Source organism: Gracilinanus agilis, chromosome 6 (assembly GCF_016433145.1).
Source record: "Gracilinanus agilis isolate LMUSP501 chromosome 6, AgileGrace, whole genome shotgun sequence".
Taxonomy (NCBI): Eukaryota; Metazoa; Chordata; class Mammalia; order Didelphimorphia; family Didelphidae; genus Gracilinanus; species Gracilinanus agilis.
In genome coordinates this window covers 287,539,201-287,593,640 of record NC_058135.1, presented here as the reverse complement: position 1 = coordinate 287,593,640, position 54,440 = coordinate 287,539,201, and the positions used below count along the sequence as shown (strand labels likewise).

At 48.1% G+C, this 54,440-nt stretch overlaps 2 protein-coding genes across 3 annotated transcripts in view; both read right to left on the bottom strand.

Annotated features, from left to right (window-relative positions):
• The window catches only part of SLC22A12 (solute carrier family 22 member 12), a 76,746-nt gene extending 71,165 nt beyond the window's left edge, over window positions 1-5,581 (bottom strand). The window contains exon 1 of the mRNA XM_044680548.1: window positions 4,897-5,581. Coding sequence (XP_044536483.1) covers window positions 4,897-5,301 — 405 coding nt within the window. The 5' untranslated portion in view covers window positions 5,302-5,581. The remainder of the gene's footprint in view (window positions 1-4,896) is intronic.
• Window positions 5,582-38,094: 32,513 nt separating this feature from the next.
• RPS6KA4 (ribosomal protein S6 kinase A4) lies at window positions 38,095-53,613 on the bottom strand. 2 transcript variants are annotated; one of them, XM_044681541.1, is made up of 17 exons: window positions 53,515-53,613; window positions 53,273-53,344; window positions 52,589-52,807; window positions 52,399-52,514; window positions 52,204-52,311; window positions 51,271-51,351; window positions 51,066-51,169; window positions 50,738-50,888; window positions 47,604-47,768; window positions 47,355-47,483; window positions 46,683-46,816; window positions 45,950-46,043; window positions 44,991-45,164; window positions 44,417-44,611; window positions 43,842-44,001; window positions 43,488-43,651; window positions 38,095-39,320 (listed from the first exon to the last, which is right to left on the bottom strand). In XM_044681541.1, exons 1-17 carry the CDS (start codon window positions 53,567-53,569, stop codon window positions 39,105-39,107), a joined length of 2,337 nt encoding a protein of 778 aa, XP_044537476.1. In that variant the 5' UTR covers window positions 53,570-53,613; the 3' UTR covers window positions 38,095-39,104. The 2 variants fall into 2 exon arrangements, with proteins under 2 accessions (XP_044537476.1, XP_044537475.1); XM_044681540.1 differs by having other exon boundaries at window positions 46,683-46,798.
• Between the last annotated feature and the right edge of the window lie 827 nt (window positions 53,614-54,440).

Below are 54,440 nucleotides of genomic sequence, written 5' to 3'. Positions count from 1 at the left end.
AGAAAGAAAGGAAGGAAGGAAGGAAGGAAGGAAGGAAGGAAGGAAGGAAGGAAGGAAGGAAGGAAGGAAGGAAGGAAGGAAGGAAGGAAGGAAGAAACAAGAGGCAATCATGCCATTTTCCCAAATAAGCTGTTTCTCATGTTCCCAAGCTGACTGTCCCCAATTCCCCAAGGATTGTTTCCTCCAGGACCCTCAGATCGGAGAACCTAGCTATGGACTGGAGCTGGAAACTGAAATGAAATTTCCATTATGCCTACCACTTAGGCAGGGGACTAACCCCTTAGTCTGAGAACTATTATTTGTTTTGCTGATGAGGAAAGTGGGTCTCCAATGTCATGTTAATGTTGTTAAAAGAGCTGTCCAAAATGATAAATGATAAAGAGAATTGGCCTCAGTCACCCAGCTAGTAAGTATTAGAGGCAGGATTTGAACACAAGTCTTCCTGAATCCAAGCTCATGACCAATCAAGACACCTCACTACCTCTCAAGAGCTTCCTTGCATTTAAATTTTCCCTATATTTAAACACAGAGCAGCTGTTGGCAATCTATTTATACATACTAACAGCAGGAATTTGGGGAAAAATAAAAATTGGGATAGAAATTGTCGCCTGAGAGCATCTGGCCATGAGTTTTTGGGTCCTAGTCTCCTCTCTAAGGGCAACTGGTAGCACAGTGAACAGAACAATGGGCTTGGAATCAGGGAAATCTGAGTTCAAATCTGACATTTACTAGCTATATGACCCTGGGCAAGTCACTTCGCTCTGTCTGCCTCTGTTTTATCATATGTAAAATGAGAGAAGGAAATGGTGAACCACCAGCTCTCTGTATCTCTGCCAAGAAAAACCCGAATGGGATCACAAAGAGTCAGCTATGACTGAAAAAAAGGATTGACCACCAATAGTCTCTTCTCTCCTCCCTTCAGTTGCACGGGGGAGCCAGGGGAACTGGGTGGGGGGGGGAGGCAATTTGGGCTCTTACAGCTCTTGTGGGCTTTTGTTGTTGTTTGCTACCAAATGACCTCGAAGGCTCAGGATCCCTATAAAGCAGTTTTCCAAACTACAGGGCAGCTAAGTGGTTCAATGGATAAAATGCTGAACCTGGAGGCAAGAAGACTTGAGTTGAAATCCAGTCTCTGACACTTAACTAGCTGTATGACCTGGGCAAGTCACTTGACATCTTTTTGCCTCAGTTTCCTCATCTGTAAAATGGGGATAATAATAGCATTTACCTCCCAGGGTCAAATGAGGATTAAATAAGATACTTATAAAGCCTTTGAGTGCCTTGCATAGGGTAGGTGCTATATAAATGGTAGCCATTGTTACTGTTATTTTATTATTGGTAGGGGGAGCCAGCAGAGGAGTCAAGAAGCAAAGGTCAAAATTACTGGAAATTCTCAAATCTAATTGCCTTATAAATGCACCCACTTTTTTTCAACTCCTGAGCTAGGACAGTACTAATGAGACTGAAAAGTCCATGAGATGTCAGTGCTGTGTCTCTAGTCCAGCCCAGCCAGCCATCCCACCTCTGTGAGAGTGAGTGATGCCTTGCAGTCAAACTAGGAGTTTCCCTGCCTAAATCTCTGAATGAGAATGGAAGCCCCATAATATCAAGGGCTATCTCATTTTTACATTGGTTTTCCTAAGTGACTAGCGCTCTACCTGGAAGCTAGTAGGTTCCTGATTAATTTTGATTACTTGATGAGAATCCCAGGCTTTCCTGGTTGGGTTAATTAATTTAGTATTAATATTAAGAATATTATTGGGGAGCACCTAGGTGACTCAGCAGATAGAGAGCCAGGCCTGGAAATGGGAAGTCCTAGGTTCAAATCTGGCCTCAGATACATAGATGTGTATCTATGGACCAGTCAGTTAACCTCAATTATCTAGCCTTTACCACTTTAAAAAAAAAAAGGCACAGCTAGTAACTATGACACTGAGTATAAATGGGATGAATTCACCCATGGAAGGAAAACAGACAGCAGAAAAGATCAAAAGCAAGGATCTAACAATGTGTTGTTTACAAGAAACACATTGAAAATAAGAGACACACATAGAGTGAAGGTAAGGAGCTGGAGCAGAATATACTATCCCTCAACTGATCCAGAGAAGGCACAGGTAGTAGTCATGATCTCTGACAGAGTTGAGGCTAAAATGGATATAATTGGAAGGGATGAACAGAGTTACTATATTATGTTGGGAGGTACTTATAGATAATGAAGCATTATCAGTATTGAACCTGTCTGCACCAAGAGTTATAGCATTCAGAATTTTAAAGGAAAAATGAAATGAGATACATATAGAAATAGATAACAAAATAATAATAGTGACTGACTTTAATTTTTCCCTCTCAGAACTAGATAAATTTAACCAAAAAAAAAAATAAGAAAGAAGTTAAGGAGATAAATGGGACCTTAGATAAAGTTAAATATGATAAATATCTGGAAAGCCCCCATACATCTGCATGACATAGTTTCTGGTGGGACAATTATGGTTTAGAGAGCATAAATATTCTTCAAAAGTCTTACTTCCTGCATTCTTGAAAGGTTGTGGCATTGGAACAAAAGTTCTACTAGTTATGATGAAGCTAGAAAGATTTGATTTAGGAAAGAGTATAGTCCTGGCAATAGACTGTGTCTGCTGCCTAAGGACCAATCTAATTAAATATGGCTCTAGTGATGTATATTAACTGAGAACCAAAAGGGTTAAGTAGATCAAATTAAATGCTAATAGGAACTTGTAGAAACAGGCTTAATATTACATTGTTAGAGCAGCTGTGACTTGTTTTTTAGAAAATAAAATGGAAATATGCATTAAGAGTTGTAAAGCTGTTCATGCTCTTTGACCTAGGGGTCCCATTACAAGGATTTGACCTCAAGGCATTATTGAGAAGGTAAAAAGTTGTGAATGAACGAAAACATTCATGGAAGCTTTGTTTGTAATGACCAAATAACTGGAAATAACACAAATGCAATGATTGGGAGAAATGGCTAAATAGATTGTGATATCTGAATGTAATAGAGTATATTATGTTATTAGAAATGACAAATGTTGGAAATATGAAAAAATACAAAGAGATGAAAGTGAATAAAAGAGAATAAGAATAATATATACTATGATTACATTTTTAAAAAATAACAACCATAAAAGCAAGAGAAAAAAGTATCCAACTAAAACAAATCCAAAGGGAACTCAAAAGCAGAGGATGTTTATATTAGTACACATATAGAAGTTACATATTTTAAATAAGTTGTAAACAATGTGGAGTTTGTAGTTTGGGACATAATTTTTTTTTCTTTTTTTTTTTTTTAAACCCTTGTACTTTGGTGTATTGTCTCATAGGTGGAAGATTGGTAAGGGTGGGATTGGGACATAATTTTTTATGCATTTGTTTATTTAAATGTGTTTTGTTGGTGGTAGTTACTAAGTATATAATTTTAAAAATTGAAGAGAAAAAAAGCTCACTGTACCAAAAAAAGGAATATTATTGTTCCTATTTTTTGTATAAATTAAAAATAAAAATAAGATAAAAGTTGTAAAGCATATTTTCAATAAACATCTGTAGATGTTAGATTATATGATTGTGTGTGTCAGATTTGTTTGTCATAGAATTATCATTCATTCTGTATTTTTAAAATAAAATAAACAGTAACAAAATTATCTACATGTCATTTTATAAAAAAGGAGGGGGCAGAGAAAACTGGGTGACAATTTTTTTAAAGAAGGGGAATATCACTACATAGAGTTTGGAAACCATCGCCATAAAGGGTTCAGTAGACAGTAAAGGGAATTGTCGAACCGTAAGACAGAAGATCAGAACAGAGGCATTGCTTTTGGTGAGTAAATGGAAATAAGATTCAAAACAGATTCAAAGTCTGTGGTAGCTACTTAACTAGCTGATTATTCTGTATTTGGAAGGTGCTTAGATCCTAGAGGCAAAGTTCTCCATCAGAAGAGAGGAGTCACACAGAGTTAAGACTAAGAACCAATAGACTCATTTCCTTATTAGAAGAAAACCTTTAAGGATTTTTCCCATAGTTTGATGACTGGGTGTAGGAAAGGCCTGAAAGAGATGAAAGCTGAGCCTCCCATATTTTCCTGTGATTTTCTCTGCATGTTCCCTGGCCATGAGTGCTCCCTTAAGTGTGTCCCTCCATAAATAGCTGAACCCTGGTCTTATGTGACCTGGGCTGGAATCTTGCCTCAGACATTTATTGTGTGAATCTGGATATATTACCTAACTTTTTTCAGACTCAATTCTCAGACTCTGTATAAAATGGAGCAGCCATATCACAGGGTTGTTGTGTGTTTCAAATAAGACAAGGTTGTTAAATAGATAGATAATATGGGATTGAATAAGATTTACATATGTATATATGTGCAGGAACAAATATAGCACCCTACATGCCTTACGTTGCTATATAAATGTTAGTTATTCTTGTTATTATTATGGCATGTGTGCTCTTCATGTAATTCCTTGGCCATCTATGTCCTCTATGAATATTCCCTAGGCATGTCTACTTATGCTGTGTCTACTTCAGCAGAATAGACTTCAGGTTTAGGGTTTTTTTTCTCACTGAGTTATTTATTGAAATATCTTTGTTTTGAACTAAGTGTGCCATGAAGCTGACTAGTAAAAACAAACACACTGGTGGGGGCTCATAAGCTATTATATTTTTAGTAAATATGAATACTCAGTGAACCTAGAACCTGAGGAAGGTTATCTGGAGCACATAGAAGTGATCCTGAGGGCTACATAAGGATATTTAAAAATATATAATATATAAAAATATAAACTATAAATAAGTAAAACTATACACATATGACTTTTAAAATATTCAACCATATTTCTTTGATCCAAAAACAACAGAATGCAGCAGCAGTAGAAGAAGCCTCTTACCTCAGTCACAATGGTAGAAGCAAAAAGGCCCTGATCGTACACCCAGCCATCCAGGCAGGGCTCAGTGTCTAGCTGACTTGCATTCAGGTCTGTCTCATTCAAATGTAAAAGCTGCCACTGTGGGTGGAGGAACCTACGACAAGTTTCTGGCCTCTGGTCTGGACCCAAAGGAATGTAGACTCTCTGAAGGGTACTGAGGCTGGGAGAGACACCGGTGGTGTTGACAGGGAAGGTGGTATTATCCAGGATGTGAACCCGGCAGCGATGGTCAGGAACAGCAGCGGCAAAATTTTCCACCAAGTGGTAAGCTGCTAATATTACTAAAGGAATAAAAAGGGCCAAATTCTGAAGGATCTGAAATCTCCCAAAGCCACCGACTTGGTCTAAGAGCTCAGCGAAGGCCATGGGGTCTGAGATGTGGGCACCGATGGATGGAGATCAGCAGCGCAGGAAGATCACCATCCACACGCTCACAACCGGAGAGCTTAGCGACACGGCTAACAACTCATTCTCTCCCCACCTACAGACTGATGCCCACTCGGAAGACCAGGGTGGGCCAGCGAGTGGCCAATTTCTTCCTTGATGTCAGGCAGGCACTTGAGGTGCCAAGAAGCATCCAGAATCCCCCAGAGAAGAGCTTGCCTGCTGCTCATTCCCTGCAGCAGGTACCTCAGAGACTTCACTAATTTCCTCAGCCAATAAAATCTCCCCAATGACACGAGCTCCCCGGCTGGCGATAAGAGGCTGGATTTAATGGCAAACATAAGAAGTCCTGTTTCACATTAGTCTAAGTAGTTACTGAAAAACCGTGTTGGATCAGAATAAAGTTCAATCCAGTTACTCTCTTGATTAAAGTTTAACCCCAGGAGTAAGAGAGGCCCAAGGTTGAGTATTGACTGGCTCCAATTCAGGGGAATGTTGCCTTCCCACATCAGATGGGGCCAGGGCTCAATATGGCGCCCAACCTGAAATTCTAACAGTGTTCCTGGGGTCTTGGCAGCAGCAGGTACTGCAGGTCCTTCACCATGAGGGTTCCCAGTGTTTGGGGGCCAAATACTCATGAGTGGCAGGGAAGAGCCTCGAACCCAGGCCTTCTGACTCCTAGTCCAATGATTGTCCACAGCATAGGCTGTCTCTTTTTTTATATCATGACCTAAGGGTGAGAATGCCTTCTTCCAGTTCAAAGTCCAAACTCTTCAAAATGTAGCATACACTTTTCATGAGTTCATGGAATCATTTTTTTTAAACCCTTCCCTTCCCTCTTAGAATCAATACTGTATATTGGCTCTAAGGCAGAGTTCATGGAGTACTAAATCTAGAACTGGGAGGGAAGACAAAAGTCTGTTTATTTTACAGATGAGGAAACTGAGGCCAAAGGAGGTTAAGCAACGTTCCCATCATCATACGGTTGTTATTCAATCATTTCAGTCATGCCTGACTCTTCATGACCCCATTTGGAGTTTTTTTGGGAAAGATACTGGCCTGCTTTGCCATTTCCTTCTCTAGCCCATTTGACAGACGAGGAAATTGAGGCAAACAGAGTAAAATGACTCGTTCAGGTTTTTCACAACTGATAAGTGTCTAAGATAGGATTTGAATTTAGGTCATCCCAACTCCAAACCCAGAGCTCTATCCACCGAACCATGTAGCTTCCCATCATCCAAGTCATGATCACCAAAGGTAAGAGCCAGTGGTCTTCCCATTGTACCATGCTCTGACGGGAAAGAAAAAAAAAAAAAGCCTTCTTCACCCCATGGCCAAACATCTAATCACCATAAGAGGTAAATCAATCTGGAAAGGACTGTTGGGAGAGACCCTCCGGTGGGACGAATCAGAGGCCACAGAGTAGGCAAGATTTCCCATGGGCCCCTTCCTGGCTCATTCACGGTGTTCCAAGCCATAATAATGGCCCCTGGTGACACAGCTGACTATCAAATTAATCCCAAAAGGAGACATTAGAGCAAAGGGAAGGACTGTGAGAAGCATCCAGATGAAGGTAAGAGCAGGGCTGACCTGATATGGCTTGATTAAAAGTCTGGCTGTTCTATTCCCTGGCATAGGAAGAAGGGTAGTATAATGGAAAAAGCCCTGGATTTGGAGCCAGAGGACCTGGGTTCAAATCCCACCTTCCTTGTATGATCTTACAAGTCTAAATAACCCTGTTAATGTCTGAGAATACTGTTTTTCTCCCACACAGAGGCTTGAAATGTTCCAGAGATACATTGGTTGTTCCAGGTTATCCCCAACACAGAACAAATCCAACCTCGAGAAAATGCAGAGCAATAAAGAACCAGCTCCTAAAGTCCGAGGCACCAGACCTTTGACAATCTTGACAAGACGACACCAAGAAAGCAACTTTGGCCCCAAGCTTGGAGCTGGCACTTGTACCCAATAATATAGCCAGAAGAACTGTCTTTTCCCCTAGTACAGGACATGCAATCTCCTGCCTCTGAGACTTTGCACAGGCTGTGCCCCCATTCCTGCAACGCATTTCCTCCTCTCCTCTGCCTCTTAGAAGCACATTCTTCCTGTAATGCACAGCTCAGGCGCCTGCTTCTACAGGAAGCCTCTCCTGATTCCCCCTCTTGGTAACCCTCTCCATCTTGTAAGGAACTCGTGTTTGTAGATGTAGGACAATATACAACTGGATTTGCTTTTCCTTACTGGAGAAATAGCTCCTGGGGGTGCACTATCTGAACAAGCCACCAGGTGGCGCACCAAGCTCGAGTTGTCCTGTTAGACTTCCACTTCATCAAGGAGAGCACCTTCAGGGCGCCAGGCTCCCCTAGTTCAAGGACTACCCGGGTAACGTGCTCTGGTCACAGTCAAACAGAGGAAATCTTGGGGGGGTTGTTTGTTTGCTTGTTTGTTTGTTTTTCTGGCAGCAATAGGGAGCCATTGAAGTTTCTTAAGTACGTACCAACATGGCAAAAAGAGAGGGAATTAGCCTGGGAGCTAACGTCTTCCCCAGCAGTCCCCGCCATGGAATCGGTCCTACAGTCAAGAGCAACCCAGGTTCTAGAACTGCCTCCGCTGCTTATTAGTTGAACATCCTTAGGTTCTCCGAGCCTCAGTGTCTTTCTCTGCAAAATGCAGGGGGCATTCCATTCTGTTCAGTATTAGCCATGCCTTTAGTGTAAGAAAGATCAGAAAATGCAGCATTGAGAATCCCGAGGAGCTGCTCAGACAAAGGCAGAGGCAGCTCCTGGCCCAAAGGCAATGCACTCTCATTAATGGCTGAGGTCACACGTTTTCTCTTTGAGGGAACAAATATTTCCTCTTTGAAGACTTAAAGCAACAGAAATATGTTACCATTATCCATCATCATCATCATCACCAATATGCTAGCAAATGTTAGAAAGCATCCCACGCTGAAGCTCAACTCACATTTCCCTATTGCAATCTCATTAATGGTGGTAAAAGCGAAGACTATTCCTACTTTTGTCTTTAGGGTCCCAGATGCTTAATAATGTGTTGGTTAATTGATTCATGTCAGTGCTTTGGTTTTCTGTTGTTGTTGTCTTGCAGACTGTGATTTTAACGGTGTAGGAACACAGGGAGGAAACTCACTGAAGATTTAGAGCTAGAAGATATTTTAGAGGTCAGTCAGTCCACCCTCTTCATTTTATGGAGAAGAAGATTGAGGGAAAGAGAGAAGAACTGATGTGACTTGTCAGGGTGGAAGAGTCTAATATTCTAATCCAGCTCCTCAAGATGATAGAGCGCAGGGCTAAGAATGCCCAGTGAGTGGGCTGAATTTAGTGTAAATTCTCCAGCAAGTAAGGTATACACATACCCTTAAATTTTTTTTTTATAATTTATATATTTATTTAGAATTTTTTCCCATGGTTACATGACTCATGATTTTTCCCACCCCTTTTTCCCTCCCCCTTCTGAGAGCTGGCAAGCAATTCCACTGAGTTATACATGTATCATTGTTCAAAATTTATTTACATATTATTCATATTTGCAATAAATGATCATTTAAAGCCAAAATCCCCAATCATGTACCCATAGAACCACATGATCATGTTTTCCTTCTGTATTTCTGCTCCCACAGTTCTTTCTCTGGAAGTGGAGAGCTTCTTTCTCACAAGTCCCTCAGGACTGTCCTGGGTCATTGCATGCTGCTGGTAGCAAAGTCAGTTACATTGATTGTGCTACAATGTATCCATCTCTGTGTACAACATTCTCCTGGTTCTGCTATTTTCACTCTGCATCAATTCTTGGAGGTCTTTCTAGTTCACATGGAATTCCTCCAGTTCATTATTCTTTTTAGTACAATAGTATTCCATCACCATCAGATACCACAATTTGTTCAGCCATTCCCCAATCGAGGAACACCCCCTTATTTTCCAACTTTTTACCACCACAAAGAGCACAATTATGAATAATTTTTTTAAAGTCTTACCTTTGGTCTTGGAGTCAATACTATGTATTGCCTCCAAGGCAGAAGAGTGGTAAGGGCTAGGTAATGGGGGTCAAGTGAATTGCCCAGGGTCACACAGCTGGGAAGTGTCTGAGGCCAGATTTGAACCTAGGACCTCCCATCTCTAGGCCTGGCTCTCAATCCACTGAACTACCCAGTTGCCCCCTGAATATTTTTGTACAAGTATTTTTCCTTATTATCCCTTTGGGGTACAAACCCAACAGTGGTATGGCTAGATCAAAGGGTAAATTTAAAGTCCTTTGTGCATATTTCCAGATTGCTCTCCAGAATGGTTGGATTAATTCACAAATCCACCAGTAATGCATTAGTGTCCCAATTTTGCAACATCCCCTCCAACATATATTACTTTCCTTTGCTGCCATATTAGTCAATCTGCTAGGTGTAAGGTGGTACCTCAGAATTGTTTTGATTTGCATTTCTCTATTCAGGAGGGAGTTAGAACACTTTTTCATGTAATTATTGATGGTTTTGATTTCTTCATCTGAGAACTGCTTATTCGTATCTCTTGACCATTTGTCGATTGGAGAATGGCTTGATTTTTTTGTAGATTTGAATTAGTTCCCTATATATTTGGGAAATTAAACCTTTGTCAAGAATTTTGTTATAGATTTTTTTTCCCAGTTTGTTGCTTTCCTCCTAATTTTGGTTACATTGCCTTTGTTTGTACAAAACCTTTTTAATTTGATGTAATCAAAATCATTTCACATTTTGTAATGTTATCTATCTCTTGCTTGGTCTTAAATTCCTTCCTTTCCCACATATCTGACAATTATACTATTCTATATTCACCTAATTTATTAATGATTTCATTCCCTATATTTAAGTCATTTACTCATTTTTAATTTATCTTGGTATAGGGTGTGAGATGTTGATCTAGACCTGATTTTTCCCGTTCTGTTTTCCAATTTTACCAGCAGTTTTTGTCAAATACTGAATTCTTATCCCAAAAGCTGGGATCTTTGGGTTTATCGAACACTAATTTGCTGAAGTCATTTACCCCTAGTCTATTCCATTGATCCACACTTCTGGCTCTTAGCTAGTACTGTATTGTTTTGATGACCATTGCTTTATAGTACAGTTTAAGATCTGTTACTTTGAGGCCCCCATCCTTCACATTTTCTCCCATTATTTCCCTTGATATTCTTGACCTTTTGTTCTTCCAGATGAATACTTTATTATAATTTTTTTCTAATTCTATAAAAAAAGTTTTTTGGTAGTTTGATAGGTATGGCACTGAATAAGTAAATTAATTTGGGTAGAATTGTCATTTTTATTATATTATCTCATCCTACCAATGAGCAATTAATGTTTTTCCAATTATTTAGATCCAGCTTTAATTGTGTGACAAGTGTTTTGTAATTGTTATCATATAATTCCTGTGTTTATCTTGGTAGATAGATTCCTAAATATTTTATATTGTCTAGAATCATTTTAAATGGAGTTTCTTTTCCTAACTCCTGCTGCTGAGTTTTGTTGGAAATATATAGAAATGCTGATGATTTATGTGGGTTTATTTTGTACCCTGCAACTTTACTGAAGTTGTTAATTATTTCTACTAGCCTTTTAGTTGGTTTTCTAGGATTCTTTAAGTATACTACATATACCCTTAACAATAATAGCTTCTAAGTAGCACAATAGATAGAGCTCCAAGCCTGGAGTCAGAAAGAGTTCAGACACGTCCTAGCTGTGTGACTAAGAGCAAGTCACTTAACCCCAAATGCCTAGCTCTTGCTGCTCTTCAGTCTTGGAATTGATGCTAAGATAGAAAGTAAGAGTTTAATAATAATAATAATAGCTGGTTTTTATAGAGGTAGCGTGGTGTGAATGAGTGCTTAGGCCGAGGGCCAGGGAAACATGGGTTTGAAATCTTTCTCAGTTACTTCCTATCTGTGTGATCTGGGACAAATCACTTTATTTCCATCTGTAGTCTAGGATGTTATGTGTGGATTGCCTCTTAGAAGAAGCAGAATAGACTTCTCTACGGTCTTCTTCCCCCAGCTCATCTCCAAAGGGGACTTAATTGCTCTTCTGCCTTGGAACTAATACTTAGTGTGGCTTCTCAGATGGAAGGTAAGGGTTTAATATATATTTTTTTATTTTTTTATTTTAAACCCTTAACTTCTGTGTATTGACTTTATAGGTGGAAGATTGGTAAGGGTAGGCAATGGGGGTCAAGTGACTTGCCCAGGGTCACAGAGCTGGGAAGTGTCTGAGGCCAGATTTGAAACTAGGACCTCCTCTCTCTAGGCCTGGCTCTCAATCCACTGAGCTACCCCAGCTGCCCCAATATATTTTTATTAGTCTAAGAGAGGCCATTTTTAGGTTCAAGGATCCATGGGAAAAGGAGACCCTCAAGTTTTATATCCAAAGCTTGACTTCCTTCTCACCAAATCCCAATTCGACAATGCACACATACAGTAAACAGGAAATGATTGATCCACATCAATAGCAAGACAGAAATCAGAGAAAGTTTACACATGAGAATATATACTTGACAAAACAGAATGATGGAGCTTTCCCATTGGGATTGAGGTAACTGCTCAATAAAGTGAGAGTCCCAGATCTCAGGCAAGGGGGAAATCCCCCTTGTGTTAAGCTGAATAAAACAAAACCATTAGAGAAGTAATTATAAAGGGTCTTTAACTGAGGCAAGAAGATTATAATCTGGAGCTCCTCCTAATACTCGGGTACCCCAGAAGGGCAGGGTGGAGTGACCTCTTAAAAAGGAACAATCTGGATAAACTGTCCAGAGAGGAGGAGACTGGGAGGGGTGGCTGGAGGCTGGGGAGGTGGGCAGTTGTACATACATACCCTCCTTCCATGGAGGATCCAGGAGGGGATCCCAGAGGTTCTTATGCAACTTAAAAGACACAGGTAAAAGTGAGGGGACTGCTCAGTTCTTTAGCTTATTGCCCCTACTCAGACAATTTAAGAACTTTACATCCTGAAAGCACCCAGTGTATCATCACTGTACCACTTACAAGCACACAGATCACAAGGCTCAGAGAACAAGGAGGTTATTTGATAGTCAAAATAAATAAGTAAATAAACAGGATTTGTAGGGAGGAACTTAGATGATAGAGTAGCAGGAAGAGATACAGCAAGGTCACCCACCTATTCCTCCAAACAAATCTAGAAAATGCACCCAACTGAATACTGATTGGGAAATCCAAGAAAAAGACACTGAGTCATTTTTCTGGCCCAGGTTACTAGAGGGAGATATACAGAGAGGTTAATGGATGCTGGGGATGGAGAGCATCACATAGCATGTTTCAGCACCCAGAGACTAGATGAGGATCTAGGCTGAGCAACCAGGCTTAGATGAAGTCTCAGACCCACACCAAAGCATTCTTGCAGGATATTAGAACAAGTGTCAACTAGCAGCTCTGCTGCACACTCCTCAGTTCCAGGTCACAGATCCAGGAAGCACTGAGGAGGAACAGGATCTGTGCCAAGGATAAGAGATCATTCCAGGGCAAGGTATGGTTATAGGCCCAAACCGGGTACTGATCTGGAACAAGCTCAGAAACAGGCAGTAGAGCAGGGTCTCAGTTCTAGCTTCTTAGCCCATTCCAAAGCCTTCAGAAAAATAACCAAGGCAGGAATCCTAGACCAAAGAGAAGCCTATATTTCTGTCACTCTGAACCAGCAGGGCTTTTCAGATGGCTGAACCCAGCAGCAATCTCTGCTGGAACTCCAAAATGGGCAAGCCCACAGGCCTCTTATTCCTTAACCTTGTTCAAGAACTCAGAGTTCAGGCCTAGGAGAATACTGTTCAGACTTGTTCTAGATCAGACCCTTTGGGGAATTCTGAAAACCTATAGGTTATGGGCAACTAGGTGGCTCAGTGGATAGAGCACCAGGCCTGAAATGGGAGATTCTGGGTGCAAATATGGCCTCAGTTACTTTCTTGCTGTGTGACCCTGGGCAAGTCACTTCACCCCCATTGCCTAGCCCTTACCACTCTTCTGCCTTGGAATCAATATCCAAGATTAATTCTAAGATGGAAGGTAAAGAGGAAGGAAGGAAGGAAGGAAGGAAGGAAGGAAGGAAGGAAGGAAGGAAGGAAGGAAGGAAGGAAGGAAAGAAATTTGTAGATCCATAACATGAGCTATCTCTAAGATCCTAAATAAACACAGTATCCAATACCCCGAAAAAGTAACAGCAGGGATCAGCCTAGATATTCCCTCTAGAAGTGCAAAGAATCTGACTCTAACATAAAGTACAAAGTCAGAAAGTAGGCTGCAAGAATGAGCAAATTTTTTTTAAAACCTATCATAATGAGCTATTATAGTGACAGGGACACTCAAAACACAAGCCCAGAGTGTGTGATGTAGGAATTCCTGCCAAGAGAATCTGAGTTGTTCTGAAAGGTTGCAGGGAGGCCCTCCTACATGGGGAATAGAATAGAAGCTCCAGGTTTCATGCTTTGAAACTCTGCCACAAGTTGTGAATTGATCCAACCATTCTGGAAGGCAATTTGGAATTATGCCCAAAGGACTTTAAAAGAATGCCTGCCCTATGATCCAGTAATATCACTACTAGGTCTGTACTCCAAAGAGATAATAAAAAAGGCTTGTACAAAAATATTCATAGCCACACTCTTTGTGGTGGCAAAAAATTGGAAAATGAGAGTATGTCCCTCAATTGGGGAATGGCTGAACAAATTGTGGTATCTGCTAGTGATAGAATATTATTGTGCTATAAGGAATAATAAACTGGAGGAATTCCATGTGAACTGGAAAGACCTCCAGGAATTGATGCAGAGTGAAAGGAGCAGAACCAGGAGAACATTGTACACAGAGACAGATACATTGTAGCACAATCAAATGTAACTGACTTCTTTACTAGTTGAAATGCAATGATCCAGGGGGAGCAGCTGGGTAGCTCAGTGGATGGAGAGTCAGGCCTAGAGACGGGAGGTCCTAGGTTCAAATCTGGCCTCAGGCACTTTCTAGCTGTGTGACCCTGGGCAAGTCACTTGACCCCCATTGTCTACCCTGACCACTCTTCTGCCTTGGAGCCAATACACAGTATTGACTCCAAGACAGAAGGTGAGGGTTTTAAAATAAAAATAAAAAATAAAGAATGAAATGCAATGATGCAGGACAATCCAGAGGAGCTTATGAGAAAGAATGCTATTCACCGCCAGGGAAAGAACTGTGAGAGCAGAAACACAGAAGTAAAACATATGACATCACTTGTATATATGAGTACGTGATTTGAGGTTTTGCCTTTAAAAGATCACTCTAGAGCAAAAATGAATACTATGGAAATAGGTATCAAGTGATAACATTGGTATAACCCAGTGGAGTTGCTTGTGGGCTCCAGGACTGGGGAGGGAAGAGGGGAAGGAGAGAAAATGTATCATGGAAACATGGGAAAATATTTTTAAAAAAGAAAAAGACAAAAAATATAGTCTGCCACAGCCGGGTGCTCCTGACTCCCCAGAGACATGGGGGCAAGGACTGGGGGGCGGGGGAGGGGGGTTTGACAAGAACTCAAGCCACCAATTCTGGGTACCAGGACTATAGCTGCCTTTGTAGTCACAGAGCTGGCAGGACGCCTGTTCTCTCTCCTCTCCATGTCTGAGCTCATCATCTCAAGCTGCCAGAGACCGGCCAACGTGGCAACAGAAGGGAGCTTCACGTGAGAGCTGGGCCCCTGCTTCCCCCTCCTCTTCAGGCCCAAGTCAGAAAAAGCCTCTGCTTTCTTGAGCATCCCTGGAGCCTTCTTTTCTGAAGGGAGCCAGAGGAGGGGCAGCAGCCGATCATCGAATCAGAGAATCTGGAGGGTTGGAAGGTGCCCCGGAGATATCTAGTCCAACCTGAACAGAATCCCCACTGTCTGCCGACACGTGTCAGGCAGCTCTCTAGCGAGGCAAGTCACCACCTGCGAACTCATTCCACTTCTGACCAGCTCTCATCGTTAGGAAGTTTTTCCTGACATCCAGGCTAAAATAGCCTCATTGTGGCTTCCCCCGGTGCTCCTGTCTGGGGCCAAACAGAATAAACCTAATCCAGGGTTAGATAGAACAGCAGGACTGGAGACTGGGAGGTCCTGGGTTCCAATCTGGCCTCAGACACTTCCTAGCTGTGTGACCCTGGGTAAGTCATTTAACCCTCATTGCCTAGCCCTCATGGCTCTTCTGTCTTGGAAATGATACTTAGCATTGAGTCTAAGACAGGAGGTAAGGATTTTTTTTTAAATCACAACAGAATCACACCCATGTCTTCTGTCTGATTAGACTCCCAAATCTGACCCCCAATAATAACAGGATTCAGATTCGTGCTTTTACCTTTCTTGGGGTCCCTGGGATTTAGTGCAGTGCCCATCACAGAGTCATCCCTTAATAAATGCTTGTTGACTGACTGACTGATTAACTGATTGCCAGAGATGGTTCCCATGAGTGCCCTACTCCCCACTTCCACAGCTCTAACAGAGGCTAGCCTTATAAGACTTCCGAGGTTTGATCAGAGAGCAACAGACTCCCCTCTGTCAGATAATAAGTCACTCCACTGTTAGAGACTAGCTTCATTGTATCTTGAAGCCTTTTTGATCTCCATGAAAGAGCTGGTTATTCTTCCTAGCTGGGTGACCCTGGGCAAGTCACTTAAACCTCATTGCCTAGCCCTTACGCTCTTCCGCCTTGGAACCAGGACACAGGATTGATTCTAAGATGGAAAGGAAGGGTTAAAAAAAAAAAGATCTAGTTATAAAGAGACCAATAAAATAGAACCAGACCTGGTGTCAAGAGGCCTGAATTCAAATCCTATTTCTGACAATACCGGTGGACACTGGATCTCTAATCCCGGAGGTTCAGCTTCCTTGACTATAGATAACCTGTGGGTCAGCAGGACCTTAAACTCCAGGCTATCATAGAACAGGTTAACATGGGGGATGGGGACGGGGGGAGAGAAAACTGCCTCCCACACCCATCATTCTCTTTGGCTCATTTTGTCTCCACTTAGAATAAATTTCCCCTTAAGTTTCCACCGAAGTGGGGAAAAGGGCCGTCAGAGCCCGTATTTTCTAACTTAGGGTTAGAATGTGCCCAGGGAACAGGGCGAATCAAATTCAGAAAATACATAAAGAAATCCGTGGAAGAAGACGGCCTACGTGCATCCCTTCTCTTACACGGTTGGTTTGAACATGCTTTAAGGTTCCAGACTCTCACTTTTGTCCCTGCAGCCAAGGGTCAAGCACAGAGTCTGGCTCAGAGGTTTTTGTTACTGTTCAAAGGTTTCAGCCATGTCCACTCTTCATGACCCCATCTGGGGTTTTCTTGGCAGAGATACTGGAACAGTTTGCCGGTTCCTTCTCCGGCTCATTTTACAGATGAGGAAACTGAGGCAAACAGGATTAGGTGACTTGCCCAGGGTCACACAGCTGGGACACATCAGAGGCCAGAGGACTCTTCCTGACACTGGACCCAGCACTCTATCCACTGTACCACTTAGTTGCCCTAATCATCTCCCTAGTAGCTGCTTAATAAACTACCTCTTGAATTGAAGTGTTTGCACTGGGCGAAGCCTCCACCTTCCCTCTTGGGGTCATGGTCAGAGGATTGGAAGGGACATTTGAGATCATCTAGCTTGACTTTAATTCTAGGGATGAGGGAGGAAGAAGGAGCAGAGGCTCCTGTTAGATACTTCTGATTTGGAGTCTCAGGGTCGAAACCATCCAAGGAGGTGCCATCTGGGGGTCCAAAGGAGATAAAGACATTATAGGTCCTGTTCTGGGCTGTGGAAGTGTCTGGATCCCTGTTGGCCCCAACTTGTTCCTAACCAGAAAGTCCAGCTACCCAACACGGGCATGGCCTGGAGGGCTCGTGTGCCAGGACAACCCAGAAGCTTACATTTTGGGTTTGTATGCAGGACTGCCACTGCCAGAGGAATTAACAGGATAAGCTTAGACATGTTTTCATGCCAACCACAATAACTGGATCATCTTGGCCAGGTTATACAGTCTTAGAATGCCACAGCCAAAGGCTACAATGGTGCTACATTCTTCAGCTATAATGGGCAGAGCATTGGACTTGGCATCAAGAAAACCAAATTCTAGTCCTGTCACTAATCCTTATTAATGCTCTGTCCCTGGGTAAGTCACTTAACTTCACTTACCCTCTCAGTTTCCACACCTCTAAAATGGGTTGTAAGAATCATACAAGAGGGGGCAGGAGGGTGGCTCAGTAGATTGAGAGCCAGGCCTAGAGAAGGCAGGTCCTGGGTTCAAATCTGGCCTCAGGCACTTCCCAGCTGTGTGACCCCCATTGCCTAGCCCTTACCACTCTTCTGCCTTGGAACCAATACACAGTATTGACACCAAGACAGAAGGTGAGGGTTTAAAAAAAAGAAAAAAGAATCATACAAGATAATGTATGGAAAGCTCACAAATATGGTTGATGACTATATTCCTAGCAGGCCACTTTGGACACCTGAATCAGCCTTAATTTGGGGGTATTTGGATCATAATGATCTAGGTAGGCTGAAAAAAAGCACTAAATTTGGAGTCTTGGGTTCAAATCCCAACTCTGTTTTTTCCCACTTAAGATCATGAAGCTAGAGGTAGTAGGAGCCTCAGAAGTCATTTGTTCCAACTCCTTCATTTTAAAGAAGAGGAACCTGAAGTTTAGAGATGAAGGAATTTGTTCAAATTCACCCAGATGGCAGAGCACAGATTCAAACTCACCTCCCAAACTCTAAGTTTAGTAAGAAAGTTCATTAATCTCTTTTTTAACCTCTTTCCTTCCATCTTAGAATAAACGCTAAATATTAATTCCAAAACAGAAGAGCCATAAGAGATATGCAATGAGGGTTAAATGACTTACCCACATCAAGGATGTGTCTGAGGCTAGATTTGAACTCAGGACCTGCCATCTCTAGATCTGGCTCTCAATCCACTGAGTATGTTACTTTTGATGGAGATATGCAACATCAAAGACTCACAAGGTCACATTTGGCCAAAACCAAACCTTAAAAAGGATTCAGCAATTTAATTTATAACTATGATGGTAATTGGCCAGGTGGCCGATGCGTAAATATGCCTCAGCTCACAGGGTTGCTGATTAGGCATTTTATATTTCACCTCAGCTCTGCACTGTCCAAGCAACTCTTAGTACATATCTAGGGGTAAAACAGCCAGGCTGGGTTCAGTCCTCTTTGATGGTCAGTCAGTCATCTCCAACCCAAAAGAACTCAGCCTCTGAGACTCCTGAGGTCACTTTCCGGACTGCACACATTCATTTCAGGTTAGGTACGTATTCACCCAATATCAGGAAAGATCCAACACCAAAGAGACACCATAAGCCCAGGCTGGGTCTTGCCTGTCTAGGCAGATGTGCTTTATGGCCTCGTGGAGGTGGAGGTGAAGCCTAAGAATAAGTAATCCCCCCTCAAGTCCCTTGAGAAGAAGCTTGAAACAATCTTGACACAATTCATGACTAGAAAGGAAGAGAGAGTGATGGGGCTGGTGGTCCTTTTTTTAATATCTATTGAATTTTCGGGTCTTCCTGCTCCACAGTCAAAAAGGAAATGCTTTATTATCTCTAAGTGTTTGCTTGTCAGAGATAAGGGACATTGCCCAGAAGCCAGCTATCGGGGAGATGGAGTCAAGATGTCAGAGTGGCAGGAAGTACGGCAAGGTCTTCCCAACAAAACTTCTACAAACCGAGCTAGACCAAAACTCGACCAAGCTGTCCCCCGAAAAAGTCACCAGGTAGGGGGGACCTAGGAGGCTCAGTGGATAGAGAGCCAGGCCTAGAGACAGGAAGTCCTGGGTTCAAATATGGCCTTAGATACTTCCTATCTGTGTGCCTTAACACTTAACCTCCATTGCCTAGCCCTTACCTCTCTTCTGCTCTTGGAACCAATACAAAGTATTGATTCTAAGATGGAAGGGAAGGGTTTTAAAAAAAAGTCACAGAGTCATGTTTTTAGCCTAGGTCATCCTAGAGAGACAGACAGAGAGGGCTAGGGATGTTGGGGATGGGGTCCAGGCAGGAACCCCTAATGGAGCACTGCACCAGAACACAGAGATTGAAAGAGAACCTAGGCTGTGCATCGGTTAGGATGAAATCCCAAACCCATACCAGAGCACTGTGTCCTCATGCAGGACGCTGGAACAGATGCCAACTGGCAGCTCTGTTATTCACTCCCCGGCTCAAGGTGAAATACAAGGAGGGCAACCATGTCTAGGAGCAAAGACCTGGAATGAGAAGAGATTCCATGCCTTGGCTGTGTATTAAGCAAGGAGAAAGCTCAAAAGCAAACAGCAGGTGTGTGGTTCTGACCCCAGGAGCAGAGAAAGATCACAGTCCCAGCCTCCAGGACTGTCTGAAACCTGCAAAGGAATCCCAGACCAAAGGGAAGCCTGCAGTTCTGTCGCTCTGAAGCAGCAGAGCTTCAAGATGGCAGACAGCAGCTAGCTGCCCACTAAAACTAAACAGAAGCAAGGCCACAGGCTTGTTGTTCAGACCCAGAAAGAATTCACCGACTGCTTCCTGAAAGAAATCCCAAGGAAGCCATAGTCAGAATCACATAGGATTTAGCAGTCAGCAGCATAAAGGAGCAGAGAGCTTAAAATATGATGCTCTAGAGCAGTGATGGGCAAACTTTTTAAAGAGGAGGCCAAAGGAAAGGAAATGCTCATCTGTCGATCTGTTTCTAAGGCAACTCTTTTGAAGTTTCATTGATTTGTATCCTATTCATTGTATTCGTCAGATTAGGAATAATGTTGTGCTGCTGGATAGAATATTTCAGGGGGCCACATTTGGTCCACAGGCCATAGTTTGCCCATTACTACTCTAGAGGGTAAAAGACATGGGCTTACAGCCAAGAATAACTTAGTCAGAAAAACTGAGAATAATCCTTCAAGGAAGAAAATGGATTTTTAATGAACTAGAGGACTTCAAAGTAAACCTGACAAAAAGATCAGAGGTATATGAAAACTAAAATGGAGACACAAGAGTTAGGAGAAGCATTAAAATGTGGTTATTGTTCATCCTTCATTTCAAAGAGAATCAATGCCCTCATGGGGTGATGTCTTGACTTGCACTTGAATTGGATCTAAGTGAGGCAGAGTTGGGCAAAATTGTCAATCTCACTCTCTCTTTCAGAGTCTTCAAAGTCCGGTGACAGGGCAAAAGTCAGAATGACTGGCCATGGCCTGGGATGCAATGGATGACCTTGACATCTTCAATATCTGACCAAGCTCTAAGCTCTCCACAGCACCTGCTTCAGCCACCTTCATGGGCATTGGGACAAATTGTTTTCATCCATCCATTCCACCGTGTGTGTGTGTGTGTGTGTGTGTGTGTGTGTGTGTGTGTGTGTGTGTGTGTAGAGAGAGAGAGTAATAGATATATCTAATAAGGATTTTTTTAAGGACAAGAGAGGCTTTAGTATGTTTGTAAGCAGCAGAGAAGGAACTAGTAAATGGAGAAATTAAAGATTAGGAAGAATGAGAATAATGGAGGCTGCAGACTTCTGAAGAAGATGGAAGGGGTTGGAATCAAGGATATGTGTGGAAAAGTTGGCATTGGCAAGGAGAGGGCATGCCAGCTGGTTGTAAGAAGAGGGGAAGAGGGAAATCATGGTGAATGGCATCTGTTTTTCTCCACAGAATTTTCTGAGAAGGGAGGAAGAGGAGATACCATGGGTGACTTGAGGAGACAAGGGAAGGTTTGAAATAGCCACTGTGGTGAATAGGATGGAGAATCAGCTAGCGGAGAGTAAAAGGACTGTCCTGGGGCAGTGAAAGCCCATTTGAGATTAATCTGTGGCATTTCCCAGCAGCACAACTCCAGCTCTGTTTGATAGCACCTGAGTGGGAGAAAAGGAGGCAAGTGGTGGGAGTAATCGAGGGCTTCGGTTTAGCCATGTGGGAGAAGGAATAGATAGACAAAGAACAAAGGGTGTGAGCACAGAGGATAGTATGGAGTTTAACTAGTTCATGAAGGGTTCAGGCTTGGGGAGGGAGGAGAGCAGAGCTGGGGCAGGGGTGATGGCCTGGGAAAGTGCTGAGGAGTGGGGCAAATAGAAGCATAGCAAGAACAAGGAGTTGGGTTAGGAGTGAGGCACCGGGAGAGATGAAATAATAGGAGATGATGATTAGATAAAATCATTTCAGAAACCTTCATCAAGGAAGTAGAGTATAAGTGGGTGATGGCAAAATCAAGGGTGCGGCCATCCCTTTGGGTAACTGAGGTGGAGTGAAGTGAGTCACTTCATGATTTGGGTAGATTGAGGAACTGGAAGCTTAGAATACTTGACAGAACATAATTATAGGAATGTCAAAGTCCCCTACTATGAAGGCAAAAATTAGAGTAGAGAGGGAGACTGTGACCTTCCTGAGAAAGGAGGTTCTAGTGACTGCCGGATTGGTGTTTGTCCTTTGTTTTGAAGAGGACCAGTAACATTATGGTGTGACGTCTTGACTCCTTCATGAATTGGACTTAAGTGAGGTGGAGTTGCACGGAGTCATCAGCCTCACTCTGTCTTCCAGAATCATTGAAGTCCAGTGGCCAGACAAAAGTCAAGTCAACTGGTGTTGGCCCAAGGTGCAGTGGATGGCCTTAATGTCTTCCCTGCCCGACCAAGCTCTAAGTATTCCACAGGGTCTGCTTTGGCCGTCTTCATGGCTGTTGAAACCAACTGCTCTCATGCACCCCTTCCAAGTCAGAGAAAGACTTCACCTTTGGGGGGTTGACATTCCCCCTAACTCATCGCTGGGTTTGAGGACCATCAGTTACCCTGTGCCTGGTTTAGCCTGCTTACCGAGATTGGTTTAATAATTGCTTTTACCAGCCAAAAGAACTCGAAGCTTAGCTACAAATATTTCAGGAAGCTTTCGCAAAGGCAGAAACACCTCCTCCCCATCTTTCCCCAGGTTCCTTTCTACCTTGGCTGGGATTTTTAATTTGCATATAATATTTCACAAACGCAGTGACATCAGAGGGGAGGAAGGTCTCCGTGAGGACCAGAGGAGAGAAAGAACATGAGTTGAAGAAGTATAAAGTGAAGGTTATTATTGTTAATTATGGAATAGGATATTCCAGGGGATACAACACAAGAGCTGGCTGGTATGGGCAGGTTTGAGGTGAATGGGGTTGGGAGAATGGGAACTTGGGGTTGGGGAAAAGGTATGGTTTACTCTTGGACAGTCAGAGATACAGCATTACCGGGAAGTTGCTAATCCTTAGAGAATGAATCCAGGCAGAGTTTCAGAGGAGGGGAGTAACTCCCCTGAGAAAAGTATGAGTCAAACAATCCAAGTCACAACTCGACACAGTCATAAATGCAGGACAAATTGATTCATGTGGCCCCTATATCGTAATAAGACTTTGATCTCCTTTCCAACTCAGCTTGATGCAAAAGGAAAACACATTCACACGATAGTCTAAAACACATCTACTTCATGAAATCAAAATTCCAAAGATACAGCATTCAGTACCCGTAACAATCAATCCTGAACAAATGCATTTGTTAGGAAGCCCTCTGCATGTTCTACAGATGGGATCTTGAGAAAGAAAGATGGAAGGAGTCAGAGGATCATAGTTGTGGTTCATTCATTTCAGTCGTGTCCCACTTTTCCTGACCCATAGACCTCTCTTCATGGGGTTTTCTTGGCAAAGATACTAGAGTGGTTTGCTATTTCCTTCTCCGGCTATCAGAGGTGAAGTGAGTTGCCCAAGGTCACACAGCTAGGAAGTTTTGAGGCTGGATCTCAATTCAGTTCTTCTTGACTCCAAACCCAGCGTTTTAGCCATGGCACCATCTAACTGCCTCCATGGGCTCAAAGGATCATGGAATTAGAGATGAAAGAGACTTTATTTTTTATTTTTTATTTTTTTTAAACCCTTGTACTTCGGTGTATTGTCTCCTAGGTGGAAGAGTGGTAAGGGTGGGCAATGGGGGTCAAGTGACTTGCCCAGGGTCACACAGCTGGGAAGTGGCTGAGGCCGGGTTTGAACCCAGGACCTCCTGTCTCTAGGCCTGACTCTCACTCCACTGAGCTACCCAGTTGCTCCCTGAAAGAGACTTTAGAAACCACCTGATCCAACCCCCTCATTTTACACATGAGAACACTGAGACCCACAGTGATTAAATGACTCGGGAAAGGTCATTCAAGTGGCAAGTAGCAGAGGTAAGATTTGAATCCATGTCCTAGAACTTCAGAGAGTGATCTTTCCTCTTACCCTATCAGTCTCTTTTTTGGGGGAAAGGAGTATTCTGTCAGTCCCTTCATCAGCATCCACTCCTATTCCCACAACTTAGGACCCCACAGACTCATGGTGAAAGCTCACCATCTCAAGTGAAGGTCTCAAGTGAAGGTCCCCTCCCTTGAGGTAGCAACAGTCTCTAGGCTGCCAGCCCAGACCCATAGACTCTCAGGAGACAGACAAAAACAGAGGCAGAAATAGGGAGGGGGAGAGAGAGAAAGAGAGGGAAAAGGAGAAAAAGGAAAGGGAGAGGGAGAGGGAGACAGAAAGTCAGAGAGAGAGCGGGAGACCTTTAAAGGTTTTAACTCTTCTCACTGGAATCGTTCTGCAGCAATTCTATTTCAGGACTTCCTCCCAGCCCTGCCTCTGGTCCTTACAGTGTGTGGTCCTGTGGTCGCCAGAGGCATGCAGGCAAAGAAAAAACCCAGCCTGCATCTGTGGGTGCTACACTAAACCCGTAGAAGGACAAGTTCCAGGAAGAAGGCTCCAGTTGCTATCCTTGTTTAGAGTTTTATCTCCTTCAGTGAGGAGGAGACATCAACTTGGGTGTGGCAGGCCAAGCCTGGAGGAAAAGGCTTCTAAGAGTAGGGCCAAGCCTCTTCTGCTTGATTCTTCTTGCCCATTACTCCACTCAGTTACCTCAGTACTTTTAACCCTACATCACTTCTGGAATTAACCTGTCTCTCTCCTGGAAAATTGTGCTTAGTGTCAGATTCCCATCCTCTGCTTCCCAATAGCCCAAAGAAGGCCCTTGCCCTGCCCTTGGGGATCTGCAGCAGCAGACATAAGACAATTTCTCTCCAACTACCCACTTCCAGACACCACCACACTCTGTGGTCCTGCAGATGGAAGGGAACCATCTTTCTATTCTCAGACAATGTTTTATTGTCACATTCCTGTTTTATTGTCACATATCACATTCCTCTGTTCAATTTGTTCGAGCTTTGCGGTATTGTTATTGTCCGGTTGTGTCTGACTCTTGTTGTTGTGACCCTCGTAAGGGCTTCCTTGGCAGAGATACTGGAGTGGTTTGCCATTTCCTTCTTAGCTCGTTTTACAGATGAGGAATTTAGGCAAACCAGGTGAAGTGACTTGCCCAGGGAAATACAGCTAGGAAATGTCTGAGGTCTTCCTGACTCCAGGTACAGCATTCTATTCACTACACCAGCTAGCTGCCAGTCAGGGCTAACAAGCCTTTATTAAGTGCTTATCATGAACAAGGCCCTGTCCTGGGTGCTGGAGATACAAAGACAAAGAGAAGACCAATTTTTGCTCATCGAGAGCTCTACTGAAAAAAATACACCAGGTACAAAAATAAGAAGACTTGAGCCACTTAAGTAAACATCAGAGCTTAAGGAAGGAGAGGCCACTAACATTTGGGGATGGGGTAGGATATGGTCATGAAAGAATTCCCACAGAAAGTGCCACTTGAATTGAGCCTTAAAGAAAGATAAAACTTGAAGATGAGAAAGGATGGTATTCAAGGCATGGGGAACATGTACACAGGAACAGAAATGGGAAATAGAGTGTGAAGATCAAAAAACAGTAAGTAGACTGGTTTGGCCAGTATAGAGTCCCCAAAGGAGATTAATGCATAATAAACCTGAAAACACAGTAAAGAGTCAGATTGTAAAGGGTTTTAAATGCCACATAGCACCTTGTCTTTAATCCTAGCTGGAAGGGGGGGGGGGGGAAGGTAATCAAGAATCTCCAGTGGTTCCCTAGTACCTTTTGTATTAACTCTTCTGTACCAGTTTCTTTTCTCATTACTGTTCCCAGAGGAGGTTTCTTGTTGTACCGTCTATAACAGATTCCTCTACCAAATTCTATTCTACAGAGGCTCTCCTACTTATGCAACATGCCCTCTTTGTCTTTCTCCATTGAATTAGTCCTAAACCTACTCCAAAACCCACCTCAAGACTCTCTTCTGGGAAGCCTTCCCTAGAAACAATATGGCACCTGTGAAAGGGAATTCTTTATTCTCTTTGTCTATTTTGAGTTAATCAATCTAAGAAACCCCTACTTAACACTTTGTTATCAAGTAAGAGTCACTTACTTAGAGAGTTCCAGCTTTTAAATCCAATTAATCAGAAACTTGTGAGTCCTTCGATAAGAGTTGACACCTTCAGAGGATGAGAGGTGGATCCCACAGACACTGCCCCCCTGGGAAGTGCTAGGCAATTTGGAAGCTGTGATTGACTCCTCTGAAGAGGGGAAGATATAGGAAAGGACTATAAAAAGTCCTTAACATCTTCAGCTTGAGTCTCAGGCTTGAATCTTGGGCTTGGAGCTTTGGCTGGTGACCTGTCTCTTGGAGGTGACTTTGGACTTGAACCTTTGCTTCGACTTGGGACCTTGTCCCTTGGACTTTCTTGGGCGAGGGAGTAACTGACCTTCCTTTCCTGGCTTCTGGAGAGATTAGTTCCAGAGAGGTCTTCCCCTCTTGGAGGAGGCCACATGGGTGGAACACCAAGTCCTCTGGTCAAGTGGGTTAACAAGCCATGCTGGGTTGAGCAGAGCACCAGAGCAATATTTAGTGTGATAGGCTAGACATCTTCTCTACCCTCTTTTTGAATTTTTCTCCTTTCACTCTTTCCATATCTTTGTAAATAAAAGCTATTAAAAGTCATTTTGACTATTTTAAATTGGTGACCACCATTTTATTTTAGAATTCTCACATATTTAGTCAAACTCTAAGTTTAATTTCTTATATACCAGATAAACGCTTATTATATTGAACTGGGATACTGGTAAGATGACTAGATTTGGAATCAAAGAGGTAAACCTTCCAAGAAGACAGAGGTGCCAGGCCTGTTGTCTTCTACCCTAGTTGAACCACTCCAACAGTCTGTCTTCAAGTTTGAATATCATCATTAAGGAAGGATATTAAAAATGGCAACAGACAAGAAAAAGCAATTTTCAGATGCATAAATCAAAGTTATCAATAATCATATGAAAATTTCTCTTTATTAGAGAAATGTAAATTAAAACAACTCTGAGGTACCACCTCATACCTAACAGACTGGCCAATATGAAAGTAAAGGAAAGTGATAAATGTTAGAAGGGATGTGGCAAAATTGGGACACTAATGCATTGCTGATAGAATTACGAACTGATCCAACCATTCTGGAGAGTAAAGAAACAATGCATATCCTTTGATCCAGTAATACCACTACTAGGTCCATATCCCAGAGAGATTAAAAAAGGGGGGAGGATCTACTTGTACAATCATATTTATAACTGCTCTTTTGGTGGTGACAAAGAATTAGAAATTGAAGGGATGTCCATCAATTAGGGAATGGCTGAACATTGCAAGAAATGATGAACAGGGTGATTTCAGAAAGTGCTGGAAAGAACTATATGAACTGATGCATAGTGAAATAAGCAGAACCAGGAGAATATTGTACATAGTAACAGCAATATTGTGGGATGATCAACTGGGATATATTTAGTTACTCTCAGCAATACAATGACCCAAGTCAATTCTGAAGGACTTATGACAAAGAATGTTGTCCAACTCCAGAGAAAAAACTGTTGGAGTCAGAATGCAGATCAAAGCATATTATTTTTCACCTTAATTTTATTTATTTGAGTTTATTTGGAGATTTGGGTTTTATATGATTATTCTCTTATAAAAATGAACAATATGGAAATATGTTTTATGTCAGTGATGGGCAAACTACAGCCCGGGGCCAGATGCAGCCCCCTGAAATGTTCTATCCTGCCAGGAGACATTATTCCTGATCTGATGAATACAACGAGTAGGATACAATACAATGAAACTTCGAAAGAGTTGCCTTAGAAACAGACTGACTGATGAGCATTTCCTTTCCTCTGGCTCTCGCTTTAAAAAGTTTGCCCATCACTGTTTTACATGATAATACATGTATAACCCAGATTGAATTGCTTGCCAGTTCCAGGAAGGGGGAGGGAAGAGAGGGAAAGAGACAATTTGAATCAAAAACTTATGTGGAAATTTGTTATTACTTGTGATTGGTAAAATAAAATATCTTTATTTTTTTTAACCCCTCACCTTCCGTCTTGGAGTCAATACTGTGTATTGGCTCCAAGGCAGAACAGTGGTAAGGGTAGGCAATGGGGGTCAAGTGATTTGCCCAGGGTCACACAGCTGAGAAGTGTCTGAGGCCAGATTTGAACTTACGACCTCCCGTCTCTAGGTCTGGCTCTCAAGCCACTGAGCTACTCAGCTGCCCCCAATATCTTTATTTTTTTAAAATAACAGAAGGCCCAGCTGTGGGATCCTGGGCAAGTCACTTGACCCCCATTGCCTCGCACTTACCACTCTTCTGCCTTGGAGCCAAGACAAAAGGTAAGGGTTTTATAAAAAAATAACAGAAGGATGCTGAGAAGGTAGAGAGTAGCCAGGATGCTGAAGGGTCTCGAGATCATGCCATCTGAGAGGTGAATAGATAAAACAGAAGCTCCTTCAGGATAGGCTTGATTACATCATTTGTCTAGCAGACTCAGTGGGGATAATCATATCAAACTGGCCTCAAGTGTAACGAGGACTGTCCTGTGGAAAATATTGGAAGTCACCCTTTCTGCTTCCAGCTGGCTCCATTTTAGGGAAGACTCAACCATTTTTCCAGTGCAGTGCTGGAAGAGGTGGGCACTTTGAAATTATGATGTAATCCCTTCATTGGCTACTGGGCTAGAGGGACCAATAACTCGATGGGTCTTTAAAAAAGCGATTCAGCTCCCAGCTCATTCTCTTGCAGCAACTCTCCCAAATCGTCAAATCCTGCTTTTTGTCTCTATGCTTCCCTTAAAAGGATGTGTCACTGCCCTCACTTTGAAGCCTCCCTCATGGTGAGGACTCAATGAGTCTGGCTGCCATTTCTACTTTGTGTTCCCATTCCTGAGTAGGTGACCAACTAGATATGTCCAGGTATGGAGGAGACCTCAGAGGTTCTGCGGATCCCGTGTCCAAAGAGTGGAGCCAGCTGAGATCTTCTCTACCTCAGAGACCAGCCACTGACAAGAGGAGGCGTCCAAGCCACTGGCTTTCTTGCCAAAAGACATGGACTTTGAGGAAGATACAATGTCCCATCAGCTGCCCAGAAAACTGCTTCGTGTCCTGCCCGCAGGCTCTGGAAGCGACCTCAGAGGCCATCGAGGCCAACCCTTTCATTTTACAAATGACTGGCTCAAGATCGCCCTTGGGCCATTACCAGAAGTGGGATTTGAACCCAGGTCTTCTGATCCTAGAGTCAGGGCTCATTCCCCTCTACCAAAGTGCTGAATCAAGAAGGTGGCAACAGTGGTTATTAGTTAAATGACTGACTGCAGTTTAAGTCATTTGGTCAATGGGAGTTATGAGTCTCTTATGTAGGAAACAAATAGCTGTCCCATACCCGATTCTTAGGGTATGCGGAGTGCTTTCCTAGCCCCCCCCCCGACATTCATAAAGCAAATCCAAGTTGCCTGCAAGCACAAGGCTCACTGCAGTGGCTCTTTAAAACTAGACCAGCATGTAGAGGGCCATCCTGGGAAGGAGAACTTCATTAGCTTTGCTCTGCTTCGCCTCAGAGGGCAGAACCGGGAGCCTCTGGAGGGAAGGGACAAAGGGCAGATTTAGAGGAGATGACCAGAACCACGTTCAATCAGGAGCTCTGTCCAAGAACCAGCCTTTCACTGGCCCCCTGGGAAGGAGGCGACCTTGCTGTGGCTCCTCAGGCAAACCAGATACCTTGGAGAGGGCACTGGCTTCCCAGCACAGGTTCAACTCTGGCCTCCGAGATCCCTTGAAGTCTAGGTATAATGTGATCCTCGTTGTTCCTGCATTCTGTTTAGCAGCACATGATATGGAGCCATCCCCCAATAGAGAAATGGCAAAATGGCCAATTCGGGGATTGGTTTCGCTTGGCAATCCATCTTGCTAGTGGATTTTGTTTTCCTGGCCTTCTGGGGGAGGGGGGGGAGGGAGAGTGGGGAAGGGAAGAATTCAGCACTAAAAAGAAAACAAAATGAAATTAAAACATCAAAAGAGTTCATTTTCCTTATATAGACAAATGGTCCAAAGAGATGACTAGGCAGTTTTCAAAGGAAGAAATCCAAGTTATCCAGAGCCACATAAAAAATGCTCCATATCATAATCATTAGAGAAATGCAAATTAAAGCAACTCTGAGGTTCCACCTCATAGCCACCAGATTGGCAAAGGAGACAAAGGAGCAAACTATGAGCCAGAGGAAGGACCCTCTATGGGACATTAACGCACCACTGATGGGGCTGTCAATTGATCCAGTCATTCTGGAAAGCCATTTGAAACTCTGCCCAGAAAACTACTAAACTGCACATACCTTGTGACCCAGCAATAGCACTACTAGACCTCCATCTCCAAAGAGAGCAAAGAGAGAGAGAAAGGACTCGCGCGCTCCAAAGGATTTCTAGCAGCTCGCTTTGAAGTGGCGAAGAACCCGACGCTCATCCACTGGAAAAATTATGGCGTGTGGATGTCGTGGAACAATGTTGTGCATCGCTATTATTGTGTATATGAAATGATTGTTAAATGGCAAAAGGGATGATTTCAGAGAAGACCGAGAAGGATCTCTCTGAACTGATGCGGACAAGTGGAACCAGGAAAGCAATTGCTGCACTAACATCAGGTGTCTTAGAGATAAAGAACTTTGAAAGACTCATGGAACCATGGAACATTTTTCATAATTAATTCATAAAAGGGGGCAGCTGGGTAGCTCAGTGGATGGAGAGCCAAGCCTAGAGATGGGAGATCCTGGGTTCAAATCCGGCTTCAGACACTTCCCAGCTGTGTGACCCTGGGCAAGTCACTTGACCCCCATGGCCTACCCTTATGGCTCTTCTGCCTGGGAGCCGATACACAGTATTGACTCCAAGTCGGAAGGTAAGAGGGTTTTTTGGGGTTTTTTGTTTTTAATTAATTAATTAAATTTTAATTTAAAAAAAAAGACTTAAGCATTCTGATCCACCACAATGGCCAGCCAAGGTTCTGCTGAGAAAGCCTGCCACCCACCTCTCTGTCAAAGGGATGATGGGCTCGAGATGCAGAACAAGATCCCATTTGGGGCCACGGTTTTGCTTGACCCTCCACATTTCTTGTCAGGGCTTTCTTTTCCTTTCTTAAAATTTGTGTTCATTTGGGGGAAAGAGAAGGGAGAGACAAGGATGCTTATTCACTAAATTTTTTTTTAAACCCTTAACTTCTGTGTATTGACTCCTAGGTGGAAGAGTGGTTAAGGGTGGGCAATGGGGGTCAAGTGACTTGCCCAGGGTCACCCAGCTGGGAAGTGTCTGAGACCAGATTTGAACCCAGGACCTCCCATCTCTAGGCCTGACTCTCCATCCACTGAGCTACCCAGCTGCCCCCATTCACTGAATTTTTAAAAAGGTTTTAATGCAAGACATACTGCTGGTCCTTTCAAAGCATGCTCATTTTGAGCCAGGAGGAATCTCAGAGACAGAACTGCTGGAAAACCAGGGTCCAGCGGAGGGACTTGGGCCATAAAAATCACACACTCTGCACCCCTCGTATAGTTTAAGAGAGTCAGCAGAGAGAAATGATCTTTGACCTCTATGGAGATCAGCACTGGCCGGACCGACGTGAAGTCCACACACACACACACACACACACACACACACTCACACGCACTCACTTTGCCCCACTCCCTCCTCATGTATGAACCCTCAAAGTCTCTGCTCGTTCCCCTCCCCAAAGGCACAAGAACTGGGCTAAACCCACAGAGCCTTTGTAGGAGTTTCCTCGTTTACTCTGGCTTTGGGTGTGTATATGTAGGTCCGGATGGGATGGGGGGAGAAGCGGAGTCCCTGCCTGCCTGCTCCGGGGGAGATGGAGGCAACAGAACCCACCGCCTCAAAAGGGCTCCCCTCACTTCTGGGTGTGTTGTTTTTGTTGTTGTTTTTCTTAAACCCTCACCTTCTATCCTAGAGTCAATACTGTGTATTGGCTCCGAGGCAGAAGAGTGGTAAGGGTAGGCAATGGGGGTCAAGTGACTTGCCCAGGGTCACCCAGCCAGGAAGAGTCTGAAGGCAGATCTGAACCCAGGACCTTCCATCTTCAGGCCTGGCTCTCAATCCTCTGAGCCTATGAAGACTGCCAAGTCAGTCTATGGTCAAAGAGGCTGGGCAGGAGGCAGAGGCTCTCTTTGTCCTCCTGGTGGGCTCGCCGTTGGGATTTTTGACTCCAAAGCAGCTTCCTGTCTCTGTCAAAGCCCCACAGGATGTGACTGACTCTTGGACTCATCCTAACCCATTTCCTGTGTAGCATCATCTCATTCCATCCAATGGTTTTCACTCCTTCTACATTGATTAGGGATTTTTCTCAGCCCAACTCCATGTGGGATTGACTAAGTCAATACAGATGTTCTCTATCGGAGGCGGCTGGGTGGTGCCGGGGAGAGAATCCTGGATCTGGAGTCTGGATGGTCTGGGTTCAAATTTAACCTCGAATACTTATTAGCTGTGGGACACGGGGCAAATCAGGCAGCCTCAGTTTTCTCAGCTGTTCAATGGGGATCAGAACAGCACCCATCCCCCAGGGTTGTTGTGGGGATCAAATGAGATACTTAGTTGTGTTTGTCCTTCATTTTCCAAGAGGGCCAAAGACATCATGGGGTGACGCCTTGACTTGTGCAAGAATTGGATTTAAGTGAGGCGGAATTACGCCAAAGTCATTAACTCAATTGGACTCGGGGTTCCTGGCTTCCCCAAGTTCTCACCTAGCACACCTCCACATCTAAATAAGGTTAGATGCGCTGCTAGGCCTGGAGTCACGGAGGCCTGGGTTCAAATCTGAATTCAGACACATCCTAGCTGTGTGACCCTAGACAAGTCACTTAACCCTCTTTCTCTAGCTCTTGCCCTTCTGCCCTAAAGTTACTGGGACAGAAAGTACAGGTTATTTCAATCAATAAATAGGGTCAGGCAGCTAGAAGTTATGAGAGTCCTAAAGGAGAAGGACCAGAAGATACTACAGACCATCAGGGCAGAAAGTTGTTGTACCAGCCCAGCATCTTTGTGAGGGCCCAGGGTGGTTCCCATTCAGAATGTCATGACTCACCAGGAGTTACTGGGAACGAACACGACTGATATCCTGGAAGTAGGAGCCTGGCCGCTGCCAAGACTAAAGCAATAAACTCGGGCCCCTCCCATCCCGCTCCACGCTGGGAAATTTCCCAGGAAACATCCTTCCAGGGTCCCTGCACGAAAACCCAGGCTCGCCAAGAGTCCTCGGGGGGGCCGGGGAGAGCTGGGGAGCCCAAAGCTGACTTTGAGGGAGGGTTAATCAGAGTCAGAATGAATGGGGGTGGGGGGAAGATCCTGAAAATGACTGAGACCCTGACTTTCTGCCCACCCAGAATAACAAGCCCAATTTGGACATCTTCTGGACCCGAAGCCAGCCTTGCTCCCTCTTGCCTCAAGGACAAAACACAAATTCCTCCGTCTGGCCCTGTAGCCTTGCATGCAGGATCCCCACACACAAAACGGCTAGGCTCACTCTGAGGAGTTTCTCATTTCTCGAGTTCTCTAAGCCCCCAACCCAGAAAATCAGGGGAAATAACGACCTCGCAGCTGAGCCTCACTCTCCTTTGCAAGCCCAGAATGGACAAAAGCAACCGAGAAGAGATTAACTTAAAGGCCACAGAAAGGAAAACAGAACTTAAAAAGTGAAAGTGAAGAACGCTACAATAAGCAACTTCTCTCCAAAAGGCTCCCAGCAGGCCGGGCTTCCCAAGGCTCCTCGGTGGGCTTCATTCCTTTCTCCACAATCCCCAACAGGTGACAAGCAAAAGCCCAATTCAATTCTATTTAATAAGCATTTCTTAAGCTTAAACTGTACCAGTCACTGAACTAGGCACTGGGGCTGAAATAAAAATAAAAAATGAAACAGCCCCTGCCCTCGAGGAGCTTATTATATTCTTTCTTTTTTTTATTTTTTAAATAATTTTTTAATAAATTTAAATTTTTAAAATAAATTTTATTTTAGAACTAGAGAAATGAGAAACTCCCCAATTTAAAATAAATTTAAAATAAATTAAAAATAAATTTTAAAGGTCAACCAGGGACAGCTGGGTAGCTCAGTGGAGTGAGAGTCAGGCCTAGAGACAGGAGGTCCTAGGTTCAAACCCGGCCTCAGCCACTTCCCAGCTGTGTGACCCTGGGCAAGTCACTTGACCCCCATTGCCCACCCTTACCAATCTTCCACCTATGAGACAATATACCGAAGTACAAGGGTTTAAAAAAAAAAAAAAAAAAAAAAAGGTCAACCAACCAGAGTAAATTTTTCTCCAATGTTGGACACCATACCCACTGGCTAGAGAAGGGAAAAGTTCCCAACTTCTCTGGTGTGTCTGGAGATACAAGTTTTCCTGGTTCACAAGTCCAGTAAAACACCAAAAGATAAGATAGGAGATAGTATGATAAGGACCTGGAGTCAAGAAGACCTGAGTTCAAATCCAGCCTCATGCACTTCCTGGCTGTGAGACCCTGACAAGTCACTTCACCCTGTGTGCCTCAGTTTCCTCATCTGTAAAATGAGCTAGAGAAGGAAATGGCAAACCACTCTAGTACCTCTACCAAGACAATCTCAGATGGTATCACAAAGAGTCTGACAAGCTGAAAATGACTTGGCAACAATAAAAAGTGTGATAAAGTAGTTCATTAAAAAATCTAATAGATAACACTGGTTTGGGAGGCAGAGGTTCTGGATTCAAATCCTCAAATCCTACCTCTGTGACTATCTGTGACTTTAAGCAAGTTATTTCTGCTCACTGAATCTCAGTTTTCTCTTCTGTAAAATGTATTCAATGACCCCAAATTTCCTTTGTAGCTTGAGTCTATGAGTCAACCTTTGGCCTCACACATCCTTGCCCAGGGAGAAGAAGCCTTCCATCTCCGTCTTGAAGTTAGGACACCTGCCTCATTCGGATATAACTTCAGGCCTGACTGTACTTTCCCCCTCAGACACCACAAGAGAGATATTTCCACCCAAGTAAACACTCCAAGCTTCTCAAGCTCTGACAAAATAGCTTAATTTAATAACTAGCTAGTATTTTACATGTTTACAAAGCACTTTATAAATATTATCTCATTTTAAATCTCACAACAAACCTGGGAGGTAGGTGCTCTTACTGTCCCCATTTTACAGATGAGGAAAGAGAATCGGAGAGAGTTTATTTGACTTGTCAAAGATCTCACAGCTAGTAAATCTCTGGAGCTGGATTTTCAGTCAGGTCTTCCTCCCTCCAGTATTCACTGCCTCCGTACTCTACTTTCTTCCTAATTATCTATTTAAATCCCAAAGAAATGCCAGAAGAAACCTGCTGCAATTATTCAAATCACCCTAAGCTATTTCAAGCCGCACTTAAAATGAAGGAAATGGGAAAGAAAAAGTTCCCGGAGGAGCTGTGGATAGATTCCATCTGCGCACATCCTCAGAAGGAAGGAGGAAAAGGTGTCATATCTCCCCGCTGTACCGGCGACATTTCTTCCTCCCAGGAAAAAAATTGCATTCCCTACAAATTCACCAAATTCTAGCCCTGGTAGTGTATCTATTGTATGCCGGAAGTCAGATACAGCGCTCCTCCAGGGTAAGTGGTCAAGAAGTGCCTCTTCCAGGCAGGTGATCACCAGCAGGCCATCCTTCCCCGAAAGCCGCTTGCTGCCCAGTGGCCAGTCAATGCCCACCCTTGAGCATCGTGCATGACCCTTGTTTCAGTGTGGACACTCCAGGCACCGGCAATCACAGGATCGTCATTTTAGGGCTAGAAAGAGTCTCGGCAGAGTCCAAGTTCCCCCATTTTATGGAAGAGAATCTGCCCGGGTCACATGGACAGTAAGAGGGAAAGTAGTTTTAGAAAACAGGTCCTCTGCTTCCAAATGAAAATGAGGACAATAACATCTGCGTTTCTCTCTCCCAAGCTCTTTGTGAGGGAGCATTAGGGAAAGCGTTTCGCAAACCTTCAAGCAGTCTAGAAAAGCTGGCTATCACTTTTATTACCAGTATTAATAATGGCAATAATCATCACTTCGGGAGAAACATCGTCTCCATCATCCTGTACCACGGATGCCTTCAAGGAGTCTACAAAGGATGAGTTGACATTCTAATTGTTTTATTTGACTATAAAAGGGGGTTATTTGATCCACCTATGCCATAATAGTCCAAAAATCATTGACTATCAAGGAATACAACCAGCAGAAGAAGAATTTCTCCCAGGACTGTTTCTATCTGAGAGCCACTGAAAAATCTGAGTAGAATGAGGCCGTGGTGATACCCAAATAATTGATCCAGCTCATAGCCCGAGGTAGCATAGCTTAGCGCATAGAGAGCTAACATTGGCAGTCAGAAAACCTGAGGGTCAAATTCCCCCCTGAGCACGTGTGTATCTGCATGCCCGGAGGCCAGTCATTTAGCCTCTGAGGGGGGCCCCAGGCAGTTCCCTAAGAACTATAGAGCAGGCACCAATGTACACTGGTGGAGGAAATTCCCCCATTGGGAGTCCCCTATGAAGAATGAAGACTGGCAATCGCTTGACTTTTCTAGTTCAGTAATAAGCAAACATACAAATTCATCCAGCAATCATTTCTGTTAGAGAAAAGAGGAAAGGAGGATCCAGACACAGTCAAGGGCCTTTTGCCAATTTTGTACACAGATTCGAATTTCAAGAAATAGAGGCAATCAAGCGTTCAATAATCCCAAAGACTCCAAATCCTGGGAGAAGGACTTGTTAGTGGATTGAAAACTGCTAGAACTATCAATAATATGGAAATTGGTCTTGATCAATGACACATGTAAAACCCAGTCAGCTATGGGGAAGGTTGAGGGGAGGGGTTGGGGGGGCAGAAAGAACATGAATCATGTAACCATGGGAAATTTTTCTAAAAAAAAATTTTTTTTTAACTGCTAGGAAGATCAAAATGTAGACATGCGATTTAGACCAGCATCTCACACCATACACCAAACTCCAAGAAGACACTGGACTTACATTTAATGGTTAGGAGCTATATACACTAGAAAAATAAGGGGGAGGGGGTCCTTCCTCCTCTTTGGCCAGGGGAAGATTTATTGGCCAAACAAATGATAGAGAAGATCAAGGAAGACAAAATGAATAATTTTGATGACATCAAACCAATGCAGTGAGAGTTAGAAAAGAAGCCCTAAAACAGGGGAAAGGATCTTTTCATCCTTCTTTTTTTTTAAACCCTTAACTTTGGTGTATTGGCTCCTAGGTGGAAGAGTGGTAAGGGTGGGCAATGGGGGTCAAGTGACTTGCCCAGGGTCACAGAGCTGAGAAGTGTCTGAGGCCAGATTTGAACCCAGGACCTAGGTCTGGCTCTCAATCCACTGAGCTACCCAGATGCCCCCCATCCATCTTTGATACAAGTCAATGTCCAGAATATGTAAGGCTATAGCCCATAGATAAAGGGCTAACAGATATGAATGGAGGGTTCTCCAAAGGAAAAAAGTAACTATAAACAACAACATGAAAAACAACAAAAAAAAGAATTAAAAAAATCAACCATATTTAATAATGCTAATCACTAATAATAAGAGCAATAAAAATAAAAATAGCGTTGAGGTTCTCTCTCATGCCCATTAGATCAACAAAGATGAGGAAGATGACCGTTTTGGAGGGAATGGGGGAGGAAGGGCACACTGATACATTATTAGTGGAGCTGTGAGTTGATTTAGCCTATTCTGGAAAACATAACAAAACAAAACTTAACTTCTGTCTTAGAACTGATACTAAGTATTGGCCCCGAGGCAGAAGGGCAGTAAGGGCTGGGCAATGGGGGTTAAGTGTCTCTCCCAGGGTCACACAACTAGAAAGTATCTGAGATCAAATTTGAACCCAGGTCTTCCCAAACTGGTTTTTTAGCCGCTCAGCCACCTACCTGCCCCTCATTCTGGAAAACATTTTGAACTGTAGCACCACGGGGGCTCGGGGCACGGCACCTGCCTCATAAGAACCTTTGCCCTCCCTTCATACTAAGGAGGAAGTCTGAATTTTTTTTCTTTTATGGGTGTTTACTATGTATATCTAGAATGAAGAGGGAGAGACAGAGGTGACAGTAACTCGATGGACCAGAAGGGTAGAAGGAAGGCTACGTGAGATTAATTTTTTTTTATTGTAGCAATTATGTAGCACCTACTGTGTGCTGGGCACTGCGCTCACTTTACAAATCTGATCTTGTAGGTGCTGCTATTATTATTATCCCCTTTTTACAGTAGTGGAAACTGAGGCAAATAAAGCTTAAGTGACTCGCTAATAATAGTCACACAGCAAGTTACTCTCTGAGGATAGATTTGAACTCCCCAAGTCGCACACACGCACACACACATGCACACACATGCACACACACACACACGCACGCACACATGCACGCACACGCACGCACACACATGTGCACACACGCACACACATGTACACACATGCACACGCACGCACACACGCGCACACACACACACGCACACACGCACCGCAGCCGTCCGACAAAAGCAGAACAGCCAGATGTCGGGACGGGATTTTTATTCTGAAGTCAAAGGCACGGCCTGGGCCGGCTGAGGCAGTGACCAGAGAAGCGATGTGGGAGCCCCTCCCAGCAGGCCAGCAGCACCCCCACCCTCCCAGCACCCCTCCCCCCAAGCCTGGGGCAGCAGGCGCAGAAGCAGGAGGAGGGGGCGTGGGGGGGCCGCCCAGCCCAGGCAGGCAACGGGAGGAGGCCCACCTGGAAGGTCTGGGATGAGGCGGAGACGGTGAGCTCACAGTGACCCCCAGCACCCCCCTCCCTCCCAGGGGGCAGCGGCTTCCACGAGACTCTCAGTCTTTGGTGGAGAGAATTGCACAGACGCCCCATAAAGTGACAGTTTGGGACACAGGGCTGACACCCCTTCCTGACGTCGGGGTCCCGAGGCAGGCGAGGAAGGGGGCGCCCCGGTCCTCACTAGGGCCGCTCAGCTCAGTGCTTAGAGAAACGGGAGGGCCTGAGAGGCCTCACCTGGCCCTCCGAGCCCAGGCCTGGCTGGCTGAAGGCCAAGCTGATGAGGAGCTGGGGGGGGGGGGGAGAAAGGGCCCACCAAGCAGGCCTGTGGGGGCGGCACCCCCAGGCTCCGCGGCTGCCCCCCGGAAATCCTGGCACCAGGGGCAGAGGCGAGCGTGGGGAGGCCCCCAGGCCCTGCCGCCCCTCTCCTCTCACAATCCCTGCATCACTAACTCTACCTGGAAAGACATTAAAAAAGTTCTCTGTTTATAAAAATACTTCTGTCTCGGTCTCTGGGGCGGGGGGGGGGGGCAGGGACTGGGGAGGCAGGGCCTCCAGGGGCAAGGGTGGCAAGGAGAAAAGGGGGAGGGGCAGGGCAAGAACGGCTCCCCGAGGCCCAATCCAGAGTCATGAACCCCCCCACTTTCTCCTCCCAGGGTCCCAGTTCCCCTCTCCTCAGGGCTGACCTCCTCTCCAACCCCGGGGTCACAGTGGCCCCTGGCTCAGGCAGCCCCCCTCACCCAGCTCCCTGCCGAGCCCTGCTAGGAGGGAGGGAGGGGGCCTTTGGCTCGGCGAGGAGCCCCCTTGGCAGGTGGGGCTCCTCGTCCCTGGGTGGAGGGGGCGGGGGCTGGGGGAGGGCCAGGGGAGCCCTTCCGGGCTGGCTCGGAGCTGCCTAGCTTCATCTTGCGCCGTTTGGCCAGGGGGGCGTTCTCCACGCTCTTCAGAAAGAAGCCCTCCCTCTTGCCTCTGTTGAATGCCTAGCGGAGAGGGCACAAGAGAAGAGAAGAGATGAGTTGGGGCTCCCAGAGCAGCCCAGACACTCCCAGTCACCCAGTGCCTGGCCGCCAGACAGCCCTTCACCTCCCCTCACTTCCTCCTTTCACATCCCTCCTCCCCTTCGTCAGGCCAAAAATAGCAGGGGGGGGCGCAGTGGAAACACATGAATTCTCCATCGTGGCAGCAGCTCCCCACTTCCCCTTGTGTCCAGGCTAACTTCATCACAAGCATCCTCCAAGAAGAAAAAGAGGTCATCGCTGGGAACCGTGCAGGGCATCCAGACCCAGGCACCAGCCCCAAGGACTCCACACACCATGCGGGATGACCTTAGGCTGATAACTTCCTTTCCTAGGCCCAGTTTTCCCATGTGAAAAAAGGAGAGTTGAAAGAGATCATCTCAGAGGTCCCTTCTAGCTCCCATCTTCTGAGAGCTCAAGGAAGAAGAGAAAAGTAATGCCTAATCAGACTTCCTCAGAGCCTTGTTGGAAACACGACTCTGGCCCGAGACCCTCACGCAGAAGACAGCCTGAGCAGCTTTGTACACGGGGATCTTTGAACTCTATGATGGCTGAGGATGGAAAATTCAAGAAGTGCCAACTAGAATGCCAACAGCCCAAAAACTTGACTTCACAAGAACCTGAAGAAAATCCACCACACCTCTATTTATATTAGTACTAAGCAATTAGTTTTGCTCCCAGTGGAGAACAAAAGGATTGGTGGAATGGAGTGGTTTGTTGGTCAATGTTTAACAACCAGCTTTCCTTCTCCCCCCCCCCCAAATGTACACATGACACACTTAAGTTTAGTTTGCATTATCAACATTTTCTCCTACATTTTTAAGTCTATACAATCAAAAAAATAATAAATCAAGCCCTGATTTGTAATATTTGCCAGTTTCTAAAGTATAAATTCTCCCAGTGAGCATTTAACCACAGATTCCCATGAACTGCTGTCTAGTATGGGCTGACTGCAGCCTATCTGGTGGTATAATAATAACAGCAACTATCATTTATGTAGCACCTACTATCTGCCAGGTACTATGTGAAGTGATTTACAATTATTATCATCTTTGATCCTCACGGCAACCCTGGGAGGTGGAAGTTATTATCCCCCCATTTTATAGATGAGGAAACTGAGGCAAAGTGACTTGCTCAGAATCACACAGTCACCAAATTTCTGAGGCCCTATTTGAATTCAGGTCTTCCTGACCTCAGGACAGCCCTCTCTCCACTGTGCTGATTTCTTTATAAGAGACGATGGCAGAATGGAAGAAATGCCAAGGGGTCAAATGATATAGACATAGACATAGACATAGATATAAATATGGATATAGACATAGACATAGACATAGACATGGACATAGATATAGACATAGACATAGACATAGATATTGCTCTAGAACTATTAGCTACTGAATGTGTCACAAAAGAAATACTCCCACTTCTCCTTGTGAGGTCAAGTTAGATCCTTAAGCGAGACCTCACATGAAACTTGAGGCAAGAAAATGAAGCCCTGTGGGGCCCACCTGGTATTTTATTCACTTCTGGCCACTGAAGGCAGAGGCTTCCAGGGCAGATTCAGGCTAAAAAGACAGACTCACAGCAGAAGATTAGATTTTGGGCCCCAATTTAAAATCTGTAAGAAGAGCCAGCTCTGGCCAGGGCTAGCGTATCCCCGAGGAGGGGTAAGAAGGATATTTCCCTGGCATCTTGAAAATCTGACCCATACAAAGGCTTTGAATTGAAGACAGAAAGCTAGCAAAACATTGCTCACATGCATGTGCTAGTCAGCCCAGATATAAGGGAGGGTGGTTAGAGCACCACAGGGAAAAAGAAAGGAACGATACTCGAGTCAGCAACCAAGCCTGCAGGTTTAGGCGTCTACACACACAGGCACAAAACAAGGGAATGAACAGGGTGAACATCTCATCCCAAGGCAAAGAGGCAAATTTGACCTCATGGGTAACATTGAGCCTCAGAGGGATGGGATCATGCCTGGAATACGATGATGAAGAAAAAGCCATCGATGAAAGACAGACATCTCAGAAAATCAGAGTGAAGTGTAGAGGAGAATTAGGTGAAAATTGAACAGAGGGAGAAAGAAAGAAAGAAAGAAAGAAAGAAAGAAAGAAAGAAAGAAAGAAAGAAAGAAAGAAAGAAAGAAAGAAAGAAAGAAAGANCCTTAGCCAGCATAGCAATGCCTTTCCAGGAAGTGGCCCTAAAATTGAATGCAAAAATTGGGACGTACGGCCTGACCGGAATGACAAGACTATCCCCACTGGAGTCACAAACCTTGTTATTGTTCAGGTGTTTCAGTCACGTCCAACTCTTTGTGACCCCACTGGAGTTTTCTTGGCAGAGATAGTGGAGTGGTTTGCCATTTCCTTCTCAGATGAGGAAACAGAGGCAAACAGGGTAAAGTGACTTGCCCAGGGTCTCACAGCTAAGATACCGGAGTGGTTTGCCATTTCCTTCTCAGATGAGGAAATGGAGGCAAACAGGTAAAGTGACTTGCCCAGGGTCCCACAGCTAAGATACCGGAGTGGTTTGCCATTTCCTTCTCAGATGAGGAAACGGAGACAAACAGGGTAAAGTGACTTGCCCAGGGTCCCACAGCTAAGATACTGGAGTGGTTTGCCATTTCCTTCTCCAGCTCATTTTACAGACAAGGAAACTGAGACAGACTGCATTAAATGACTTGCCCAGGGTCACACAGCTAGAAAATATCTGAGGCTGGATTTGAACTCAACTCTTTGTAGTCCCCTTTGTGGTTTTCTTAGCAGAGATACTTGAGTGGTTGGCTATTTCCTGCTGCAGCTCATTTTACAGATGAGGAACTAACGGGAAAGGGGAAAGCGACTTGTCCAGGGTCACACAGCTAGAAAGTCTCTGAACTTCTCTTGGAATATAGGAAAGACTATGGGCACAGAAGAAGGAAACAGCCCCACAGCCCTGCCCCCAAAGCATCATATTATAATGATGGGGGATTTCAGCCTTGCCTCAATGATGGTTTCCTCCTACAAAAGGGGTGGGAAGCAGCAGGAGGAACTGTGAGTCTGGACATGAGTCTCACCAGCAAAGAGGAACTCGAAGCTGAAGGAGAAATGACGGGAACCTGAGGGGCAAAGGACCCTCCATCTGAGAGTCTGGGATAAAGAAGGAAGAGAAACCTGGGCAGAGCGGAAAAGCTCGCTCTTGCACACAATTCAGAGAAAGTAGGCAGGAGGGGCAGAAGGCCCTCAAGAATCTAATCCTGGAGGCAGCTGGGTGGCTCAGTGAATAGAGAGTCAGGCCTAGAGACAGGTGCCGGGTTCAAATCTGACCTCAGGCACTTCCTAGCTAGGTGACCCTGGGCAAGTCACTTCACCCCAGTTGCTTAGCCCTAACCACTCCTCTGCCTTGGAACCAATACTTAGTATTGTTCTAAGAGAGAAGATAAGAGTTTTTCGAAAAAAGAAAAGTGGGACAGGGAGGCAGCTAGGTGGCTCAATGAATTGAGAGGGCTCAAATCTGGCCCCTGTCATGTCTTATCTGGGTGACCCTGGGCAAGTCCCTTAACCCTCATTGTCTAGCGCTTACCACTCTTCTACCTTGGAAGCAATGCACAGCACCGATTCTGAGACAGAAGAGGATTTAAGAAAAGAAAGAAAGGTGCATCAGGGAGGTGTTTGTGCCACCCACCTTTCCACCCTGTTTGGAGCATATCTGGGGTCTGGCACTCATAGGCCACCCTCAAAGGAGGGAGTTCCAAGACAAGGACAAGCTGGACTATGTCCAGAGAAGAGCTTCAGAACCAGGCTGGATGAGGATCAGGAGAACGGGGCAAAGTTTAGCCTGGAGGAGATTTAGAACACCCCGTTAGGGTGTTCTGTAGAAGATGGAAGAACTGGGGCAAAGCAGGGAGGAGGGGAAGGCGCGGAGAGCTGGCTTTAGGACCCAAAGAAGGACACACTTAGTTATCAGCTTCCTCGAGAGGTAGTGAGATGGCCGTTCCTCCAAGAAGGCTAAGCAATCAGAAGTGGGATCAGGGGATCGGGGGGATCGGTGAGGTCCCTTCCTGCTCGGAGTCTCCGATGCCGTAGAGCAGCCCCACAAGCACCCACAGGCTCACCACCACTAGCATCGCTCTTTACCCTCGAGCTCCCTCACCATGAAAGTGGCATTGACCCCGGAGCGCACAGCAGGCCCTGCGGACTCTAGCACGTCTGGGGTCCGGAGGGGAGGGGAGGAGCGGGCACTGCCATCCTGCAGCCACGTGCTGCCCCGAAGGTCAGCCAGCTTCAGCCTCTTGGCAGGGTCCACCGTCAGGAGTCCTGGGGAGAGGAGAGGAGTCACTGCTGGGGAAAAGGGGGCTTGGGACAGGGGTGAAGGGGGACAGGGCATGGGGGAGAAGCCTACGGCTCCTCAGCTTCCCAAAGCCCCAGCTCCCCGGGCCTCCCACAATCCCTGGCTCCAGCCTCCTGCCCCCCAGCACACCTCCCCTGCCCTGCCCAGGCCCCGAACCTCGGACGAGCTCCTTGGCCTCCTCCGAGACGCCCTGCCAGGCCTCCCCATCCAAGGAGAATCGGCCCTCGCGGATTTTCCTCATGATCTCAGCTGCCTGGCTCTGTCCTCCCCGGCCGGGCCCCCCCTGGAAGGGAACCTGCCCGGACAGCATCATATACTGGGGGAGAGACGGGACAGAACAGGTTGGGTTCTTTTCTCCCCCTCCAAGGCCAAGGCCCAGGGTCCAAGGGACGGACCGGCCCGCAGTCAAGCCTCTCGTCCCGGGAAACTGCAGATGCCGGCTAGAGCTCAGAGAGGGCCTGCTCCGTGCTACAGGCTTCACGATCCTCTCACCAGGGGGCGGGTACGATTATTACCCCCATTTTACAGTTCAGGAAACTGAGGCAAAAAGGAGCTAAGTGCCTTGCCCAGGGTCGCCCAGCTAGTGAATGTCTGAGGCTGAATTTGAGCCTTCCTGACTCCAGGCTCAGCTGCTCTCTCCAACGGGCCACCCAGCTACCTCCGATGTGGCCCAATCCAACCCCAGTGTCGTTGGGTGCCCCTCGCCCTTTGCCCCAGGAGTGCCGCCATACCAGGATGACCCCCAGGCTCCAGAGGTCACAGGACTCATCGTAGCCCTGGTGGGCGAGCAGCTCGGGGGCAGCATACTGGAGGGTGAAGCAGGGGGTCTGCATGGGCCCTGCCGGGCTCTGAGGCCGCAGCCGGGCAAAGCCAAAGTCAATAATCTTCACTGGGGCTCCGGGAGCCTCATCAGCATACAGGATATTCTGGTGGGCCAGGAAGGAAAAGGGCTCAGGGTGGGGACCAGCATCACCGAGGTCCCCCCAGCTCTGACGGTCCATGTTCTAAGGGCCCCCCAACTCTCTGAGGGTCCATGTTCTAAGGGCCCCCAGCTCTGAGGGTCTGTGTTCTAAGGGCCCCCAGCTCTGAGGGTCCGTGTTCTAAGGGCCCCCAGCTCTGAGGGTCCGTGTTCTAAGGGCCCCCCTGTATCCAACGCCTCAGAGTGTCTGAGGAAGGGGGGCGGGGGAAGGTGTGAGGGTCGGGAAGTCCAGGATGGGGCAGGATTCCTTGATTGGCCACCTCTTCCCTGGGCCCCCCGGGCTCCCCTGGAGGTGGCCCAGCCAGAAGTGGACGGAGGGGCTTCACCTCGGGCTTCAGGTCCCGGTGCACCACCCCGGCCTCTTCGTGCATGTAGCTGACCGCCGACACCAGGCTGCGCAGGATCTGGCTGGCCTCGGACTCGCTGAAATGCTGCTTCTTCCGGATGTGCTCCAGCAGCTCCCCGCCCCGCAGGAGCTCCAGCACCAGGTAGGTGTGGTACTGGGGCAGGAGAGGAGGGGGCCCAGGCTCAGCTCCCACAGCAGCCCAGCCGTGGCCGCCTCTCTGCCCCCTCTGCCACCCTAAGCCCGGCCCCTGCCCGCCCCGGACGTCTCTCCCATGGAGGTGGGTCTGCCCTGAGAGCCCTGAAGGCAGGAGCCATGGAGCAGTGCCCGGGCTTTCAGAGCCTGCCCGTTCTCCCTGGGACCCCCCCGGGGCTGGCCAGAAGGCCAGCTCCCTGCCCCGAGGCTCCCCCAAGGAGAGGAGAGCCTGGGATGAGGCCGAAGAGTCCCGAGCAGCAACCCCCCAGAAGACACCCAGAACCCCAAATCCATGCCGGGCCGCTTAGGTGAGGCCAAGCTGAGAGTCCCTCAGAGGCTGAGGAAGGGAGGCCCACCGTGGGCTTGAGCGAGAGCCTCATCCTCAGCAGAGAGGCTCCCCCGGGCAGCCCAAGCCTCCGGCGTCCGCCCTCCCTGATGCCGAGCCCAAATCTGCCTCCACTTGCCCCACTGCTCAGAGTTCTGCTCTCCAGGCCGAGCCGGACCCTTTCTCCACGTGCCAGCCTTCCCGGCCCCGGACCCGGACCGTGCTCAGCTCCACCAACAAAGCATCGGCAGCCCCATGAGCACGAGGTGTGTCCTGCACCCCTTTAACGTCTCTTCTCCAGGGCCACCCCCAGTTCCTCTCATTCCCCCCTCCAGGGAGGGGCTACTTTCTAGTCTCACCATCCCAGCCCTTCCCAGGGGAAGTGGGGGGCGACCTTTCCAGGGGGCCGCGGGGGGCCTCACCTGGTCGTGGTGGACTTCCTGGAGTTTGACCACATTGGGGTGGGACTGGCAAAGCCTCAGGGCGGCGATCTCCCTCTGAGTGTTCATCTCCAGCCTAGCGAGGGGGAAGGAACAGAGGAGGGGAGGCCATTCGGACCACTCAGGCTTCCGCTTCACTTCCAACCAACTTAGAAGCAGCGGAGAGAAGTCACCAAAGGGCTGGCGTGGGCATCAGGAAGACCTGGGTTCAAGTTCTGCCTCGGCCCCTTCCCAGCGGGGTGACCCTGGGCAAGTCACTCTCAGAGCCTTGGGCAATTCTCTAAGGCCGTGGGACCTTGCGAAGAAGGCGGCCATCTCCATTAGTAAGGGCGGTCACTCGCTGGGAGCCCTCCACATCTGTCAAATCACAGGACTTAAAGAAAAAGTGGGGGGAGCAGGGCAGCCAGGTGGCTCAGGAAATTGAGAGCCAGGCCTAGAGACGGGAGGTCCTGGGTTCAAATGTGACCTCGGACACTTCCCAGCCGTACGACCATGGGTGAGTCACTTCACCCCATTGCCCAGCCCTTATTGCTCTTCCTTCTTGGAACCAACCAGTCCACAGTAGTGACTCTAAGACAGGCTAACTGGGGGCCAAGTTCTGCGCTTTCTAGATTGCTGACGGCTAAATTTAGCGCCCTAGGACGAAGCCCCCATCACCCGCCCTAGTTCCACACCCACCAAGCTGCCCTCCCTGCCACGAAGACTCCCGGCGTACCTGCGGCTGAGAATCTTGACGGCAAACTCCTGCCCGCTCTGACGCTGGCGGCAGCGGCGACACACAGAGAAGCTCCCCTGGCCCAAGGCAGGTTCCCGCAGGTCCAGCTCGTATAGCTGGAAGAAGGGGGAGTCCTGGAAGGAGGAAGAAGGCCACCAGCTCAGTCACCCCGAGAGCCTAGGACTTGGGCACCTCCACGGGCCGACCTGCTCCAAGGCCAGACCCGGCTCTCTGAGATCCGCATCGCCTCCCCACGTCTCCCTCAAGCCTCACACCAGGCCCAGCGCTCGCTTGACAGATGAGGCCCCTGAGGCCCACAGCTAGGAAGTGACTTGTCCAAGGTCACGGGGCAAATGAGGGACAGGCCCAAGCCTAGCTGCCAGCCTTCCTCTCTCGGCCCTGAGAGAGAGCTAGAGAGGGAGAGAGGAGCCCCGTATAGCCTAAGAGCTTGCTGACTTTCATAAGCCCCGGCCCAGGAAACGTGCCCAAACTCTACCGCCGTGGGGATGTGTGTGTACCAGGAGAACCACACACATCAGGGGGCTCGCTAATTCAGGGGCTCCTTCCCAGGCCCAGCTCCTGCCCACCACCGGGCCTCACCGGGCCTTGGCTCTCTTCTCCCTGAACCATCCCTCCCTCGTGGCCTTCCCCCTCCCCAGGAGCATCCCCCACCTGCATCATGGCACTCCTGGCCACAGCCGCCCTGCCGGGCCTGTCCCCGCCCCCTGGCAGCTCCAGGACGTCCGTCATCACGGCATTGTTTCGGTCAAACAGAATGGAAGGAGCCACAAAGGAGTAACCCTGCAAGGAGAGGCCGGAGGTGAAGGCAGGGAGGAGAGCTGCAGCCACCATCCCAGGCTGGAGAAAAGGAAATCGCTTAGAGAGGGGTCTTCCTGCCACCCCCTCCCCAAGAAGACTGACCTGGAAGATGCGAGGGTCCCCAGGGGGTGGACTGCCAGGGGGTGAATAGACGGGCTCCAGCCGGGTAAATTCTTCAGCAAAGTTGCCCACATCCAGCTCTGAACGGATCTGCGGTCGGAATGGGGCCGGGACTTTCCTGGCAGCCAGAGCCGCCCAATCCAGACCCTGCGGAGGGGAGATCACCAGGTCAGAGGTCTTGGGGTTACGGTACCTTCGGGTGGAAGGGCACTCAAAGGGCCGGAACGTACACAAGAAACCCCCCAGAGCAGCAGAGTGGTCAGCCGGCCTCTCCGAAGTGGCCTCCGGGAAGTAGGAGCCCTCTGCCTCCAGGGGCAGCCCATTCTCCTTTAGCCGGCTCCAGCGCGTGGAAACTGGCCCACATCGGCCTCTGCCCCAAGTCCTGTCCTCTGGGGCCAAGCAGAAGACGGGCCTTCAAGGCTCTCCTCCCTCCCAGGCGCCCTGCGCTGACCTCACATCAGTTTGCTGATGCCCCTCCTCAAAAAAATGTGAGTTCCAAAACTGAGCTAAAGACCCTAAATGGGCCAAAGGTCAGGGGGGAAGGAGACGCCCCAGGCTGGCCCTGCTTCATTCAGAAGCTCTCGGCGGCTTGTGACATTCTGGACTTGAAGGTCCCAGACATTGCCATCGAGGGCAGCGGCCGAAACATCTCTGGGGTCGCTGTAGGAGGAGCCCACGCTCCCCAAGCCTGGGGTGGTCCTGGGCTCTTACTGAGAGGGGTGGAGATTGCAGCCCACCCATGTCTGCCATCCACTGGACCCACGTCCTTCTACTAGTTCTACACAAAGGAACCAGACGCCTTCCTCCCAGCATGGAGCTGCCCATGAGTTGGCGTGCTCTCTCTCTCTCTCTCTCTCTCTCTGTGTCTCTCTCTTTCTCTGTCTCTCTCTCCTTTTTCTTTCTTTCTCTCTCTCCCTCTGTCTCTCTCTTCCTCTCTGTCTCTCTCTCCCTTTCTCTCTGTCTCTCTCTTTTTCTCTTTCTTTCTCTCTCTCTCTCCCCCTCTGTCTCTCCCTCTATTTCTCTCCCTCTTTCTCTGTCTGTCTCTATCTCTTTCTGTCTCTGTCTGTCTGTCTGTCTGTCTTTCCCTCCCTCTCTCTCTCTGTCTCTCTCTGTCTCCCTCCCTCTCTCTCTCATGACCTGACCAGCCCGTCTTCTCTTCTCCAGATCTCTCATCTCTCTGGTGGCCTTCTTAAAGCTTTAAGCCACTGCTACAAGATTCTCCCAGGCTCACAGCCCAGTCACTCCTGCCTGGTGGGGGCCCCTTCCACTTGGGGGGCTTGCTGCGTGATCAGTCACTCCAACTCTTCAGAGGTGGTAGCATTCCAGAGATTTCAGCAAGACAACTCGATCGGGGCATTACCATCCAATCTGGACCTCTGTTTCCAAGAGATGCTTGAGCGCTACCCACTTGCCCAAAGGCTATCCAGCATGCTCTCTACCTCTGGCTCCATTCTGGACTCAGCCCCAAGCCCAGCAGTTACACAATCCATGTCCACCTTGGGAAGCACAGAGTTGGAGACAGCTGGGTTGCTCAGTGGATGGAGAGCCAGGGCTAAAGACACCGAAGTCCAGGATTCAAATCTGGCCTCAGACATTTCAGCTGTGTGACCCTGGGCAAGTCATTTAAGCCTTCTTTCCTAGTCCTTACCTCTCTTCTGCCTTGGAACCAACACTTAGTATTGATTCAGAACCATACTTAGTATTGACCTAAGACTGAATTATTGAGTCTAGGGCTTAGGGGGGAAAGGCAGCATGTTCTTGGAAACTATAGAGCACCAGCTCACCAACAGCAAGTTCTTGCAAGACCCAGGAACCAGACCTTTACAGTGGCGCCATCTTGAGAGTCAAGAAGGCCGATGACCCAGTTACAAGAAAAACACTGAATGGCTCCTACCCTTTGCCCTAGAACCCTGCAAGTGGAGGCCCTGCAAGAGGAGGGCAACAACACAAAGGACCTCCACGTGTCCCTAATCCAATTTAAAGGGTAATGGTTCCATTTGTTACTCATTCGATTTATAGAGGCGCCCACAGGAGGACGGGTGACAGAGATGATCTTGTTGGCGCCCCACGTGGGGCCCCACCTGGCACACAGTGGCCATGTGACCTGGAGCCCACCACTCATCCTCCAAGGCCTTCAAGCGATTATCTAAAACTCGGCATTCAGAGAAGGGCCAACTGGCCTTGGCAAGGGAATTTGCTCATCAGGAAACTCGCAGGTTTGGGCTCTATCTTGATGTTTTTCTATGACTATAATTAAGTCACAATTGCTAGCATATGATTACTATTTTATCAATTACATTTTATATTGTACTTTATTAATGAAGGCAATTAGTAATTAGCTAGTGCTAGCAAAGGGCATGGCATATAATTAGCTCATTTTCTACAGGAGTTGGGGGATGGGGAAGGATAATAGGAAAAGAACAGAGGTAGCCATCAAATGTTTGTTTTTTAAACATGCAGATTAAGAACCACTGATGGAGCAGCTGGGTGACTCACTGGATGGAGAGTCAGGCCCAGAGATGGGAGGTCCTGGGTTTGAATCTGGCCTTAGACACTTCCTGGCTGGGTGACCCTAGGCAAGTCACTTAAACTCAGCTCTTCTGTCTTAGAACCAATGTACAATATTGATTCTAAGACAAGGTAACGGTTTTAAATTAAAAAAAAAAAATCACGGAGTTCTGAGGCAGTTAGGTAGCACAGTGGATAAAACTCCAAGTCTGAAGATGGGGGGTCCTGGGTTCAAATTTGACCCAAGACACTTTCTAGCTGTGTGACCCTAAGCCAGTAACTTAACTCTGCTGCTCTTCTGTCTTAGAATTGATAATAAGACAGAAGGTAAAAGTTTACTTTGGGGGACGGGGGGAAGAATTCCCACTTTCTGGTGCTCTGATGCCAGCCCCAAGTCTCTCCGGCTGCTGAATCCTGCCCAATTCCCAGGGCTGTACCCTGACAGCTGAATGGAACTTGGGATAAACTGGAAACTGCCCGAGAGCCGTGTTCTAGCTTTGAGCCAGAAGGGACCTCGGCGTCTCCTTCCCATCTCGCAGTCCTAAAGGGAGAGACTGGAAGGTCGACTCCTCTTCTGACCCTCACCTGCCACCAGCCGTGACCCTCACCTGGAAGAAGGGGTGATCCTTCACCTCCTGGGCCCCCTGGGGCCCCGCCCCCAGCCGCTTTTTGGGGTCCTTCTCCAGGAGCTTCTTGAGCAGGTCCTGAGCAACTGGCCCAATCCGAGAGGGAAAGGGAGGGTTACATTTCAGAATCCGCCTGGGAAGGTGGGAGGAGAGCGGGGGCAAGAGAATCACAGACAGCCCTCCTCCGTCCTCCCCCCTGGTTCCGCTCCCAGCCCGGCCTAGATCCCAGCCAGCGTGACCCACATAGCCCTCGCCTCCCCCGTGGCCTGGCCTCCCTGCCTCACTGGCCCTTCGGCCCCAAGTGCCTCACCGGGAGACCTCGGCCTGCGTGTTCCTCTCACCCTCCAGAGTGAAGGGGGATGCCCCGGTCAGCAGTTCAAAAAGAAGGATGCCCAGACTCCACCAGTCTACAGACTAGGGGAGCCAGAGGGGCAGAAGGGTGAGATCAGAGCCCAGGCCAGGGGCCCCCCAGCCCTGCCCCCATCTCCCTCCCCCAGCCCAGCCCCCCCACTGACCTTGCCGTGCCCGGACTTCCCTCGAATGATCTCGGGAGCCATGTACTCGATGGTGCCACAGAAGGAGAAGGTCCGCTCTTTCTGCAGGGGAACAACACGGCAACACGAGGTCACCGAGTCAGAGTTGGGAGGGACCCCAGAGCTCGAGCTCAGCTTGCCCAGTCAGGAAGTGTGAGGCCGGATTAGAGCCATTACACCACACGGCCTGCCACCAGAGGCAGAGGGTGGCAAAGTGGACAGAACCCTGGGCCTGGACTTGGAAAGACTCGAGTTCAAATCCTGCCTCAGCCGCTTCCTGTCTGTGAGATCCTGGACAAGGTTCTTAACCTCTTAAGCCCGTTTCCCCATCTGTAAAATGGGGACAACGATGGGGCTACTTCCCAGGGCTGTTGGGAGGCTCCGATGAGATCACACTTGTCAGGCGCTTAGGCCAAGGTCTGGCACACAGTAGGTGCTGTGCAAGGACCCTCGGGCAGACACGGGCACTCGGAGGGCATTTACTGCCTACACAAAGTAGAAATATCCCTTTTTCCCTCTCCTAGAATCAGTCCATCGATGGGCATTTATTAAGCACCGGTCAGAGGCGAGGCGGCATCAGAGAGGCATCCGGCCTGCCTGGGCTGTAGATGGTGTACAGGGGGGGGGGGGGGAGCCCCGGGGGTTCAGAGCCAGAAGGGCCCTTGGAGACAGCTAGTCCTACTAATCCCCCTCATCTTCCAGATGGGGAAACTGAGGCCTAAGGTCACACGGCACACCAGGGACGCCAATGGGGGTCTTTCCAGCCTGCCTGGCCCCATCTCTCCGGGCCAGCTCTGAGGCCTGCCTGCCCAGACCATGGAAGCCCCTTCGAGGCTGGGCTGGAGGCCAGGAAGGCCTGGGAGAAGGAGGTGCCGGCCCGGAGGAGGCCTCAGGAGAGCCATTCACCCGGCTCACCTCCTCCGACAGGAACTCCTTGCTGAGGCCAAAGTCCGTGAGCACGATGTGGCCCTCCGAGTCCAGCAGGACGTTCTCGAGCTTCATGTCTCGGTAAATGATGCCCAGCTTGGGGAGGAGGGAGAGGCGGTCACAAGAGGCTCCCGGCCAGGCCAGCGCGGCCCAGCCCGTCCCGGCGCCCGGCGGGCTCCTTACCTTGTGCAGGTGCTCCAGGGCCAGCACGATCTCCCCGCCGTAGACCCGCACTTCGGCCTCCGAGAAGTGTTCGCGCTGGTACAGGTGGGTGAACATCTCCCCCCCACTGACGTAGTCTGGGAGGGGCGAGGGGGAGCGGTCAGCTGGCCCGCAGGCCCCGCCCCCGCCCGCCCGGCCCCCCGCCGCATACCCAGGATCAGGTGCAGCTTGGCATCGGTCTGGAAGGCGTAGTGCAGCGTGACCAGGAAGGGCGCCTGGCGCACCAGCTCGAGCACCGAGCGCTCCGTGCGCGTGTGCTCCTGCGTCTTGGCCCGCTGCACGATGGCCGCCTTGCGCAGCACCTTCATGGCGTACAGCTTCCCCGCGTCGTGCCCGCCGGCCTTCCGCACCAGGAACACCTTCCCGTAGGCTGGGGGAGGGCAGAGGGCAGGTGAGGGGGGCGGAGCGTGCCCCGAGGGCCAGGCCTGGCAGAGGAGGAGGAAGGGGCGGGCAGGAGAGCGAGCCCCCCCCCCCCAGCAGGCACCAAGGAAGCCTGGCTTTGCCCAGCAGCGTGCCCGGAGGGGCCGGACCTGGGGGAAGCCGGGCCGGGCAGAGGAAGAGAAGGCGGGAGGTGCCCACTCATGCCTCCCAGGGCAGGCGGGCAAGCCCCCCGAGCCACAGCGGGCACCAGGGAAGCCTGGCTTTGCCCAGCAGCGTGCCAGGGGGCACATGCCAGGCTGGGAAGGGGAGAAGGCACCCCCTTGGCTAGGCCAGGAGTGAAGGAGGCCCGGCCGAGCTCCTGGGCTGCAGCCTGGGGCCAAGCCGGGTGCAGAGGCCAGGAGGGGGCTTGGCCGGGGTGGGGGTGGGCACGAGGCGGGCCGGGGGGCATCCTCACCTCCCGTGCCCAGCACCTTGAGCAACTCGAAGTTCTCCACGCTCACCTTCTCCTCATGCCCGGTCAAGTTGGCTGTGGACACAGAACAGGCAGCGCTCGGCCTGGAGGGCCGGACCCCGCGGGGGGCGGCGGCGAGCACCCCCTGCCCTCCCCTGCCCTCTCTTGCCCCTTCCCCGCCCTGGCCCGGGCCAGCCCCCCATCCTCCCGCCCAAGCGTCCCGCCGGGCCCTCCCCTGGGCGCACCGTCTGTGATCCGCAGCTCCACGGCGCAGCCCTCCTCCTCGTCCTCGTCGCCCATGGCTTGGGGCTCGGGGGGCTCCGGGGGTTCCGGGGGCGGCGGCGGCAGCGGCGGCGCGGCGGGCTCCGGGCGGCGCCGGTTACATGGCGGCTAGGGCCGGGGCGGGCGCTTCCTGGTGCCGCCTCCCTCCCGGGCCGCGCTGCTGCCTCTGCTGCTGCTGCTGCTGCTGCTGCTGCTGCTGCTGCCGCCGCTGCTACTAGCGCCGCCGCCACTGCCGCCGCCTCTGCTGCTGCTGCGCCAGCCCTGGCTCTGCCCGCCCCGCCCCGCGGGGCCTGACTCAGGCCCCCGGAATGTGACAGCCCGCCGCAGCCCAGGCGACTCGGGACGCGGAGCAGGACGGACCCCGCGAGCCTTAGCCGATCCGGAGCCCGGAGCCCGGAGCCCGGAGCGGGCCCTCCCTCATGGAAGGGACCAACCCCCCAAAGCCCCCTAGGGGGCGCGCCTGCCCCGCCGGGACCCCCTCCGGGCCCGGGACTACAAGCTAGGCCCAGCCGCGGCCCCCTCCCACATGGGGCTGGGAGGAGGCTGGCCAGGCCCGGCCTCCGTGCGCCGACCCGGGAGCCCCCGCCTGGCACGGGGAGGGTCGGCCAGGCCACAGAGCCACCCCGAGCCGATGGAGCTGGCCCCAAGCTTGGGCCCAGCGTCTCCTGGGGGAGCAGCCCCCAGCCTCAGCCAGGCCCCCGGACCTAAGACTAAAGCTGACCAGGGTGTGAGCCCAGGCCACGGGCCCAGCTTCCCCGGGGAGGCAGCCCCAGCCCCCCCCCCCAGGCAGGACCAGGCCGGGCGCCCTCCTAGGCTGGCGTCTCCCACCCGCTCCAGCGCGCCGGGGCCTCACGTAGGGCTCCCTGGAGCGGCCCCAGACCAGGCCCCG

What these genes read in the sequence shown, in the direction of transcription:
- RPS6KA4 (XM_044681541.1), bottom strand. Translation starts at nt 53,569, where the DNA reads ATGGGCGACGAGGACGAGGAGGAGGGCTGCGCCGTGGAGCTGCGGATC. An exon ending in GGAAGTCCGGGCACGGCAAG is followed by an intron (nt 51,170 to 51,270) that starts GTCAGTGGGGGG and finishes TGGCTCCCCTAG; the next exon opens with TCTGTAGACTGGTGGAGTCT. An exon ending in AGGAAGTCCACCACGACCAG is followed by an intron (nt 45,165 to 45,949) that starts GTGAGGCCCCCC and finishes CTCCTGCCCCAG; the next exon opens with TACCACACCTACCTGGTGCT.